This window comes from Chrysemys picta, chromosome 2 (genome assembly GCF_011386835.1).
Source record: "Chrysemys picta bellii isolate R12L10 chromosome 2, ASM1138683v2, whole genome shotgun sequence".
Taxonomy (NCBI): domain Eukaryota; kingdom Metazoa; phylum Chordata; order Testudines; family Emydidae; genus Chrysemys; species Chrysemys picta.
Window position 1 is genome coordinate 147940796 of NC_088792.1, and position 67619 is coordinate 148008414.

At 60.9% G+C, this 67619-nt stretch overlaps 3 protein-coding genes across 9 annotated transcripts; all 3 read left to right on the forward strand.

Moving 5' to 3' along the window:
- The first annotated feature begins 4022 nt into the window (after positions 1–4022).
- On the forward strand, positions 4023–8189 carry LOC101943315 (interleukin-36 receptor antagonist protein). Of its 3 annotated transcripts, none has more exons than XM_024110471.3 (5): positions 4023–4110; positions 4859–4919; positions 5867–5955; positions 6835–6959; positions 7202–8189. In XM_024110471.3, the coding sequence occupies exons 1-5, from the start codon at positions 4080–4082 to the stop codon at positions 7409–7411; spliced, it is 516 nt and encodes a 171-aa protein (XP_023966239.1). In that variant the 5' UTR covers positions 4023–4079; the 3' UTR covers positions 7412–8189. The 3 variants fall into 3 exon arrangements, with proteins under 3 accessions (XP_023966239.1, XP_008172156.1, XP_042715282.1); XM_008173934.4 differs by having other exon boundaries at positions 4060–4416; XM_042859348.2 differs by lacking the exon at positions 4023–4110 and having other exon boundaries at positions 4671–4919.
- Positions 8190–10465: 2276 nt separating this feature from the next.
- On the forward strand, positions 10466–17065 carry LOC101949079 (interleukin-1 receptor antagonist protein-like). Its single transcript, XM_042859277.2, has 6 exons — positions 10466–10767; positions 13118–13161; positions 13671–13807; positions 14883–15077; positions 15915–16039; positions 16496–17065. Exons 1-6 carry the CDS (start codon positions 10603–10605, stop codon positions 16703–16705), a joined length of 876 nt encoding a protein of 291 aa, XP_042715211.1. The 5' UTR covers positions 10466–10602; the 3' UTR covers positions 16706–17065.
- A 9845-nt stretch (positions 17066–26910) lies between these two features.
- LOC101943034 (PH and SEC7 domain-containing protein 1) lies at positions 26911–58312 on the forward strand. 5 transcript variants are annotated; one of them, XM_005279258.4, is made up of 16 exons: positions 26912–27501; positions 40544–41700; positions 47213–47291; positions 47711–48161; positions 49406–49585; positions 50003–50083; positions 50578–50690; positions 51402–51460; positions 53177–53266; positions 54041–54084; positions 54680–54846; positions 55168–55238; positions 55613–55758; positions 56246–56390; positions 56892–57035; positions 57608–58312. In XM_005279258.4, exons 2-16 carry the CDS (start codon positions 40702–40704, stop codon positions 57857–57859), a joined length of 3021 nt encoding a protein of 1006 aa, XP_005279315.3. In that variant the 5' UTR covers positions 26912–27501; positions 40544–40701; the 3' UTR covers positions 57860–58312. The 5 variants fall into 5 exon arrangements, with proteins under 5 accessions (XP_065440363.1, XP_005279315.3, XP_065440362.1 ...); XM_065584290.1 differs by having other exon boundaries at positions 26912–27163; XM_042859347.2 differs by lacking the exon at positions 26912–27501 and adding an exon at positions 33069–33325.
- The last annotated feature ends 9307 nt before the right edge of the window (positions 58313–67619 follow it).

The window sequence follows — 67619 nt, forward strand, 5'->3', positions numbered from 1 at the left end:
CCACTAGCTGAAGCGACTGTTCCTTTTGCTTCTCTCTGAGGGGCTCTGAGCTTCCTTGCGGGCAGCTGTTAATTTGGAGTTCCAGTTCCTCAGGATGCGGCAGGATGAAGACGCCTTCCCTAGCTTTCCAGGACTTCAGCAAATGTATGTGCTAAAGTTGTTGTTTCTTTTTTCCCCTGGTGGTCTGATTAAATAGTTCCTGGTTCCTACCTTCTTCACTACCTCAGAAGGACCTTGCCACTTGGCCATTATCTTTGATTCAGAGCTTGGAAGAAGCAGTAGAACTTGGCTGAAAGGCGCATAGTCATTCCTCAGCTTCTTTGAGGTTTTCTCTAGTGTAGGCCCCATCGCCTCCCGTCTCTCGCGTGACTTTGAGTCGGATTGTACAAGGTTTTCAGCTCTTGGAGCCTGGCTTTCCCATGTCTCCCACACCAGGTCTGGTATGTCACTCATATGGCAGTGAAAACCTTGTGGAAGCTTGCAGTGCTTCCCTAAGGGTGAAGAGTAGGGCCAGGGTTAGTTGGTCCCAGTGTCAAGGGTCATGGGTGATTAATTTCTTGAGCATTCTCTTTGCTGTCTGATTAAATCTTTTCACTAGGCCATCCATCTGTAGGTGGTAATGGATGTGCGTAATGCTTTTCGATAGGCCACAGACCTCCCTCATCAGCCAGGGCGTGAAACTTGTCTCTTTGGGGATCCCATGTGAAGGTCTTTAGCAGCTCGTCAGCAATGGTCTTTGTTGTACTTAAAGTACTGCACAGGATCTTTTCAGGGGGAATAAGGCAAAGTGCCACATTTATCGGTAATACATGTATCAACCAACACTGTATCATATGCATATGATATATGTATTACACTCACGCACTTACACACACACACACAAGCACACTCCGTATTGTTGTTGTTACCAATTAGTTGCTCTCCTTAACAGCACTGGCCAGGTGAGTTAGATGGGGGAGGGGTGGAGCCAGGCTTCTGCCGACCCGGATCGATGCTCCCATGTTGACAAGACGAGACCCAGAGTCCTCTGCAAGACACCTCACATTTATAGCAGCTTCCCTTTCATGCAAATCTGTACCAGATTCAAAATCTGTGTCTGTGTCCATTGGTCCTTTGTGCTGCTTTCTTCTGGGTGTTGTCCCAATGCTGCAAAGAGGGTGTTTCCAAAAGAAGGTGCTCGCTTCTAACCCACAAGACCCTCAATATGTCTGCTCTTCTTTAGTGAGCCCACTTGACAAGTTTTATTGTTTTGGGGTCTGGCTTCTATCCCCTCTCCAACTGTTGAAGCTGTCTGGAGGTGCTCGCCTTCCATGCCTTGCTCATTCACACCTCGTTCATTCAACAGGGCGATTGATTAAAAGAGGGGGGAGATCTTATTCTACTCCTAGCAAAAAGACTTTTTTTTAACATTATACCAAGGCTCAATACAAAGTTTTCTATATAAGGATCTGATACAAAGTTGTATGAAAATAGAGGCATAATACAAAGTCATATGAAAGTTATGTGAAGATGTTTAATGCAGAGATTTTTCTACATTTTGGCTTTGGCGGACTGGGCTGGTATGGACTCCAGGTATCGGGTGGTATAGTCCACAATAACAAGTATAGGCTGGTGTCTGGGAGTTCTCTTCTGTAGGGGGGGCTATAAGATCAATGCAAAGGGGATGTCCACCAAGGGGAGGGGTACTCAGAGAGCCTGTGGGACCCTTTTAGGGGCTACTGGTTGGTATGTTTGGTATGATGCACAGAAATTCTCAGCTACTTTAAGGACGCTGGCCAAAAGTATCCGGCCAGGATCCTCGACTGTGTCGTATCCTTCCCAAGGTGTCCTGCACATGTGCTGCGTGTAGGAGCTTGCGACAATACTCCCAGGGCACTAGTAATTGTGTCCGTATCTCCTGCATCTGCTTGTCCTGGTCTGTGCAATACAAGTCCGTCGTAAGGGCAAAATGAGGGGACTGCCGTGCCCTCTGGGGTGCCCCCTCCTCGTCATCTGTCACTGCTCCTTCTTTGAAGGCCCGGCTCAAAGTCATGTCCTTTCTTTGCTCCAGGCATAAATCCAAGAGACCTGTTAGACTCTCCAGGTCTAGTCTGGGTCCATGGAAGGCCCTTCCCCGATGTCTTCGGCCTTGTCCACATTGACTAGAGTCAGTGTTCTCCATGACGCCTACGGAGCAGGCGGCCTCTCTCCGCTCTTTCCTTCTAGGCCAGGAGGTGAGTAGGTTGGAAGAAATGTTAGGGGCCCTGTTCCTGTCCGAGGAGTCTTCCTTGGGCTCCTGCCCTACAGGAAGTTTCTGTAAGAGTTTGTCCAGTCTCGGCCTGTCTCACTGGAGGGAGATCTGGAGACGCACGTGATTTCATCCGGTCTTGGTTCCCGTCAACAGTCACCGTTACTGTCGTTCTGGGATACTGTAGAATATCGCCATGGGTGCATTTAATGAGGATTCCCCCCTCGCTTCCCTGCTCTTCCCAGTATCTGCTCCCGGACAAAATGTCTGGTCACGCCTCGAGTCTACAAGAGCCAGCGTCCCCGTTGTCAGCGAGAGTGACAGACTATCGAGTCTGCAGCCTTGTCATCCTCTTTCCAAGCTCTGCTGGGCCCTTCTTCCTGTGCAGGCATGGGGCAGGGGGCTGGCACGGGCCGTGTGAAGTTGGGAGTCTTAGCCATGGACCCTGAGAGGGGCAGCTGTCACCTACCCTGCCCAACAACTAGTCAGGTGTCTGGGGTTTCTTGGGGTTTGCCCAAGATGGGCCACTCAGTCTCTTTCCTCCTCTAGTGTGTAGAGAGTGAACACTTCGGTAGCACAGGGCCCCCAGACAGCTTGAGCGGCCACGTAGCCCTCCGTGAGATGGGCGGCCTTCGCGCAGATCTGCAAACCCAGCTTCGGCCCGCTGGTAGGAGAATCCAGACAGACTGCTCCGTAGCTGGGAGTCCTGCTCTCCTGGATCCCATCTGAGAGGCTGGCTATAACCACCACCAGCGGACGTCCTTTAGCCTTTGGGCAATCGCCCACGCCGACGGTAGGTTTCTTCATGTAGACCTAACCGGCCCTTCACCTCATCATGTCCCCGGCATGCTGCCTGGGCTTCCCCAGCGAGGAGTGGGGCCAGCCGGACTGCCCATGGGGCCGGGGCCATTGAGAGGCTGTGGCCTCCCTTTCAGGGGTTACCAGGAATGACTCTGTTGTCTGTCATCAGAGTCGGAGTGGTGCCCGGATATGCCGGGGACATGCTCTGCATGGCGGTGGGTCCCCAAAGAGCAGCGGGAGGTTCCAGGCCCGCCAACCATTGGGACGACTGTTGCTGGTGCGATGCCATCTGCGCAAGCGATTGTTGCTGCGCCTGTTGTTGTGCTGGCGAATCAGCCAGCTGGTGCAGGAGCCAGTTCACCCATCGCTCTTTGCACTGCAGCGACGGTTACATCCACCCCACTTCTGGGACTGTCTCGCCAGATGCTCTTGGGGCCGTCTCCTAACTATCTCCCTCTAGCCACCTCCAACTGGCCCAGCCCTAAAATGGGTCAATCAGCCCTTAAACTCCAGGGCATCTGTTGTGTCCCCATCAGTTCCTTAGAGGCAGCCTGGCCCGGTTGTTGCCCTCCACTATCCCAGGCCTTCCTGCCTCCCCATCTCGCGCAGTCCTCCCTCCTTTATAGCTGTGGCTGCCTGCAGGCCTCTGTGACTGTCAGCCTGGTGCCTCTCTCCCTGGGCTCCACCTGGGCTTTGTGAACCCCATTATGGGCGATCAGAGCCATGCTGGGTGGGGGGCCATGCCGGAGTGCTGTGTGTATTGCCTTCCGGCCCCAGTGCCCTGACAGCCGGCCCCAGTTTGCCAGCCTGGGAGATTCTGGCAATGACTTTTCCCCAAGTTGGCAGCTCTAGCTTCCCGCCCAGCACGGTTTGCATGTAGAGCTGAGTGTGCTCGAATACCAGCCAGTCCCTCCCGCCTGGCGCAGCATTGTGCAACAACAGCTCCCTGCCAAGCCAGCCCTCCCAGGTGTGACCACACCTCCCCTCGCTCCAAGCAGCATAAATAGCCGAGCGAAGCTTGGCAAGAAATCAGACTGGAGGCAGGCGCAGAATGGGCGATCCGGAGCCGCAGGCAGGCCTGGGTACTGCATTGCCATCAGCAAGCTACAGCTGCGAAGGGTTCTCTCTTCTGCCACTTCTCTGCTGGGTCTTGCGGCTCTATGGGGCTTTTTTCCTTCCTCTTTTGCCGAGAGTGCATTTGATCTCCTTGTAGCTGGATCCGGGAGGCAGCCACCCCGCCGGGATAGGCTGAGACGCAGCTCTGAGACAGGACAGAAGTTTGCAGCACAACGACCGTATTCTAAAGCCAGAAAATGGGCTGATGTATGGAGATCTCGGTAGTGGGCAAGCAAGCGGCACGCCACAGAGCCAGCCCACGGCCGATCAGGGTCATTTTGATTTTCTTTGAATAAGTGAGAGTTTAGTTGTAACAAGGTGAAACCCCAGCTCATTTCTAAACAAATTCCCCTCCGGCTCTAATTTTAGCTGCATTTCTCTGACTGTAGTTTTCATTCCCTCCGAGGTGACACACAGGAAGCAAAAGGTCACCGCAGTGTGGAAGTTGCAGCGCAGCTGGTTACGACACAGGCTGCAAGGCGCATGCAGGTTGAAAATTACGCTAGTGGAAATTTTGATGCCACAGAATGAGTTACGCTATAGAGCAATGATGTACATTACGGGCATGCAAGAGCATGTGACAGCCTCTATAAAGAGACCCATCCTGGCCCAATGGCAGAGTAGATCCACAGAGCAGGGTCAGCCGGTGCAGGATGGGTTGTCCGGTGTGTTGGCTCAGTTACCTGATAGTACTTTTTCTCTTTTACTGTTCAGAGGCCAGTCCGTCCAATATTCATGAAAAACCAGCCACCCAGATGAAAGTCCCCAAGTACCGGTAAGTGATTTCTGTGTCCTGGCAGCGCAGGGCTGCAGAGTTCAGATCCATGGCCGATTTCACAAGGCGGGACTGGCTCCCTGTGGTATTTGTTGTTCTCTGTATTGTGGTAGGGCCTCGGAGCCCCAGTCATGGAGCAGGGCCGCATTGTGCGAGGCGCTGACAGCAGCGACAGGGCGACTGCGAGAGCAGATGCCAGCCCAAGGCGGGGTGGGGTGGGCGTGGCAAAGGGGATGTTCGGTGGGACCAGGCACCCAGCACCCATCAGCTCCTCTGCAATCCGGAAACAGGATCCCTGAGCTCACTGCCAGCGGAGCGGGGCCTGCGGGAGGCACATGGCTGGGGCTGGGGCTGGCGGGTCCGTGGTGTCTTGTGGCACTGCTGGGTCTAGGGGCACTGAGGGTTGTGTGGAGAGAAGCTGGCATGGCCCTGCATGGATGCTTCCATTTGAGCTTGGAGCAGGTTATGTCTGTTTAGTTTAGATCAGTTGGGAATCGGCGCTGGGGGGGTTGGAGGAGTGGTGGGGGTTTGGAGGGGCAGGGCAGGGTGCTGGGCGTCAGAGGTGAGGGGCGGGGTGTTGGGGGGGTTGGAGAGGTGGTGGGGGTTTGGAGGGGCAGGGCAGGGTGCTGGGCGTCAGAGGTGAGGGGCGGGGTATTGGGGGGGTTGGAGGGGCGGGGCGGTGGGGGTTTGGAGGGGCAGGGTGCTGGGCATTGGAGGGGAGGGGCAGGATGCTGGGGGGTTCAGTGCTAGGGGAGGGGCACTGGGGGGGTTGGAGGGGCGCTGGGGGTTCGGAGGGGCAGGGCAGGGTGCTGGGCATCGGAGGGGAGGGGCTGGGTGTTGAGGGGCTTAGTGCTGGGGGTGGGGCGCTGGAGGGGTGGGGGACTGGGGTTCAGTGCTGGGGCTAGATCTAGTTTGCGGCTCATTGGCTCACACTCGCTACCTTTCAGCCTTTGGGACGTGGCCCAGAAGTCTCTCTACCTGCGGAACAATCAGCTGGTCGCCGGCTATTTGCAAGGCTCCAACTCTGCGCTGGAAGGTGAGTCCCATCTCCTAGAACTGGAAGGGACCTTGAAAGATCATAGAGTCCAGCCCCCTGCCTTCACTAGCAGGACCAAGTACTGATTTTTGCCCCAGATCCCTAAGTGGCCCCCTCAAAGATTGAACTCACAACCCCAGGTTTAGCAGGCCAATGCTCAAATCACTGAGCTATCCCTCCCCCCAGGGGGACAGCGGGAGTCACGTCCGCTGCCCCCCTGCTGCCCCTGCCCTGGGCGGGCCAGGGCCTGGGAGCCTCCCGGGCAGATCCTGTGCTGGGCACTGTGCCACCACCCTCGCCTGGCAGCCAGAACCTCCGGCTGTGCCCGCCCTGCCCTGAGTGCCTCAGCACAGCTCCATCTCCCCGGCACTTTCGCTCGGCTCCCCTGAGCTCCACACAGTTTGCAGCCATTGAGCAGCAATGCTAGAGCTGGGCCGCACCCCCTGCTGGAACGCCAGCCCCCCATGGCTCCAGGGCTGGCAGCATGGACCCCCCGTGACCCCAGGGCCGGCAGCGCGGACCTTCCAGGGACCCCAGGGCCACAGCGCGGACCCCCCCGTGGCCCCAGGGACGGCAGTGCAGACCCCCGTGACCCCAGGGCCGGCAGCGCAGACCCCCCCCCTCCCGCTTGCTCTGCTAAGCGCTAATCAGGCCAGTCTGGTTTTATTCCCAATCCGGCCCCTTTGGCATGCCGGGGGCTCTGGCCGCTAGGTCACGTGGGTGGTCTGAGAGCCAGCCCGGCTCTCCCACCCTGGGACTCGCCGGGGACTCTGCCAGGGTGGTATTTTCAGCCAATGGGCGAGGGGGTGGCTCGGCCCCAGCCCTGCTCTGGGGGCGGGTGGATCTGTCCTAGGGCTCATCTCCCCTTTCTCCCCACAGAGAAGATTTACTGTGTCACCAACCGCCTCTTAAATCCGGAGAAGTTCCCCATTATCCTGAGCATCCAGGAGGGGCGCCGCAGCCTGGCGTGTGGGACGGGCACCCCGCCTGTGCTGCAGCTGGAGGTGAGTGGGGACCCCCCTCAGATCTCCGTGTCCTACGCCCCCTTCTCCCCTCCCTGGGGCTCCATTCCCCCGGCCCAGGCCTAGCTGCAGCGCAGGCTGGTTGTGGGTGCTCCCAGACCCCCCTGCTCCACTGGAGTCCAGATCTCTGCCCGTCACCAGTCCGAGCGTACAGACCAGCCCCAGGCCCTGGCTGGCCCCCGCGGGAGAGTCCGTCCCTCACCAGCCTCTCCCCACCTGTGCAGGACGTGAACATCACGAAGCTACCCCGGGGCAGCAATGAAACCACCCGCTTCACCTTCTACCGCTCCTACAAGGACGGCATGTGGCGCTTCGAGTCGGCCGCCAACCCGGGCTGGCTGCTCTGCACCTCGGCCCAGTCCAACGAGCCCCTGGGCCTCACCTTACACCAGGATGCAGCCCACATCGTCGACTTCTACTTCCAGCTGTTCTGAGCCCAGCCGCCCGGGAGATGTGCCCTGGCCCCTGGCTGCTGCCAGCCCAGCTCGCCCCTGGCTGCGTAGGAGACCAGCTGGGTCGGGAAGGGCTGCACGACCTCTCCCCTGATCCAGCCGCAATCAGCCAGGGTTGTGTTCCTAGGATTCCTGGGTCCCAGCAGGAGGGCCCCGGGGCCTGATCCTGCCGGGGAACTGAGTGCCCGCCCGGTGGGAGTGTTTCAGGGCACCCAGCCCCTTGTAGAGCCAGGCTGTGCACTTCAGCCAACGTGCCCCAAAGGGGGCCCCGATCCTGGGGGCCCGTCTCCAGTGCCGTGGGGCCTGGCATGGCTATCCAGGACGCCCAGCCTTTTCCAAAGGGGCCTGTGGGCGTCCAGCAGCAGGATGGCCCAACAGTTAGAGCACTAGCCGGGGACTTGGGAAACCCGGCTCTGCCAGACTCCCTTGGGCAAGTCCCGGAGCTGCTCCATGCCTCAGTTTTCCCCTCTGTTCAATGGGGCCACCAGCCCAGCCCTGTCTCCCGGGGCACGTGATGGTAAATCCACTGCCGATGGACGAATCCCAGAGTATGTGGGAGTCTGCCCCCGTGGCACGTCAGCACTGTTCTGGCTCGGCTCGGTGTCTCCTGGCGGTTCTGATCTGCATGGCTACGGAAGGGCCGAGTGCCCCGGGAGGGGATCTGGGTGCACCCCCTCGCTGTGTGAATAGCTTGTCCCACCAGAGAGCTCTGGACCCCCTCATCCCCAGTCTGGCTTTGAATAAACATGGAAAGTAGCTACCCATGCCTGAGCGACACTGTTGAGTTGAGATGCACCCGCCCCCCTCTGGGCCCAATTCCCATCAAACGCCCCGGCTGGGCCCTGCTGGAGCCGTAACGCCAGGCTCCCCGTTCCCCAGAGACCGGGGCTGCCACCCCCTCCCCCAGCCTGCTCCCCACAGCTTCCAGGCTGGATAAACATGGGGCTGGTTCCCCACAGGGCTTAGCTGGAGTAAGGAATGAAAGAGCCAACGGCGAGCTGGACTCCTGGGTTCCATTCCCTGCTCAGCCACCCACTCGCTTCCCCACTCCGTGCCTCAGTTTCCCCAGCAGTCACATGAGACTAGTGCTCCAGGTCTAGGGTCACCAGACAGCAAATGTGAAAAATCGGGACAAGGGGTGGGGGGCAATAGGAGCCTATATAAGAAAAAGACCCCAAAATCGGGACTGTCCCTATAAAATTGGAACATCTGGTCACCCTATCCAGGTCTATGGCCAGGCCCCCAGCTGGTGTCAATGGGTGCTGCTCCATCGGAGTCAAGGGGGCTGCGCCAGTCACAACTCACACGCATACAGTGCTCACTCCGTGTTACCGCCCTCCCGGGGGATCGCACCTGCAGAGGAGAGCTGGCATGTTCCAGCCCTCCTCGCTCCCTGGGCCCATGCGGAAGATGTTCCCCTGCAGGGAAAGTGCCCCGTGCACTCTACCATCCCAGCTTTACGGGCAGGCATGGGAGCAATATGGAATAAGCCTGTTGAACATGGGGGCTATTGTGTGTAGGGGGGGGGAGGGGCAGAGGAGCTGCCCCAGGGAATGGGACTGGCCAGGTACCAAAACCAGGGGAAGGGATTTTATACAATGTACCTCCAGCCTGCGGAACTCACTGCCGTATGGTGTCATGGAGGCCAAGAGCTTAGTGAGGTTCCACCAAGGACCTGTTTCTCCTGAGTGAGACTGTCCAGAACTACAGGAGAGGGGCTAACGCAGCAGCTGGGATCTGAGCCCCTTGCCCCTGGGTCTGACGGGGTCAGGGAGAAACAGCTCCCGCGGCGGGTGGTTCTGGAATGGCCCCTCGCAGGGGCTCTCTGGAGCAGCTGGGAGTGGCCCCATGGCAGACAGGCCATGGGTTGGGCTGGGCATGGGTGCGACGTCCGTGCCCATTGGGGATGGAGTCTGGGAAGGCGCATGGCACAGACGCCACTGCCGATAAACCAGTCAGGTCAGTTTGCAGGCAAGGGACTGGGGTAAGAGAGGGGAGCGCATGTGCTGCACCCAGCCCCAGGCAGCCCCACGGCGTCAGTGGGAGCGCTGGGCACGTGAGGAACATGGGGGGTAGCACCCCCAGTGAACTGTGGGGACTGCCTGGGGAGCTGGGCACCCGAGGTTGCAGACGGACCCTGATGCTGGGCTGGGGCTTCCCAGGCCTCCCCAGGACACACAAGTCCTTCCTTGTGGGTTTATTCCTCTCGTGGGCTGCTCCTCCAGCCCCCATCAGTGGGGAACCAGTGAGCCTGCCCCAGCGTTTGGCACGAAAGGCCAATGGCTCAGGGAAAACCAGGAGCCTTTCCCAGCCAGCTCTGCCCACAGCTCGGGTGCCCATCCTGGGAACCAGGGTGCGGCTGAAATCCAGAGGGGGCTGGGGACACTCGATGCACCCAGATGGGGGTGGGAGAACCAGTTCATTTGAGGAGGGGCCTCTGCTCGCGCTGTGCGTGGAGGGCCAGCCCCACGGCGGCTGGGGCATTTCACCCATCATTGCGCCCTGATCCCCCTGAGGCAATGCCGCCCACGGCTCTGGCATCACACCGGGACCAAGCTGCACCCACAGCCTGCTTGGCAGGTTCCCTTAATTCCACCCACTGATGTGGCAGCAGCAAGATTTCAACATCCCCCAGCTTCCGTGGCTGCCTCCTCCTGGCCTGAGGTGGGGACCGGCCCAGCATGAGCCAGCTGCACATGCAGGGTCCCTCGCCATGCCTGGGGCTCAGCACTGGACTCCCCAGCTCTGCATGCTCCTGACACCCCAAGTATCCCTCCCCACGGATCTGCGATAGCACCAGCCGCAACGGGGGGCAGTTGGCTGGGGACAGCTGGGTTCATGACGCAGACGCTGGGCTGCAGCTGAGCTGAGCTGGGTTCTGTGTCAATCTGTCTGGGCCTCAGTTTCCCCATCTCTGTTGGGATCTGCACAGCCCCCAGCATAACAGGGCCCTGATCTCAGGGGGGGTCTGGGCAGCACCCGGCACAATGGGGCCCTGATCTCGGGCGGGGTTTGGGCAGCATGCGGCATGACGGGGTCTCAGGTCTCTATCTGAGGATTCCTGCATTGGGGTTTCCAGACTGACCCAATTCCTGCCCATACATCACTCAGTTCATGAGCTCTCCCCAGCCCTCTCGTCCGGGACTGGGTGTTGCCCCTTCCTGGAAGCCGCCATGTGTCAGCCGAATTTGCATGTTACATCAGCGCTGTCCTCTACCAGGCCCATTGTTCCAGGTGTAACCGTCACTCCCTGTGCGGCAGGGCCCATAAGTAGCTGTGGAGCTGCTAGGCTGGTGCGACGGCACTTTCCAGAGCTCACAGGAACTTGTGGACTGCAGGTACTGCTCTCCCCCGGGTGCTCAGTGCCACGGGCCTCCTCTGCCAGCTCGCTGCCCTGGCGCCTGGTGTGTCCTCTGCTTTTTCTTCTGGCTGGGATGGGGGATGGGTATACAGGGAGGGGCAGGAATCCAGTGCCCCACCGGGTGGGCACTGGGGCTGGGTTCAGCTAGGATTACCAGCTGCTGGCTGAACAGAGAGCCCTTTGCAGCCTTCATGGCTGGGAGTTACCTGGGCACAGGTGCCTGCCAGGGCTGGCCCGGGCCCGAGCCCAAAGCCTTTGGCATCATTGGCAGGTCTCCCCTTGGGTTGGCACCTCAGCTGCTGTAAAGCAGCAAAGCTCCACCAATTCCCCTGGGCTCCGGCCCCCATGGTCAGAAAGAATGCCTAGGAGGCCTATGAGCTGCCACCATCTCGCACAGCCAGGTGTTCACTCTGGAACCTAGTGATGGCCTCAGACATGTTGCCATTGCGGACTAATGTCTCTGCTGTTGCACATGCGGCCGTCCTGGGACTGTGGGCAGCTCCTGGCACTACAGGCTGTGTTGGAGAAGGATGCCCCAACCTGAATTCCGGCTCCCTGGTTAAAGACACACTGATGCGGCCCGTCTCAAAGTCCCACTGTTGGGGCTCGGTCCCAGCCGCAGGCAGGGTCAGACCTTCATGATAGCCAGGAATCCTGCTCATTCCTGACTGAGGCCAGGTGCCGGCCTCTCTCTCCCCCAGGCCCAGCCATGTCCAGCACCCCGGAGTCACACGTGAGTTGGGGGATACCCCACAGGTGAGTCCCAGCCTCTAGGCTGTACCATGGAGGCTGGCCACCTGTGGGTCCCTGCCTTGCCAGGCTCCCTGGGGCCTGGGCGGGTGGCTGTGAGCACAGCTCATGAGCCGTGTCTACACCCTCCACCCACGCACCCCAGGAGAGCCGCTCTGGCTGGAGCTGTAAGCTGGGCCTACCCACACCTGGGGTTGGAACAGCCTTTGAAGTCCTCTGACGCGGGCTAACGCCGCAGGATGGCACCGACAGGCCCTACTTCTGTGCCCAGCTCACACTGCTGGCGCTCAGCAGTGGCTCCATGGGTAGGGTTACCATATTTCAATTTTAAAAAAAGGAGGACACTCCACGGGGCCCCGGCCCTGCCCCAACTCCGCCCCTTCCCCAAAGTCCCCGCCCCAACGCTCCGCCCCCTGCTCCCCTGACGCTCCGCCCCCTGCTCCTCCCCCTCCCCTGCTTCCCGCGAATCAAATCAAATGTTCGCGGGAAGCCTGAAACAGGGAGGCAGCAGGTAAGCTGGGGCTGGGGCTGAGGCGGGGCGCAGCGCGGCCCAGTCCGGCCCCCCCGGCCGAGCGGCTTCCTCCGGCGGCCAGCCGGCCCAGGCCAAGAGGCTCTGGCCCCGGCGTCTCCCGCCCGACTCGGCTCGGGCCCTGGGGCGCCGACCCTGGTTCCGGCCGAGAGGCTCTGGCCCGCCCTGGCCCAGCGGCTCCGACCCCCGGTCGAGCACCGCCGGCCCCAGCGGCTCCGGCCCCCGGCCGAGCACTGCCAGCCCCAGCAGCTCCGGCCCCCCCGCCGAGCACCGCCGGCCCCAGCAGCTCTGGCCAGGACCCAAGCCCCATGACCCCTCCCTCCCTATTTTCCCAGACATGTCCAGCTTTTGGGGATTTCCTCCCGGACGGGGATTTGAGGCCCAAAAAGCTGGACATGTCCAGGAAAATTCGGACGTATGGTAATCCTATCCATGGGCATCAATGGGCCAGATCCTCTGCTGGTGTCAATTGGTGTCGCTCCACTGCTGCGTGGGGAGCCCAGGGATGGGGTAGCAGGGGTCCACAGGTCGGGAGTGAGGGGCACCGGCAGACCTGGGGGAGAGCAGGCCTGAGTTAGCAGGGGCTGTGGGTCGGGCATGAGGGGCCTCGAGAGAGCTGGGGGTGCAGGGCTGGGCTAGCAGGGGGCTGCGGGTTGGGAGGAAAGGGCGCAGGCAGAACTGGGGGGAGCCCAGGGCTCATCTAGCAGGGGGCTGCGGTTCGGGAGTGAGGGGCACTGGCAGAGCTGAGGGGAGACAAGGGCTGGGGTAACAGGGGTCTGCGGGTCGGGAGTGAGAGGCACCAGCAGAGCTGGGGGAGCCCATGACTGGGCTAGCAGGGGCTGTGGGTTGGCAGTGAGGGGCACCGGCAGAGCTGAGGGGGGACAAGGGCTGGGCTAGCAGGGGGCTGTGGGTCGGGAGAGAGGGGCACCACCAGGGCTGGTGCAGGGAGCCCAGGGCATCCCAGGGCTTCCTGAGAGGTCAGCAGCCGGGGGCAAAGGTCTGGCCGTGGGTGCTGCCGTCTCTGGTCACCGTCTCCCTTTGTTGACAGCAAAGCCACAGGAGGAGGAGAGCCAGCTGGAGACAGTGTGTGGGGTAAGAGCTGGGGCTGGGCCGTGGTCTCCCTTCGGTGGATCCAACGTGCCTGGGGTGGGAGGGGTGAGGAACTCAGCGCTTTCTGCCCTGTCCCAGCTGCCATCTCCCCCCAAGAAGCTCTGCCTCCCACTCAGCTGAGGCTGAGAATGCAATGGTGCCGACAGCCACTATGCAGCCTTCCAGATGGCTTGTGGAACTCCCTGCTACTGGATGCCAGCTAAGACCTTCCTCCCCCCCCAAATCAGCCAGGTGCCCCCCGTGTGCTACGGCCCGTATCTGCCCCCATGGACAGCCCTTCCAGGGGCACATTGGGGTTGATGTTTTTCCCAGGAGGCTGTGATTGGGGGAGGGGGTGCAGAGAAGGGGGTGGGAATGCCTCCCTGCCAGGTCTGTGAGTCAAATGTGGGGAAGTGAGTCCGTGGGGCAGGGTCCCCCATAGCTCTGAGACCCCTGCTCTGTGCACGGGGACGACGACACTGAGATCACTGACCCCAGTCTCCCCTCTCCAGCTGGAGAGCGCTGCCGGAACACCGTTGTAGGCTGGGCTCAGGGGACGGGCTGAGGATGGAGCCGGATTCGCATTCGGTCGTAGACCCCAACATGGAGGAGCTGTTCAGCCTTTTCTTGGATGAAGATAGTGACCCAGGTAGGGTTACCATCTGTCCGGGTCTCCCCGGACATGTCCGGCTTTTTTAGCTTTAAATGGCCCTCCGGGGGGGATTTCTAATACAGTAGAAATGTCCGGGATTTCCCCTTCCCCTCATGCAGAGTGCGGTGCGGCTGATTGGACGGCTGGGCCTGATTGAAAGCCCCTCGCAGCCACTGGAGCCTCTAGCAGCCAGAGTCCCTCCCCCTCCCCTGCTCCCTCCTCCCCCACAGCAGCGCCACAGTGTTTGGCTGCACGTGGAGCTCGCAGCTCTCCCTCGGCCTGTGGGGGGTGGGGGGGCAGGCAAGGGACAGGGAACGGGGGGGTTAGATTGGTCGGGGGTTCTGGGGGGGCTGTCGGGAGAAGGGGGTGTAGAGAGCGGTTGGGGCAGTCAGGGGACAGGGAACAGGGAGACTTAGATAGGGGGTGGGGTCCTGGGGGCAGTTAGGGTGGGGGGGGGTCTCAGGAGAGGGCAGTCAGGGGCCAGGTAGGGGGATTCTGAGGGGGGCAGGAAGTGGGAGGGGACGGGGCTGGGGTGGGACTAGGGCGGCACCCCGTGTCCTCTTTTTTGATTGTTGAAATATGGTAACCCTAGACCCAGGGGTTCGGGGTGGCTGCGCCAGAGGAGGAGACGTGGACGCTGCTTAGTAACTTGTCTGCAGTGCCCTGTGCCCCCCATGCCCTCAGCGCCCATCGCAGCCCAGAGCCCATCTGGGGAGGCAGAGGCTGAGGTCCCTACAGGCCCCTGGTTGTCAAATGACCCAGGAGACCAGCAGCTGGGGGCCCCATAGGGGAGTCTGGTCTTAGCAACTGTGTAGCCACAGCTAGAGAAGCTGGCTGTGATCAGGGCCCCGTCGTGCCGGGCGCTGCCCAGACCGTGACCGAGATCAGGGCCCTGTCGTGCTGGGGACCCTGGTGTCAGGGGGATGGGGACCCCAACCATGGGAGTGCGGGGGCAGGGAGGGGGACCCCAGTGATGAAGGTGCAAGGCAGGTAGGGGGATCCGAGTGGCGGATTTAGGGAGGGGGGTCACACAGCAGCACCTGGGTAATGGGCTTGTTGGTTTGTTTCCCAGATGTCGGGGGCGGGAATATGAGCGTGACGCTCCATGAAGACAACCTGGAGATTCTGACGTTACCCACCCCTGGCTTGCGGCCGACCAAACAGCCATTCCATTACCAGATCCGCGACACCAGCCACAAGGCCTTCTACCTGCGGGACAACAGCCTGGTGGCCGCGAACCTGCAGGGCGAAAACGCCAGCCAGGAAGGTTGGTTGCCCCCAGGATCCCTGCTGGGGTTTCACGGCTGGTGACCTCACGCCACCCCCTTCCCAGAGCCCCCTGCGCAGTGGCTCCAGCTTCCTTAGCCCATTTGGCTCCCGGGCGCTGGGAGACGCCAGGCGGGGCTCTGTCCCCACACAACGCTCCTGGGAGTTTGCAGCCAGCGATGCCCACCCCAAGGGGCTGAGATGCCAGCAGAACCAGGCGCCCCATGCCCCACTCGCTCTGCTGGTCTTCTGGTCTTGTTCCAGCGGCCGGCACATTGCACACTAACAGAACGGCTGCTCAGGGGAACCCTTTGCAACAAGCAGGAAGGGCGGAGCATGGTCCTGAGCCCCACCCAGCCCCTCCACTGTTCCTAGGGCCGGTGAAAAATCAGGTCCCAACCTGGGGAAATTCCCACCTTTCGAATTTAGTTTCCACCCCGAGTTGGGGTGAACAGTACAAATCTCGCCCACCAGGGAGGGGCGGGTTGGGAATGGGGGGAGGTTCCATGTCACTTTGCTGGGAGGGAGTGAATTGCGGTCGTCCCAGCCGCTGCAGGGCCTCGTGGGGGCTATAGTTCACTAGCCTTCTTCTCCTCACTGGGCCAGGTGCCCCAGCTGGACTACAGTTCCCAGGATGCACTGCCATGCAAGACACATGATTCTATTACAATGCATCCTGGGAGATGTAGTCCAGCCAGGGATCCTGGCCCATGGAGAACAGTGGGGCCATGAGGCAGTGAGGGGGGACCAGAAGCAGCCAATGCTGGGAGGTCAGTGACCTTGGGGAGGCCCTGACCGTGCTTTGATCACATTTTCCCCTCTCGATCTCCCTCCACAGAAAAGGTCAGCGTGGTCCCCAACAGAAGGCTGGAGCGCAAGAGGTGTCCCCTGATCCTGGGCATCAAAGGCGGAAGCCAGGGCCTGTCTTGTGGAACAGCCGAGCAGCCCCGGCTGCAGCTGGAGGTGAGTGCGATGCCAGGGACCCCCTGCCGGCCCCTCCCTGAGTCTCCGCTGCGGGGTTCTCAAAACCCTGCTCAGAGCCAGGGCTGGACCAGGGCGTAGGCCCTACCAGCCAGCTCCCGGAGCCCCCCTCCTGGGATCATGGGAGTGTCCCACCCTCTCAGGATTCATCACAGAAAAGGTTCATCTCCAGCTGTCCTGGTTGTGCAGAATGGAACTGGAGCAGAGCCAATGTCTGAGTTTGCAGACAGCCTGAGCCCACAGGTCAGAGAGGAGGGACCGGCCCTGGCCTCTCAATGGGCCTGGCTGGGTTTTGGCCAGCAGGCCCCAATCCCTCTCCCTAGTCAATACAAACAGTTGCCCCTGGGGCCCAGATCAGCCTCCCAGCCCCATACTCCATTGTGTCTGGCTGTCCCGAGGCGTCACTGGTTCTAACCTACCCTCCTCCCCCGCCCGCAGGACATGCACCTCATCGAGCTCTTCTACAAGGATGAGGAGGCCAAGCGCTTCACCTTCTTCAAGACCTACAACGGCAGCACGCATCGCTTCGAGGCTGCTGCCTACCCGGGCTGGTTCCTCTGCACCTCAGCCCAGGACAACGAGCCCATCAGCTTCACCTCCCACCCAGGGGAAGCTGCCATCACCGACTTCTACTTCCAGCCCAAATAGCCACAGGGCGGGAGCCAGATGCTGCTTCAGCCCTGCCCTCCCGGTGGCTAGCCATGGTGGAGGGCTTAGAGCTACCCACTGTGACGGGTTGGATCACAGAAACCCCCTTGGGAACTGCCAACTGATGTGCCGAGACCACTCCTGCCCTTGCTTTCCTGCCCTGGCAGCCTAGGACTCCAGCACCTTGTCTTGCTGAGCCAGACACACCCGTCTGCTCCAACACAGACCCAGGGTCTGAATTACTTGCCCCAAAGCTGCAGACTTGACTGAAAACAGCTTACAGAAGTGTTCCTGTCTTTTACAGTCAGATGCCCAACTCCCAACGGGGTCTAAAGCCAAATAAATCCGTTTTATCCTGTGTCACGGACTCACAGATCGTGCCCACTTTTGGCCCCGTGTGGTCCGTGGGGGGTGCCCCTGTTAGCGAGACAGCCCTTCGCGGGGCTCCACTCTCTCTCGGGGTCAGGCCCCTCCACCTCCTGGAGCCGCACCTCTCGGAGCCTTAGCACACCTGTTTCTTGCCGTGGGCCCCCTCAGGGAGTCCACTCACTCTGGACCCCCTGGGCCTTCACCCCCGAAGGGGTTGATGCCACCCTGTTCTCTAGACCGGAGCGACTCTCAGCCAGTATAACACAGGAGGGTTTATTGAAGGTTGAACACAGCACAGGAAATTCTCAGGGCCTCAGGCCTGGCCTCCCTCAGACCAGCACATCCCAGTCTCTCTGCCTCCAGGTAGGCTCTGCCTGCTCCCCCTCTCCAGCCCCGAGCCCCCCTGCTCCCAGCTGGGCATCTGAAATCATCGGCCTCAGGCTCTGCCTCTGTCCATTGTCTTCTCTCCAGGTAAACAGGGTCGTAAACCGGGGCCTTCTCTCCTGCTTCTGTTCTCTGGCTGGAACCAGCTGGTTAGGTCACTGGGTCCTCACTCTGCAGCCCATTGTCCGCCCACTGGCCAGAACCGGCTGCGTCTCCTCAGCTGGGCCTCCGGGTCGCCAGGTCACCGGTTGCTGGGGTATCCATCCTCCAGGCCATCGGCTGGGTCCCCAAGTTCTCTCTCCGGTCCTCTGCAAAACAAACTCCTTCTCCCCTCACCTCATTAACCAGTAACACCCAGGGAAACTGAGTCCCACTCCCTCCACATGCAAACCATTGAAAACTCCACATAAAACAAAAAAAAACCCACTTCGTCACACCCTGTATAAAGCTTATACAGGGTAAACTCATAAATCCCGTTAGAGGGGCTGATGGAGGCACCGCTCCACACTGCTGATGGGAAGAGATCTTGGATTTTAGCCTGAGCCCTGTGTAACTGGCCTGGCCAGCGTGGGATCTATGCACCCAGCAAGCAGAGAACCAGGGTCATGCCATAGGGCCGCAGAGCTGGAGGGACCCTTGGGGGTCGTCTGCTCCAGCCACTTTCCTGAGGCAGGATCGAGTATGACGGGTTTCTCCAGCCTGTTCTTAACCCTCTGGTGCCGGGGGTCCCACAGCCTGTAACCATCGGGGACTGGTCCGGCACCGGACCAGCCACGGTGCTAGGAAGTGTCACTCTTGTGTGGCTGATTTTGGATGCAGCTGCCCCCCAGGATTATCCTTGTTGACTTCCCCCTCCCCCCCAAAAAATGGTAGGGCCAGAAGGGGCTGGCGTGTGGGTCCAGCCTGGCCTCAGGGGCCGTATTCGAGGCACAAGGGACTGGGTGGCAGGGCCTGGAGGAGTTGGAGCGTTTGGGGTTCATTTTGGTATCTGGCTTCGTACTGGCCCCCGGCCACGGATCTGGCTTTTCCCTCTCTTTGTACAGGCTGTTTTGAGAAATAAAACGACTCGAAATGCCCAGGGAATCACTGCCAAACATGTGAGCGCTGTGCGGGGGCATTCGACTGAATGTTTGATCGACGTTTGAAAATGGTGGAGGGGAACCGACAGGCAGTGGTTCTGGAGGAGGGGAATCCAGGGACGGTGGCTGGTCAGACAGGGGACAGATGGGAGGTAACTGGGTGGGGGGACCCCAGGAAACGAAGGGGACCGGGGATGCAGGAGGTACCGGTGTGCGGCAGTGTAAGGGGGAGTGGGGCGGAGGGCCAGATCCCCCAGTTCCATAGTCACAGCTGTATGAGCCAGGCTGCCTGGCTGTCTCTGGGCCTCTCTCCAGGTTGCTGGGCAGAGAGAAGGGCCGGAGGGTGCTCCTGACGGGAAGGCAGATGTCCCGGACTCCCAGGCCCTTTGCTCTCTCAGCTCCATATGGCCCCGTCAGTCTGACAGCCCTCCCCAGGCTCCACAGCTTCCTGGGTCCGCACCTCTCTGAGCCATCAGCACACCTGGCTCTGCCGTGGGCCCCTCAGGGAATCCACAAATACAACAAGGAGTCCGGTGGCACCTTAAAGACTAACAGATTTATTTGGGCATCAGTTTTCCTGTGTAAAAAAAACTTCACTTCTTCAGATACTTCTTCAGGGAATCCACTTGCTCGGGGCCACTACACCCAGGGGAGCAATGCCTGCCCCCTGATCTCTAGCCTGCCATGACTCTCCACCAGCGTAACACAGGTGGGTTCATTGTACATCTAGACACAGCACGGGCAGTTCTCAGGGGCCTCGGGCCTGGCCAGTCTCAGCCTCGTCCAGCTGGGTCTGTCCCTGATTCTGACTGCTCTTTGTCCCCAGTCCAGCAGCCCCCACCTCCCCGCCGACCACCCTATATCCCTTCCGCCCTTTGTCTTCGTTCCTGGGCAAAGAAATCACCTGGGCCCTCTCTCTTCTCTCCTTTGTTCCCCCCTGGCTGGAACCAGCCGGTCGGGTCACCAGGGTCCTCTCTCCTCAGCCCCTTGTCCTCCCACTGGCCAGAACCGGAGGCCACTGGGCTGGGCCTCCCGGTCACCAGGTCACCCGTCGCCGGGTCTGCCATCACCAGGCTGCTGTCTGGTGACCAGGGGTCCCGGCTGCTAGGCGAGGTCACACCTGGTCCTTTGCAACAACAAACCCTCTCCCACCCCCTCATTACACAGGCAGCACCCAGGGAAACTGAGACCCACACCGTGTTCATGCAAAACACTAAGGAAATGCCCTGTTTCATCACACTGGTCCTCCCCAAAGGAGCCACTCGGCTGCTGCCCTGCTAGATGCCCCTCATGCCCCTGGCCTGGGGTGCCCTGTGCCCAGACACCCCTCCTGTAGCTGTCCCTGGCTGGGCAGACAGCAGTGCTGGGTCACCAGGAGGCACTAGGGCTCTAGCTGGTGTGGCATTGGCAGGCCACGGGGATGGAGTCAGGAGCCTGTCTGGGAGCGGGGCCCGTGGGGGCCAGTTTCTGTCTCAGCTGGATGTTTTCCCATATCTGCAAACTCAACTGACTCTGGGGCTGGATCAATGGGCCGGATTGTGGCTCTGGCTGGAGGCATCGCCTGTGTCCTTTCGCTCCAGGCTGTGTCTCCTCCAGCTTTGATTCCTGAGCACCGAGATGTGGGCTTTCCTTGCCCAGGGTCTGGGCCACCAGCTCTTCAGGTCAAGGAGCATCTGCCCCACTCAGCGGTGCTCTCCCAGGCTGCCTGGTAGCCTGAGTTTTCCCTGGGTTCGCTGCCTCTATCCCTGGGAGCGTTCCACCCTCTCCTGCAGCCATCTTCCTCCTCATGCTCTTCCCAGCAAGCTCCTTCCCAGCTCCAGGTGCCCCAGGGTCCTTCCGAACCTCAGCTTGGCCCATTGCTTTGATGGCCTGCTGGGGTCAGCTTGCCTCTTCTTTGGGTCTCCGCATGGCATGGCTAGGAAACCTTCCCCATAGGCCCTGCCTGTGGCTCCGGGCTTGGCGTCCCTGGCACTCTGCAGAGAGCTGGGGGTCTCCAGGCACCCCTGTAATGATGCAGTTCTGGCGGGACCCAACTGAGAGTGCCAATTCAGGACTAATTGCTTAAAACAGGGCAGTTACAGCCCAAGGCTGGGGTTTTTCCACCTCTAAGGCAAACCAAACCAGCCAGACTAAGAGGACTTTGGTCTCACCCCGCTGGCTAACCACAAGTCACACAAGCAATTCCCTTAGACACTCCAGTTTCCCAGTATCACCACCAGTGCTAGTCGTTATGAGGACAAATGGTTATGAAAACCAATACCCCAGTAAAAGAAAAAAGGTTCTCCTGATCCCATAGGACCAAGCCCCAGACCCAGCTCAATATACAAATCAGATCTTATCCACAAATCACGCTGTTGCCAATCCTTTAGAATCTAAAATCTAAAGGTTTATTCATAAAAGGAAAAAGATAGAGATGAGAGTTAGAACTGGTTAAATGGAATCAATTACATACAGTAATGGCAAAGTCTTGGTTCAGGCTTCCAGCAGCGATAAAATAAACTGCAGGTTTAAATCAAGTCTCTGGAATACATCCCCAGCTGGGATGGGTCATCAGTCCTTTGTGTAGAGCTTCCATTTGTAGCAAAGTCCCTCCAGAGGTAAGAAGCAGGATTGAAGACAAGATGGAGACGAGGCATCAGCCTTATATAGTCTTTTCCAGGTGTAAGAACATCTCTTTTGTTCTTACTGTGGAAAATTACAGCAAAATGGAGTCTGGAGTCACATGGGCAAGTTCCTGCATACTTTGCTGAGTTACAAGGCATATTTGCCTTCTCTCAATGGGTCCATTGTATAGCTGATGGTCCTTAATGGGCCATCAAGCAGGCTAGGCAGAGCTAACACCAACTTGTCTGGGATGTCTCCCAGAAACATAGCATAAGTTTGAAAAACAGACAGTATAGAGCCAATATTCATAACTTCAACTACAAAATTGATACATGCATATAGACAGCATAATCATAACCAGCAAACCCTAACCTTGTATTAGACACCTCATTTGACCCCCTTTATACAAGATTTGGTGCCACTACAGGACCTTGTTCGCAACCATGTTCTATATGGTCCCAGATTATATCAATAACGTCACAACCCCTCGCACTGATCTGTAGGGAGGGGATCCCTCAAGGGCAGAAAGCTCCTTCCCTACCCCAGGCAGGGCTGCCGAGAGCGGGTTCGGGCCCCAGTGAAAAAAATTTTTCGGGCCCCCCAGCAAGGGCGGACCAGCTAAACAGGGCCGACGAGAGGTGGGGGAAGCCGGGGAAGCCAGGCCCCGGTAAGGTGATGGGGGCGGGGGAGAGGAAGCTGGGGAAACTGGGCCCCAGGCGCCCTTCCGGACCACCGGGCCGGTAATTTGTACCGGCTTCCCCCCCCCCCCCCCCTTCGTTGGCCCTGACCCCAGGTGCACAAGCCTGTGATGGCTGGGGGATGCTCTGTTTCTGTGACCTTAGCAGCTCTGTGGGGCAGGACCAGCGCTCTGTTCTGAGTTTGGACCGCGCCTGGCCCAGCGGTGTCCTGGGCCATGGCTCGGGCTCTCATGTGTCGCGGTGACACTGCTAATATATCACAGCTGTCGGGCAGGCTCCTTGCCATCCTGCAAAGGGCCCACTGGCCGCAGCCTGAGGTGGAGCTGCACACGGCAGGCATGTGCCCGAGGCTGGAGATGCCCAGCCGGGAGGCCCCTGGAGCTGATGCTGTGGCATTTGCTCTGGTGCTCCGCGTGCGGCTTTGCTTTCCAAAGCCTGGGACTCAGCTCTCCCTTGTGCCACTGCTACGCTGGGTGATCCGTCTAGGCTGGATATTAGGAAACACTATTTCACTAGGAGGGTGGTGAAGCACTGGAATGGGTTACCTAGGGAGGTGGTGGAATCTCCTTCCTTAGAAGGTTTTAAGGCCCCAGCTTGACAAAACCCTGGCTGGGATGATTTAGTTGGAGTTGTGACATTACACTCCATATTCTTTATGACAATATGCTTGTGAGATGGAACTGACAGAACTGAGATGTGCTTTATGCAAGACGGCACCTGTGAGGTATCATTGGAAAGGTTCTGATTTACTGAATGCGATTATCCAATGTGTGTGCCGGTATCATTTCTGTATCTGACCATGTCTCCGTATTTCAAATGTGCTACGCTGGATGAGGCCAAACAATGTTAATGGCTTACTGAGGAAATGCACAAGCACCAGGATTACCCCAGGATTACCCCAGGAACTGCGTGCAACAGAAACCCCTCAGAGATAGCACTGCACAATGGGAACGGTCTGACCCAGGTCACAGCAAAAGAGCTTTCCAGCAAGTGTGTGTGGGGGGGAGATATAAAAGAGGGGCAATGACAACGTGAGGGGGCCTCACTCTCCTGACAACACCACACCGGAAAATATCTGAGGAACAAAGACTGAACTGGGAGAAGTGATGGTCCTAGGCTAAGATCTTTAGTCTGTGTATGAAAACCTGGGAAAGCCAAGGCAGCTTGTGCCTTAAGAATCTGCCAGCCTGTTTATCACTCAGGGTGAGAATTTGCTAATTTGTATCCTACCTATCTAGTGGGTCAAGCTTAGTTTGCATGTTTTGTTTCATTTGCTTAGTAATCTCCTTCCTTCTGTTTGCTATTCCGTTAACCACTTAAAATCTACCTTTTGTAGTTTATAAATGTATTTTGTTTATTATTAAACCCAGATTATGTAATTTCTAACTTGGGGCGCAAGAAGTCGTGCACATCTCTCTTCACATTGAGGAAGAGGGTGGATTTTTATGAGCTTGCGCTGTGCAGATTTTTCTATACAGTACAAGACAGTATTATTTTGGATTTATCTCCCCAAAGGGGTGTGAGTCCTCTCCCATGGAGCTGACTTCAGCGGGGTCTGTGTCTGCAGCGGGGTGTGGCCCTACCTGTGCGTGTGCTGCAAGAGGCCGGAGAGCCTCATTCAGCAAAACGGGGAGAGGGAACCCAGGCTGGTGGAGCAGGAGAGGCTCAGTGAAATCCCAGTACATCAGGTGACATCCCGGACAGGGGCTCCAACCAATCACAGGGGTTGGTCCTGCTTTGAGCAGGAGGTTGAACCAGAGCCGGCTCCAGAGTTTTTGCCGCCCCAAGTGGCAGGAAAATAAATAAATAAATAAAAAGCTGTGATCGGCGGCACTTTGGTGGCAGGTCCTTCCCTCCGAGAGGGACTGAGGGACTGAGGGACCCACCGCTGAATTGCCGCCGAAGAGCTGGACATGCCACCCCAAGCACCTGCTTGCTGCGCTGGTGCCTGGAGCCGGCCCTAGGTTGGACTAGATGACCTCCTGAGGTCTCTTCCAACCCTAATCTTCTATGAGTCAATGATTCTATGATCCAGAGCACCTCCAACACACAGCTGCCTGGACCCCCACTCCCTATTTCACCCCCAGCTCACCACCCCCTTGCTGTGCCATCCCCTGGGTCGCATGCCCCTGAATACCATCCTACTACCACCCCCCCAGCATCCTCCAACACCGCTTGCCCTGCCCACGCTCTCCACCCTAAACAAGAGTCCTGGGGCGCCCAGGCATTAGGCAGGCTCTCGGGGGTGAATTTCACCCAGTAGCGTTGAGGGGTGAGGTGCCTGGTCTCTCAGGGGTCCGGCTGGCTGGGGTGCCCAGCAGTGGGCATGGCACCAGCCTGGAGGGGCTCTGGGGTTCGCCCCCAGAGTGTTGGAATCTGGGCGCTGGATGATAGGGTGACAGACAGCAAATGTGAAAAATCGGGACGGGGGTGGGGGGTAATAGGAGCCTATATAAGAAAAAGACCCAAAAATCGGGACTGTCCCTATAAAATCAGGACATCTGGTCACCCTACTGGATGAAAATGAATCCACTAAGCAAATTACAACGTGAGGCTCATGTGGGACCTAACTGTGAGCTTGCGATTGACGGGCTGGGGGCAGGGCTGGCTATTTAAACCCAGACCATAAGTGGAGCCTAATTAGGCTCCCAGGTCAAGTCAGCTTCCCTTATTATTGGCATCTCTTCTGTGGTGACTGATTCTGGGTCATCTCCAGCTCATCAGCTGGGGTAGCTGGGCCCAGAGCCGCAGGATGCCCCCCAGCTGGAGGCCCACCAAGGCGGGGTCTCTGTTCCCACCGCCAGGTGTACAGGGAACGGAGCACCACATCCGAGAGGTGTTTAGGGGCCTAACTCCCTTGGGGAGGATGCAGAGGGGTGACTGGGCCAAATCAGTGTGATGGTGCAACCCCGTGCACTAGGTCTGTTTCCATCTGCAGAGGGTGAACAGGGCAAACCTGGGGGTGCTGAGACCCGCTTCAGGCACTTCAAAGCCTGGGAGGTATTCGCCTGACACCTCTGAGCTCCCCTGCCCATTCAGCTGCCCCTGCGCCCCCCCCTCCAGCTGCTCCCCGGCTGCTCCGGCTGCCCCCCCACACCTCCTCTGCCGGTCCAGCTGCCCCCCGTACCCATATGGCCAGACCAGCTGCCCCCTCACCCCCTGTCATCCATCTGCCTCCCCCCGCTCCATGGCCCGTCCGGCTGACATCCCTCTGTTCCCCTGCTCCCATGCCCCTGCCAGCATGCCATGTGCTTGCTTATGCTGCCATCTACAGGCCAGTGCCCAGCACTGCACCCTGCCACCCAGACCCCAGGGCTGCGGCTGTCCTGCCCCAGCGCTGGGGGCAGAGCCTGGAGGGTTGCTCTTTGCTGGCCTGGGCACTGCAGCTCCTGGGGCTCAGTCCCGCCCAGGAAATGGGGCCCCACAGCCACAGGAGGGACGCAGACCTAGAGACCCCAGGTCACTGCAGGCAGCAGGAGCCAGAACCAGGGGCCAGGCTGATGTAGCTGCTGTCTGCACTGGGGGCAGGACCAGTGGAGCGCGGGGCCCGTCCCTGGCTGTGAATGAGGAGCACAGGGCTATGCACACACTAGCCGTGAGGCCATGGCCTTGCCGGGGGGCATGCGATCCTGGGGCTGAGCCGGGGACAGCAAAGGGGACAGAGTCGGGGGGGGGCAGGGGCCCCTGTAGGGAGCCGCAGCTAGGAGAGAGGCTGAATGTGTGGGGCAGTGCAGGAGAATAGCCCAGCCTCCCTGGCAGGACCATAGCTTCATTGACCAGAGAGGCAACAAGGGGATTGGCTAGAGCCAATCAGGGATGGGGTGAGGCAGCGGGGATCGCGCGGAGCCCGTCAGGGATGGGGCAGGGTTGTGGGGGTCACGTAGAGGCCGTCGGGGAAGGGGCAGGGCAGCGGGGGGTCACGCGGAGCCCATCAGGGATGGGGCAGGGCGGCGGGGATCACACGGAGGCTGTCAGGGATGGGGCAGGCGGAGGCCATTGGGGAAGGGGCGGGGCAGCGGGGGATGGGGCAGGGCGGCGGGGATCACGCGGAGCCCATCGGGGAAGGGGCGGGGCAGCGGGCAGAGGCATCCTAGAAGCCCACCAGGCTGTGTGGGGTCCTGGCCCCATCCCAGGGGTCGTGGGGTTTGGATATGTCATTGCTGCTCCCTGGCCATGGAGCCCCTGGAGCAGCCCACCCACCCCGAGCCCTGGCCAGGGTCCCCGGCAGGACGGCACTGCCAGGCGCAGAGATGGGGCCGGCCCAGCTGCCTTGACCAGCCCAGTGAACGACTGGCTGCTGTGGGCCCCATGGGTGCCGGGAACGTGTAGTGGCCAGCCAGGCTGAGCTATGCCAGCCCAGGTTGTGAAAGGTATTTGGGCACATGGAGGTTGAGGGGAGTTAGGCACCCAACTAGTTTTAAGGCTCTGGACCCAAGGGTCTCCTACGCATGTGCTGGCTCTGACCTGTCTGAGCAAAGGGGAAGGCAGCACCAGCCGGGGAGTCACCCATGTGCAGCCTGGCCCCGTATGCTCTCCTGGGTCAGGCCTGGAGCCCAGCCCTCCACCTGTCCCAACTGGTGTAAACAAGGCACAGGCCCTGCTGAGCCATGAGAGGGCGATGGCCTCACTCCTGATTTACACCAGTGTCATTGGCTGCAGGGTGGGGCGGGCCACCTGCCCCTCACCCTGCACCTCACTGCTGGTGCCTGCACCCAGGGCAAAGTGGGTGCAGGGCGCTGCCCCTTCTAGGCTGGTGGCATGTAACCCTGGCAGGGCAGCGGTGTCAGCGACAACACCAGGCGCTGGGACCTGGGAGAATAGGGTCTTCAGTGGCGTGGCAGGGGAGGATCGGGCCCACAGTGCAGGTGCAGGGGAGGATCGGGCCCACAGAACCAGGGCAGGGGAGGATTTGGCCTGTGGTGCTGGTGCAGGGAAGGATCATGCCCACAGAGCCCGGACAGGAGAGGATCGGGCCCATAGTGCTAGGACAAGGAAGGATCGGGCCCACTGAGCCGGCGCAGAGGTGGATCGGGCCCACCAAGCCGGCACAGAGGAGGATCGGTCCCAGCGCGTTCCCAGGCCCAGACACGCCCATCCCCAGCCAGGCTCAGCTCCTGGCAGCCGCTGGCTGAGCTGGGCCGCCAGCCCCATTCAGGGAGGTCAGGGAGAGCCGAGTTGTGGGCCCACCCCAGCAGCTCGTTCCCCGGTGGTGCGGGGAGGGGCAGGGGCCGGGGCTGGGACGCGAATCTCCCAGTTTCTAGCGCCCCTCCTGCCCCCGCTCCTCCCCAGGCTGGAGTGCAGCTCGCAGGCCCCAGGGGCCAAAGGTCAGTGACTCTGCACACAGTCAGGACTCCCTGGCCGGGGCTCCGGAGTGGGCACTGTGCCGGCAGTGGCCGTCTGGGCTTGCTGCTGTCAAACCTGTCTGGCAGCCCCGCGCCGGCTCCTCCTCGCCCCAGTGCCGGGCTCGGGCTCTTCCGCTCCGCCGAGCCACGTTTCCAGAGTCCCGTCGTGCCCCCCACATCCCTACGTCCCTGGGCCTGGGGGAGAGCAGCCCCGAGGCCCCCTGCCCTTGGAGACGGAGCCATGAGCCTGCTGGGCCAGGGAAGGCAGAACCGAGTGGCCCTGGGCCTCTGCACCTGCACCGAGCCCCGCCACGAAATGGGTAAGGAGAGAGCTGCCTTGCCTGCGGCACGGAGGGGACGGGGCTGGTTGGCAGGGGTGAAAGGGATTGTGGGAAAACCTCCCAGCATGCACTGTGGTCCCTGACTCCAGCCTAGGCCCCACCTCCCCCCGTCCCCACCTAGGTCCTTGGAGGGAGGGTTTAGGGGGCTTTCCACAGCACCAGGCCCTGCTGGCACTCATGCCCTGGCATGGGGGTGGGGGAATGCAGCCGGGCCCCCTGTGCACTGGGAGGAGCCGTCCTGGAGGTGGTGGGAGGGATTGGGGGGATGGAGAGGGAGGTCCTGGTTGGCCCCCCACTCTGCAGACCTAGGGGACCCCGGGGCTCAGAGCTGGGAAAGACCCGCTCGGCACATCCTCCCTCTCGAGCCCAGATGGCACATGAGGCCCCCAGCTGGTGTCCTGGCCAGGCTAGAGGGCATGAGGGGCTCGCCCAGCGCCCATCACCGGGGTATCTGGCAACTGCTGAGAATTTAAATCTAGAAATAGGGCGAAATCCCTGCCCTCTCTCCGCCTGCAGGGTGCTGCGTGGTGGGTGGGTGCAGGACGTGTCTGGGTGTGTGTGTGTGTGTCATGCCCACACGGATCAGTGTGACGGGGTCCCTAGATGAGCGTGGTTGGGGCTGCCCTGGCTCTGTCATGCCCACTCCAGCCCTGTGCCCATGGGGCAAGGCTGGCCCAGGCCTGTTCCGACTGCAGCCAGTGCCACTGGCATCCATGGGGCAAGAGTGTTAATAGCACATTAGGTTTGTGATCAGAACAACAGGGCAACACCTCTGCCCACTGGCCCCGGGGCTAAGATGCGCCGCCCATACCTGGAGGGGAGTGTCCTGCAGGAAGCCGTGAGGAGCTGGCAGGGCCAGGAATCACTTCCTCTTGTATTTGGCCGTGCACGGACCACAGGGGACCGGATGCTCACAGGCACCAGAGGGAAACTGCTCTTGGTGGAAGGCTTGGGGAAGCCCTGACCAGGGCCGGCTCTAGGATTTTTGCCGCCCAAAGCAAAAACAGTTTTGGCCGCCCCCCCACTTATTTAATTACCCCACCCCCGGCCCCACCTCAACTCCGCCCCTTCCCCAAATCCCCAGCCCTGCCTCCTCCCCCCAGGCTCTCAAGCCTAGGAGGGAGGGAGGGAGGGAGGGGGAGAAGCGGCGCCACGGCCACTCGGAGTCTCCCCCCCTCCCAGGTTTGAGAGCCTGGGAGGGAGGGCGAGTAGCGGCGCACAAATCAGCTGTTTCGCGCGCCGTGGCAGCAGCAGCGGAGGTGAGCTAGGGCGGCCGGGGCACATTTTTAGGGGCAGCATTCTGGCGCTGGCCATGCCGCCCCTAAAAATGTGCCGCCCCAAGCACCAGCTTGTTTTGCTGGTGCCTAGAGCCGGCCCTGGCTCTGACCAAGATCAAGCTTCGTCGTGCCAGGCACTGCCCAGACCCCAACCGAGATCAGGGCCCCGTCATGCCGGGCACTGCCCAGATCCCACCTGAGATCAGGGCCATGTTGTGCCGGGCGCTGCCCAGACCCCAACCAAGATCAGGGCCCCGTCATGCCGGGCGCTGCCCAGATCCCGCCTGAGATCAGGGCCATGTTGTGCCGGGCGCTGCTCAAACCCCGCCTGAGATCAGGGCCCCGTCGCGCTAGGTGCTGCCCAGACATACTCTGTGACAGCCCCTGCCCAAGGATCTCCCAGTCTGTACAGATGAAGGATTGTTACAGACAGGCACAGAGGGGGGATGGGACCAGCCTGTGCTCACACAGGGTCTGTAGCGGAGCCAGGAACCCTGATGTTCCAAGCACTAAGCTGGGCCCAGTTATTAGGCCGGGCTCTTCCTGTCGCAGCCTGGGGCCCTGTTGGCCTGGGGCTGCAGGATCCAGCCCACCTAGGGTGACCAGATGTCCCTATTTTATAGGGACAGTCCCGATATTTGGGACTTTTTCTTATATAGGTGCCTATTACCCCCCACCCCTTGTCCTGATTTTTTACACTTGCTGTCTGGTCACCCTAAGCCCGCCTCAGAGCAGGGAGTGAAAGCCTGGTCTGGAGACACACGGAGCCTGTCTCAGGAGGGGCTGGAGTGAGCTAGGGACAAGTGCCTGTGTTGAGCGCTGGCATCGTGCCTGGCACTAGACTGGCCCAGGCAGCCCCAGCCCCAGCTGGGGCATTCCTCATCCATGGGCCGGAGCCTGGACCAATGCAAAACTCCCACGGATGCCAGTTGGGGTCACAGTGGAGTGAGGGGCTGGGGGACCTGGCCTGGAGCCCTGGTCCCTGCCCACAGTGCTGGCACAGCAGGCAGGGCAGGCGGCTGGCTTGTGGCACAGAGGGCTGGGCGAGGGTGGTTCTGTGGGTCTCTTTATTTGTGCTTGGACTTGATAATGACTGCGGCCGCCCAGCCTGGCCACACGGCGTCCCTGGGTGTTAGTGTTGGCACGGATCCTCGCAGCCACCCACACCAGCCCAGCAGCTGGCTGGGGAGGCAAAGGCCAGCTGGCTGCAGCCAGCCAGGTGCCCCCTGGCCCTGCTCACAGTCAGGATCTAGGCATGTTTGTGTGTGCGTGTGTGTGTGTGTGGGGGGGGGGGGGCAGCACAGGGCCAGAGCAGCCGGCAGGGTTGCTCTCCAGAAGTCGGTGATGCGGCATGTGGGGTTTCCTCCATGGCAGCAGCGTGGCGGGCGGGCGGTCCCCAGACCTCTCCCTGCACGCAGCCTCGGCATGGCTGGGGGGCCATAGCTCCCTGGTGGCATTTGCAGGGGGCCTCAGCCAAAGACACCGAGGAACCAGGCATGCTGGGCGGGGAGAGGTTAATAACCCAGGTGGGCGGGGGCAAACCAGTGCAGAGGGAGGGCGTTAGCAGGGCCAGTAGCCCTTGGGCACAGGCCCACTTTGTGAGCCAGGCTGTGTGGCCCAGTGGTTAGCGCTCGCGCTGGATGGCTGGTGGGGTGGGTGCTTGCCCTACCTGGAATGGGCAGGCAGGATTGGCTTGGTTCTGCTGTAGCTTCAGCTGGCAGGACCTAGGGGGCAGGGTGGGGCTGGAGAGAAAATTGGGGTGGCTGTGACCAGGGGGCACCTGGGGGAGAGTGTTGCTGTGAGCTTCCTCTTCCTTTTCAGGATCACTCGTTCTCACGCCCCCCCCCCTCCCCCCGTGAAGAACAGCTCTCCCCTCATCCCCCACCCCATGGAGTAGCAACCAAGGGAGTTGCCCAAGGTCACACAGAAGCTCAGTGGCAGAGCCAGGGGCTGAACCCCTAGTCCAGGAACAGCTGTCCGGCTCTCGTAGGGTGGGGCAGGGTGGCGAGGTGGGTGCGTGGCTGGAGGGGACCCAGGAGAACTGCTCTGGGGCCGGGGAAGAGCAGTCAGGGCAGTTCCTGTCTGTGTCGGGACGACGGCACGGATGTGTCGGAGCAGGGCAATAGCGCAGGTGGGTGCGATACAGGCACGGCTTGGCGTGTGCGCGTCCATTTCTCTGTGTGTGTGTCCGTGTGTGCCCGGCTCAGCGTGTGCACATCCGTGTCTGTGTGTGTGTGTCCATGTGTGCCCGGCTCAGCATGTGTGCGTCCATGTCTGTGCGTGTGTGTCTGTGTGTGCCCGGTCCAGCGTTTGTGTATCCACGTCTGTGCATGTGTGTCCGTGTATGCCCGGCTCAGCGTGTGCGTATCCATGTCTGTGCGTGTGTGTCCGTGTATGCCCAGGCAGGGCAGGCGGCTGGCTTGCGGCACAGAGGGCTGGGCGAGGGTGGTTCTGTGGGTCTCTTTATTTGTGCTTGGACTTGCTAATGACTGCGGCCGCCCAGCCTGGCCACATGGCGTCCCTGGGTGTTAGTGTTGGCACGGATCCTCGCTGCCACCCACACCAGCCCAGCAGCTGGCTGGGGAGGCAAAGGCCAGCTGGCTGCAGCCAGCCAGGTGCCCCCTGGCCCTGCTCACAGTCAGGATCTAGGCATGTTTGTGTGCGTGTGTGTGTGTGGGGGGGAGGCAGCAGTAGCCTCGTGCCAGCACAGGGCCAGAGCAGCCGGCAGGGTTGCTCTCCAGAAGTCGGTGATGCGGCATGTGGGGTTTCCTCCATGGCAGCAGCGTGGCGAGCGGGCGGTCCCCAGACCTCTCCCTGCACGCAGCCTCGGCATGGCTGGGGGGCCATAGCTCCCTGGTGGCATTTGCAGGGGGCCTCAGCCAAAGACACCGAGGAACCAGGCATGCTGGGCGGGGAGAGGTTAATAACCCAGGTGGGCGGGGGCAAACCAGTGCAGAGGGAGGGCGTTAGCAGGGCCAGTAGCCCTTGGGCACAGGCCCACTTTGTGAGCCAGGCTGTGTGGCCCAGTGGTTAGCGCTCGCGCTGGATGGTTGGTGGGGTGGGTGCTTGCCCTACCTGGAATGGGCAGGCAGGATTGGCTTGGTTCTGCTGTAGCTTCAGCTGGCAGGACCTAGGGGGCAGGGTGGGGCTGGAGAGAAAATTGGGGTGGCTGTGACCAGGGGGCACCTGGGGGAGAGTGTTGCTGTGAGCTTCCTCTTCCTTTTCAGGATCACTCGTTCTCACGCCCCCCCCCCTCCCCCCGTGAAGAACAGCTCTCCCCTCATCCCCCACCCCATGGAGTAGCAACCAAGGGAGTTGCCCAAGGTCACACAGAAGCTCAGTGGCAGAGCCAGGGGCTGAACCCCTAGTCCAGGAACAGCTGTCCGGCTCTCGTAGGGTGGGGCAGGGTGGCGAGGTGGGTGCGTGGCTGGAGGGGACCCAGGAGAACTGCTCTGGGGCCAGGGAAGAGCAGTCAGGGCAGTTCCTGTCTGTGTCGGGACGACGGCACGGATGTGTCGGAGCAGGGCAATAGCGCAGGTGGGTGCGATACAGGCACGGCTTGGCGTGTGCGCGTCCATTTCTCTGTGTGTGTGTCCGTGTGTGCCCGGCTCAGCGTGTGCACATCCGTGTCTGTGCGTGTGTGTCTGTGTGTGCCCGGTCCAGCGTTTCTGTATCCACGTCTGTGCATGTGTGTCCGTGTATGCCCGGCTCAGCGTGTGCGTATCCATGTCTGTGCGTGTGTGTCCGTGTATGCCCGGCTCAGCGTGTGTGTATCCATGTCTGTGCGTGTGTGTCCGTGTGTGCCCGGCCCAGCGTGTGTGTATCCACGTCAGTGCATGTGTGTCCGTGTATGCCCGGCTCAGCGTGTGCGTATCCATGTCTGTGCGTGTGTGTCCGTGTGTGCCCGGCCCAGCGTGTGTGTATCCACGTCAGTGCATGTGTGTACGTGTATGCCCAGCCCAGCGTGTGCTTATCCACATCTGTCCATGTCTGTCCATATGTGCCTGGCTCAGCGTGTGTGTATCCACATCTGTGCGTGTGTGTCTGTGTGTGCCCGGCCCAGTGTGTGCGTGTCCATGTCTGTGCGTATGTGTCACTGTGTGCCCGACCCAGCGTGTGCATGTCCACATCTGTGCGTGTGTGTCCGTGTGTGCCCGGCCCAGCGTGTGTGCGTCCATGTCTGTGCGTGTGCAGGGGGCAGCAAGCCAGAGACCTGCCCCTGTAGGCAATTCCCCCTTTTCTCCGCCCTGCGGCTGCACTCCCAGCAGCTCAGCCGGATTCCTGTCCCACTGGCGCATGGCGGTAGCTGTGGCAGCGCAGCAGCGTTGGGAGCAGTCAGGGCCATTTCCTGGGGCCTTGCTGTGTGCCCCGAGATTGCAGCCCCCGGGGGAACCGCTGCACCTGCCTGAGCGTTTCCTGCCACCGCAGGAGGAGCCGGCTAATGCTGTGCAGCAAACAGGAAGCCACTGGCTGGCCCCATGGCACCGGAAGCAGGTGAAGGCCGGGCGGCTGCAGGGCTGCACTGGGTGAGTTGTTGAGACACTTCCCAAGCTGTTCTCTCGGGGGCACGGGTGGGATTCCACCAGCACGTTCGCTTCCTCTCCCCCGTGCCCGCCACTGGCAGTGGGCTGGGGCTGGACGGGACCCGTGGCTGAGCTCTGGTGCAGAGGCCTTCCAGGGGGTAGGCCGCGTCTGCACGCCCTTAGCACTGCCAGCTAGGGAGGGCTGGTGCGAGCGGCCCAGCCGCTGCGGGGATCTCTCCACCCCCAGCCACGGGGCTGCGGGCCAGGGGCTGGCTCAGCAGGTGTGAGCCAAGGAGGGTGGTGCCTGCTCATGACCCGGCCTGCTGCTAGCCGCAGGCAGGGGAGCCCCTCTCTGTAGCACTCCCAGGCTGGGGTTCTAGTCCCTTGACCCCCAAGGCGTGTGCATTGTTCTGTGTCTGCTCCCCGGGCAGCTCTTCATACCACCCCCATGCCGCAGGGGCTCTTTGTCTCCCTCTAGTGGCTGGCATAAGGATAAGGGTCTACTATAAGCACTAGCTAATGGAGCCAGTCCTTTGGCTCCAGTGGGAGAAGCTCAGGCTTTTGGTTCAGGTGGTCCCAGGTTCTTCCCCCCGCTTTTGGCCCAGGTGAGGTTGGTCACGCAGCCTCAAGGGCCCAACGCCATGTGCTGCCAACGGGCTGGTGGCCCAGGCTGGCTGGCCGTGGAAAGGCAAGTGGGCTGGCCTGGCCCGCTTCGTGGCAGGGAGAGGCGGTGACCGCCTGGTACCGATGGAGGGAAGCGAGCCGGTGGGAGGGGGGGCTGAAAATGGTGCTCGCTCTGTAAAGCAGCCCAGGCGGGCTATGGCCTAGAACCTGGCCTCTCGGCCTCAGGCTGGTGACCCCAAGCAGGGTCCTGGCCACAGGCCAGGAGATCACAGCCACCCTGCTCCCTCCACATCACTGAACAGTGTCAGGGATGGGAGTGGATGCCCTGGGCAGGGCAATCTGTCTGTTATTAGCACCAAGCTGTGGACACACAACTGAGCAGCTGGTCCTGGAGGGAAAATGTTGAGGGCAAGTGTGGCCCAGGCTGCCCTGAGGCTGGTCCTGAGGCTGCCTCTGGCTTCCCTCTGAGTTTCTCTCAGGGGCCCCAGCGGCGTCTCCATCGTCATCCCTGGGGAGGTTTGGGAGTGGGAGCAGTTTGAGCGCTGCTTGTGACTGTGTCGGGCAGGGCAGTGCCTGGGAACCCCAATGGATGCAGGCCCGAACCCCAGCAAGAGTGTGAGGCAGGCGTCACAGCATGTGGAGGGGGGCAAAGGAGCCAAGCAGGAGGGAGGGGGGCAAAGCACGAGTGCTTGTGTGGTGAGACCTGGCTGCATCCCCAGGGCACGGAACGGCAGCAGGGAACTGTCATCAGTCCCTCCGCCGGCAGAGACCCCATACCCTCATCCTTCCCGTGAGGGGCCTCTGCCTGTGGGAGCTGTCAGCTCTGCCAGGGATCAGCCCCTCAGCAGATTTCAGCCTAGAAATTGGCATATCCACAATGGAGACCCCACCCCCACACTCATTCCTCTGAAGCACAAGAGCTGGAGGTGCTCCTGGGTGCCCAGCAGCACCCTCTCCTGCCGCTGTTCCTCTCCTGCCTAGGGGGGCAGGCGGTGGCTGCTCATGCTGCCCCCCTCCCCTCCATGGGAGGTTTTTCCCTTTAACTATAGCTGGGGGGGATCTGGGGGAAGAAAGGCTTGAGCCTGAGTGGCGGGTGGCTGGCCAGCGCCCTTGTGGATGGGCACCGACAGACCCCCGGGTTGGCATCAGTCACAAATGTATCACGGGATCCCAGTGCGATGCTGTGGCCAAAGGGCTAATGGGGGGGAAGGGAAAGGGGTGTCTCGAGTAGGAGCAGAGAGGTGATTTCAGCACGGCTGCAGTCCTGCGTCCTGGTCTGGTGCCCGGGAGGGGTCAGAGAAGAGCCATGAGAAGGATTAAAAGGCTGGAAAACCTGCCTTGTGGTGCTAGGCTCTGAGGGTGTCTGCACAGCAAAGGGAAACCAGCCCCATAGCCCGAGTCAACTGGCACAGGCCAGCCATGGGTGTCTAGGTGCTGTGTAGACAGCCCCAAAGAGCTCAATCTCTTTAGCTTAGCACAGAGACGGTGACGCGGTGTCTACGTGTGGGGAACAGAAAGTTGGCTGTTCAGTCTAGCAGGCAAAGGTCTCACACAATCCAATGGCTGGAAGTCAAAGCTAGACAAATTCCGACTGGGAATAAGGCGTAAATGTTTAACAGGGAGGGGAATTAACCATGGGAGCACTTTCTCAAGGATCAGAGTAGAGTCTCCATCACTGACCATTTCAAACCAGGCTGGGATGTTTTCCTAGCAGATCTGCTCGAGTTCAAACAGAGAGTAAGTCCGGGCCCTTGGAGGGTCTCGGTAAAAATAGCGCCATCGCAAGGCTGATTTTATGCTGCACGGCACCAGCTTGAGGGGAATTCGGCTCCCGGCTCAGTGTTTGCTTGCCTGCTGCAGTTTGGCTGTTGCTATTTGATTGCCAGGAGTTGTCCCTCTCAGAGCCGGGTGGGGCGCGGCATTGCAGGGCGTGCTGGAGCCAGAGCTGGGGGCAGACCCTGCCTGGGGGCGCACCCAGGTGGAATTTAACCAGCCTCGCCTCAGTGAGCAGCCGTGGTGCATTGGCGGTTCTGGGGGCTGGAGCTGTTCACCCACAGGTCACTGGCTGAATGCAGCCAGGCTTAGCAGGGGTTAATGATTCCCCTCCCCATGGCCCCTAGATGAGCTGCCCAGGTGCCAAACTCACCCCCTGGCATGGCGCTCAGCTGGGCGCTCTCTGGGCAGGGACTGCACTCACTGGGTGTTTGTACAGCGCCTGGCCACAACGGGTCCCCCAGCTCCGCCCCAGTCTGCCCCAAATCCTCTCGCCCACTGGGTCCTTGTGAGAAGTGACGCCAGGGCGCGCGCGGGGGGGGGGAGGGGATTTAGCCCAGCCGCAAACCATGGCTTGATTTTTTTTTAATGTTGCAATTTTTTGGAGGGGGGGGGTGGGAATCTTCTGATCGCTGGGGGTGGGGGGGGGGTCTGAGCCATGAGGCTGGAACTTCCAGTGCTGGCCAAACAGCAGGCCGCACTCCCACCTTGGGACGCCCCCCTGGGGAGGTGGGGGCCAGTGCTGGGAGAGGGACACCCCCCCACACACCTGCATCTGCACCTCTCAGCGCCCCGCTGCTCCAGGGCTGCAACCAACGTGCCGGAAGCTGCCGAGAAGAGTGTGTCAGCAGCGTGGGGGAGGTAACGCAGAACTCCCCCCCAACCAGCCCCATGGCCTGCCCCAGGGCTGCGGGCTTGGCTGTGCGAGGTGGGGCAGGGACGGGGTCATGCCCCCCCATCTGTGCAGCTGTTTGCATGCCCTTAGCTTAGTCAGCAGTGGAAGGCCAGGAGGGCCTGGGCCTGGCTGAGGGGGAGGGGGGAGCGCTCTCCTCCCCCCCCACCCCCCGTTTCTAAACCCTGTGGGCAGGAAGTGTGCAGGCAAGTGACAGCAGCAGAGCGAATGCGGGGGGGGAGGAGGGGGGGCGGGGAGGAGAGAGCCGGCACTTCCCCCAGCTGCCCGGAGCCAGCAAGGATGGGCAGGACTCCCCAGGCTCCCCCCGCCCCAGGGGCTGGCCCGCTCCCCAGCGCAGAGAGAAGCCCCTGGTAGGTTGGTAGGTGCCTCTGGCGGGAGCTGCTGGGCCGGGAGCCAGTGGGAGTTGGCTGGGGAAGGCGCCAGAGCCGCTTGGCTTGGAGGGGAAAGTCCTGGCAGGAGCATGGGGGGAACTTGGAGCGAGTTGTGGGGACCTCAGCAGGGAGTGTGTGGGGGGGAAGGGGATCCAGGGGGCTTCCGCCCCCCCAGCACTGCTTGCCCCCCCTCCCCGGCGCTTATGGCTGTGACACGACTCAGGAAGGATGGGAGGAGGCTGGTGGAGCCGTGTCCCTGCCTATGAATGGGGCATCTGTTCCTCCGCTGGTCCTGCCCTGGTGGGTGTGGGGCAGGACAAGACTCACACAGGGGCAGAGAGAGGGACAGACAGACGCACACACAGACAGACACCCCCCCACCAGACATACCCAGACCCACAGCTGGCTGGGGCTGTCACAGTCCAGCTGGCAGTGAGCTGCCCAGCCTGGGGAACCAGCCACACTCTAGCCCAGCTAACAATAGCAAGGGGCAGCTCGGGTTAGCCACTCAAGGTCCAGGCCACCTGCCCCGGGTCTGGGCTCGGGTGGCTAGCCCCTGCTGTTGCCCCTGCCGCCATGGCCATGCTGCCTGGGCTAGCTGCTCCCAGCACCTGTGCAGACACACAGACACAGCCATGCAAACAGAGACACAGACACTTACACACACACACACCCCTCCGCAGACAGACACACAGACAGACATGGACGCACAAGCAAGGCTGGGCACTCATGACTCCCATGGACGTTAGCAGGAGTCAGCACCTTGGAAATTGGGCTCGAGGGCACCTGGACAGACAGCCCCCAGAAGCAGACAGACAGACACAGAGAAGGGAAGCCAGACACATTTTTGGTCTGGCTGCTCGGGGGGGTTGGTTCGCTCCCTCCAGTGACCGTGAACTCTGGCTTTCCACCCAGCCTCACACCCCTTCATACTCAGTGCCCTCATTGTGCTGATGGGGAAACTGAGGCAAAGAGAGGGGCAAGGAATGCACCGAAGTGACAAAGGGAGTCAGTGACAGAGCCAGGAAAGGATCCCAGGAGTCCTGACTCCCCAATCAGTGCTCTAGTTATTGGACCATACTGCCTCTTATCTAACCATCCAGCCCCCCCAGCCCATACTTACCATTTCTGGGAGATTGATCATCTATCTATCCCCATCCACTCTATCTATCTATCTATCTATCTATCTATCCACTCTCAGCCTTGCTGAATCCATGGTATCGTTCCTCTTCCAGACCCGGGGTGGGGGGCAGCGACCCCAAGTGAAGTGCTGGCATCCAGAGGCAACTCTCTCCCTGTGCTGAGCTGTCTCATTGGCTGCACAGCTAGGCCTGCCCAACCCGTGTTAGTTTCACAAATGCTGCAATTCTGATGTGCTCCCATGACTCCAGGAGCTGGAGCTTTACGGAGCAGCGAGCCTGTGGGAGAACGGGTTCTTTGCCAGCACCCAGCCTTTTCGTAGGAACATAACTGTTTTGATTAAACTTTGGCCATGCAGCTTCTCAGACCCAGGATGGAATTTCTGGTCAGGTCACAGCAATGAGCGAGACCCCAGAAGAGCCAGTAGCCCAGTGCTCGTGGCACTCACCAAGCAGGTTAGAGACACTCTGAAAATCACAAGCCTGGCTTAAGCATTGGCAGTGCTGCAATCTTGGCTGGGGGCTCCAAGCGATCTGTGTTTGTACAGCACCCAGTACACCGGGACCATGTTCCACGAGGGGGCTCCGGACGCTGCCCTAATACAGATGACCAGGACACAAGTGCTAATAACAGAATTCCTCTGGGGTAGTGGTTTTTAATGCTATAGATTAGCAAGCTGGAGCATTCAGTTATGGGGATCTTTTCTACGTGACTGTGTCAGTCCCATATGTCTCTGCTTAGCTGGGACTTCACATGCATCAAGCAGGCACCGGAAATGCTGTGGCTGAGTGTAACACTCTTCCGGCTTGGGCTCTGCAATTGTGGTCGCTCTCCCAGCATCTGAGTGTGTGCGTGCGGGCCCGCGTGTGCGGCCCTGCAGCTCGGGCCCCTCTGTGGGCTGCTCTCTAGCTAGCTCTTAGTGATACGGGGCGAGCAGAAATGGAGCCCACGGACGCTAGGTCAGAGGTATCTGTGTGTCTGCGGGCTGGCGCATAGGGCCAGCTTCAGGGATGGGAGAATTCTGCGGACCTCAGGGACTCAGGCCTGCAGGTGCGACGCAGGGGCCAAAAGGGCAAATGTGATCCCAGGTGCGTACAGGAATCTCGGGTAGGAGCAGAGCGCTTATTTTCCCTCTGTATTTGGCCCTGGTGCGACCGACCGTTGCTGGGATCATGGGTCCAGTTCTGGTGTCCCCAATTCAGGAAGGATGTTGATAAATTGGTGAGGGGTCAGAGAAGAGCCACAAGAATGATTAAAGGATTAGAAAACATGCCTGAGCGTGAGAGACTCAAGGAGCTCCATCTATTTAGCTTAACAAAGAGAAAGTTAAGGGGACTTGAGCACTGTCTATCAGGGAACAATATTTAATACTGGGCTCTTCAGTCTAGCAGAGGAAGGTCTCACATCATGCAAGGGTTGGAAGTTGAAGCTAGACAAATACAGACTGGAAATAAGGTGTAAATTTTTAATGGTGAGAGTAATTAACCATGGGAACGATTTACCCAGGGTCTCGGTGGATTCTCCATCACGGACAATTTTTAAACCAAGACTGGCAGGACTGAAGTCCTGCAAAGTAGCATCTAGGCTTTGTGCAGTCCTGCACCAGGGTGATCTCCATCCTTAGCCCAGACGCCAGGCATTCCCCCTCCAAGTGTACTGCACATTTCTTTGTAGCGTCTACGCTCTGGGGGGCTGTCCTTTCTCCCTGTGTGGTACAATGTTGAGCACACTATGGGGGCCGGAAGCATGACAGATAACACTCCTCGTCTGAGCACTATTATCCCCATTTTACAGATGGGGAAACTGAGGCATGGAGCAGGGCCATAGTCACTCAGAGAGTTAGTTGCAGAACTGGGATTAGAACACAAGTCTCCCAAGCGCGTACCCTAGTCACTAGCCTACACTCTGAGTGCCGCCAATTCCTAGCTCTTTTCCTCTTTTCCAAAGGAACTCAGTATCAATGTCCAGATGGGGAAACTGAGGTGTGAGGTGGGGCCGTGACCTATCCAAGGTCACCCAGGCCAGTGGCACAGCTAGGAATTGAACCACTTCCTTTAAAAATGAATTTCTCATGGAGCCCTTGACGTCGGCAGACACTGCTGACCAAACAGAAAAAACCCCTGCTCTGTTCTGCTCATGTTTGTTTGCTGCGTCCCCCATGTGTCTGGGCGCCTGGTGTGATAAATAAATTGTCACCACCATGTACCGTACAAACCCTGTGACCTACAGGTGGATTTCCCTGCTTTCAGTATCGCTCGTAATTCCTGGGCCGGGTTGCAGCGTCTCTCGCCCCCAGCGGCTTGCATTGTCCTTTCCTGGGGTTGTCTAACATGCCCATTTCCAGCCCATTTCGTTGAACGTTAACTTGTGGTTTTGTTTGCTTGCCCTCCTTTGCTCCAGGGTAGACCCGAGTGCCATGGGGAGCCTCTCTAGAGAGCCGGCTGCTCACTGCTTAGCAAACAAGATGGGAGAAGAGCCCACCTTGGCTTAACTGGACCTTTCAAAGCAAAGTCAGGTGCGTTGGCAACCCCGGTGCGTGGTTCCTGGTGGACGGTGACATGGATCCAGACGGCCCTTCCAGCCACACGGAGCCCATGGACCTCCTGGCTCCTTATGCCGCAGAAGTTCCAGGATGTAGGCCTGGAGAAAGCCTCTTTAGGATTCAAGATGCGATTGTGTTCTCCGATAATTACACAGACCCGGGCAGTGCCTTGTATGCCCAGTCCCCCTCGGGCCCAGAGGGCCACGGTGTTGGCAGCTGCTCCTTGGAAGTCGCTGCTGGGGACTGCGAGACGTCTCCGGAAGAATTTGCTGGCCTGGGGGGTGGAGAGATGCTGTGCGCCGTGGGGAACGCACTTGGTTCAGAGATCCCTGCAGTGGAATCTCCACCCCCTCCAGCGGAGAACCCGAATGCTCAGGACGAGGGGAAGAATGACGCTGCCCAAGCACTGTTCTGGTCCGGGATCCTCCAAGCTCAGCTGTGCGTGCTGGACCTGCAAGGGGAGCTGGAGAAGCAAGAAGAGCCTGTCGCTGAGCTAAGCAGCTGGTCCCGGGGCCCTGAAGACGCACTGAGCCGCGCCCCGGCTGCACAGGGCTTGCCCATCTCCTGGGAGCCGCTGGACGAAAGAGCCACCGCGGCCAGCGACAGCGATGACGGGCAAGAGGCCGGCCCAGGGAGGCAGGAGGAGGAGAACTGGTCGTCCGAGGGGGAGGAGGAGGAAGAGCAGTGCCTCTTCTACAACAACCCGCTCTTCCAGGAGAGCCCGGGTCCCGCAGGGCCCAGCCCCTCTGACGGCCCTGCCTTTTGGAGCGCCGCCGAGGGGGACCGCGCTGGTTCCAGCGATGAGGCCGATGGGGCTCCCCAGGGCGAGCCGGTGTCAGGTGGCCAGCGGGAGGAAGAGCTCTCGTGCCCCTTCGCTGAGGCGACCGAACCGGGAGCCGAGGATGAGATGCCGTGCGATTTCCCCACCTACACGATGCACTGCAGCACCTGGGCCCCCTTGGTGATCACGGAAAGGGACATCGACAGGGCCTGTTCAATGGCTGAGGACCCGGAGGTAAGAAGCAAGCAGCCCATTCGCCCTTTGTCAACCTCCTCTGGTGGCCAGGCTGGAGGGAGGGGCTTAGTGGAGGGACGGCCCATGTCTCCCCCCTCACCCCACCCTCTCAGGCCAACCTGAGTGATCTCCGTTTAGAGAAAGCCCCCCTCAGCCTGCCCAGCATGTGCTGTGGATCCACTCCCGGCACTATGGAGCTGTGAGATGGGGGGGCATGAAGGGGCTGTGCCCACCTGGGTCCGTACTGATCTGCAGTATTGACCCCCCTCAGCCCATCCAATCCGACCTGCTGCATAACCCTGGCCGGGGAACGGCACCAGAGGGAATTATTTTCTCTGCTCTGCGTAAGCCTAGCAAACCAGGCTGCCAGGGGTCTGGTGGGAGGTGAATTACCTCCAGCAGCGGGAAAAGCCCTCCCCTTGGCGTAGGCAGCGTGCTGCTGTCACGTCTTGGGTGTAGACAGCCTCAGTAATTTGGAGGCGTGGCCCGTAGGAACTACATGTCCCAAGATGCAGTGCTCCAGGGCGCCCTGGACAGGAACCAGCACAATCAAACCACGTTCTGGGACCAGCTGCAGGGCCTGGCCCCTGGGATGAGAGCAGCCACTTTGCACATGGATTCGCTCATGCATCTCCCACGATTGTGTTCCCAGACCAGGCCATGGCATTGCCCTCACACTCGTGCTCACGAGGGGTGTGAACAGCAGCATCCATGCAGACACTGTGGTGCTGCTGCAGGGCGTGGATTCCTCGGAGGCTGCGTCCCCTCTCACTTGCACTGATGTCACTCCCTTGCTTTCTGTGGCGTGACTCCTGATTGACACTGGTGGAAGAGAGAGGACGGGCCCTGTGCTCTGAGGAATGGGAATATAAACTGGGTGTAAAACTATGCCATGGGTCTGAACTCCCTCGGGCGCACACAAGCTCACCAGCCTGCGAGGGAAGCAGGCTGGAGTAACATCCCTACTGAGAAGGTGGAAAGCAGCGTGGCCTAGCAGACAGAGCACCACACTGGGACTTGGGAGCCCCAGCTCTGCTGCTGCATAACTTTGATGGTCCCTTGCTGTGCCTCAGTTTCCCCAATTGTGAAGTGTGGCTGACGCCACTGACCTCCTTGGAGATCAACTGCTGGGAGGTGCTAGATGAGAGCTCAGTTTGAGTAACGTGGAGGGCAGGCCACTTCAGCCCACACCCCCTTACTTCCCCTCCTGTCAGTGGCTTTCTTTGCCACAGTACAGGGGCATTCTGTGGCCGTATACAGGTAAATGGTGAATAGAGAAGGTGCCAGTAGGGGGTGCTCAAGAGCAGGCATCCTCCTCCTGGGTTTTGCAGGACCAATCAAATGGGTTGCTGTGCTGCCGCCATCCAGCTCCTCACCGTGGCCTCGGGCCTGAGCTCTGCAAGGCCACATGCTGGGAGGGCAGCCGTGCCAGGTGCCCATTTTCTGCCCTGCATGGGCCACCCAGAGCCTTCTGATAGGCAGGATGGGGGTGGGGGGTAATACAAACATAGGAGCGAGTGAGGCTAACGCAGTTGCAGGGATCACTCAGCTAGGCCAGTGTCAATCCAGCTTCACTGCCAGAGAGTTGAGCGGAGTGACTCCGGATTATAGGGGTGGCTCTGAGAGCTATTTTTCCTCTCTAGCTCTAATGGGAGTCAATGGGACCGAATTCGCAATTACTCTGTAGAAGGGGGTGGGGAGGTTAAGGGGGTGTTTGGCCCCCTTTGAACTTCATAGAATCACAGAATATCAGGGTTGGAAGGGACCCCAGGAGATCATCTAGTCCAACCCCCTGCTCAAAGCAGGACCAACACCAGCTAAATCATCCCAGCCAGGGCTTTGTCAAGCCGGGCCTTAAAAACCTCTAAGGAAGGAGATTCCATCACCTCCCTAGGTAACCCATTCCAGTGCTTCACCACCCTCCTAGTGAAATAGTGTTTCCTAATATCCAACCTAAACCTCCCCCACTACAACTTGAGACCATTGCTCCTTGTTCTGTCATCTGGTACCACTGAGAACAATCTAGATCCATTCTCTTTGGAAACCCCTTCAGGTAGTTGAAAGTAGCTATCAAATCCCCCCTCACTCTTCTCTTCTGCAGACTAAACAATCCCAGTTCCCTCAGCCTCTCCTCATAAGTCATGTGCCCCAGCCCCCTGATCATTTTCGTTGCCCTCTGCTGGACTCTCTCCAATTTGTCCACATCCTTCTTGTAGTGGGGGGACCAAAACTGGATACAATACTCCAGGTGAGGCCTCACCAGTGTCGAATAGAGGGGAATAATCACTTCCCTCGATCTGCTGGCAATGCCCCTAGTTATACAGCCCAATGTGCCGTTAGCCTTCTTGGCAACAAGGGCATACTGTCTACTCATATCCAGCTTCTTGTCCACTGTAATCCCCAGGTAGGTTCTGGGGCCATGTAGGGACCTGCCCAGCCCCTGGGGTCAGTTAGAGCTACCTCCGGGCTGCTCCAACTCATGATCTGTTTTTCATAGCATCCAATGAGCCCTAGGGGTAAAGAACAGACTCAGTGCAGCACGCCCCAGCCATGCCCGCATTCCCCCCCTCATGGGCTCTAGAGGGCAGAGAACAGACACAGCGCAGGGTGCCCCAGCCCCGCCCCTGATCTGCCCCCTGTGGGCCCTGGGCGGCAGGGAACAACCACAGCGCAGGGCTCCCTGGCCATGCCCCCAACCCCCTCATGACCCTGGAGGGCAGGGAATAGCCACAGCGCAGGGTGCCCTGGCCATGCCCCCGATCTGCCCTCTATGTGCCCTGGGGGGCAGGGAATAGCCACAGCGCAGGGTGCCCCAGCCATGCCCCTGATCTGCCCCCTATGTGCCCTGGGGGGCAGGGAACAACCACAGCGCAGGGCTCCCCGGCCATGCACCCAACCCCCTCATCACCCTGGGGGGCAGGGAATAGCCACAGCGCAGGGTGCCCTGGCCATGCCCCCGATCTGCCCCCTATGTGCCCTGGGGGGCAGGGAATAGCCACAGCGCAGGGTGCCCCAGCCATGCCCCCAATCCACCCCCTATGTGCCCTGGGGGGCAGGGAATAGCCACAGCGCAGGGTGCCCCAGCCATGCCCCCAATCCACCCCCTATGGCCCTGGGGGCAGGGCACCACACCAGCTGGGGAGGCCATTGCAGAGGCAGGAGCCCGAGGGGGCCATTTACACCTACCCTAAGGCCTGTTTAGTGTGTCAAACCAGTGCGAGGGGAAACCGAGCCAAGAAGTGGGGTTTGGGCCAACCCCTCAGCACCAGCACCGTGGGGCAGCCCCTGACACGCTGCTTGCCTGGGCTGAATTCTGACCTCAGCTCCACCGAGGGCCCTGATCGCTAGGCCCGTTGGGCCAGGAGCAGGGCAGGAAATGCTAGGGGCCGGGGAGCCCGGCCCCGCCCCAAGCCCTCGGGCCAGGGCTCTATTTTTAAAACTGGCCTGGCGTGGCTGGAGCCTGGCTCCAACAGGGTACTGCTCAGCATGAGCCTTCCTGTGGATTGTTTGCAGCGGTGGCTTGGCACCTGGCCAGTCTCCAGGGTGGGGTTGGGCTGGGGATGAGGCAGCTGGGCTGGTGCGTCAGGCTTTGACGGGGGGGGGGAGGGTGTCAGCCATCCTGCCTGGGCAGGGGGGAGTCTGTGCGGGGGGTGGGGGAGGGACGCACATTTCTGGAATATTTCCCAGGAGCAGCACCCGGCTTCGGGGGCTGCCGGGGGTGGGAGGAGAAGTTTTGGGGTAGCTCACGTGTTGGCTTTCCTGCTATTGCAGTGACTGGAGGGGTGACGACCAGAGTTGGGGTGCTGAGGCTGGGGCGATGGGGTGGGGCTGGGGACGGAGGGTCCCTCGGGCGAGGGCCAGCACTGCTTTTGGGGTCACTTGGTTCGGGGGCCTGGTTCTCAGCCAAGGGGAGCAGTGGGCACTGAGCACCTCTGGAGGTCAGACCCCAGCATGAGGCTGAGATGACGCTGCCCAGAGTCTGTCAGTCTACAGGATGCTGCTGGGTTAAACCCGCGGATGTCGAAACCAGACACATCCCCCGAGCTGTTACTGACCCCGGATTGCTAGTGGGGGAGGAGTTCCTCAGAGCCGGTTCTCACTACTCCCACCAGGACTGGTCGTGTTTGTGTAACCATAACTCTTCGGGGCCCCACTCACAGACTAACACCCCTCTGTGCTAGGCACTGTACTTGTCTGTTGCTATTAGAGGTATTGAGATAGCACCTAGGCACCCCAACCATGTACCAGGACCCCATTGTGCTAGGCGCTGTACTTTTCTATCGCTATTAGAGGTATTACGGTAGTGCTTAGGTGCCCCAGTCACAGACCAGGCCCTCTGTTGTGCCAGGCACTGTATGTCCCTTTTCTCCCTATGTGCCAGATTCCCTGGATGAACTACATCTCCCATGATGCATCATGGTCTCACCTCTGAACCACATGCTTTAGCATGGGAATCATATGAGTGCAGGTGCATGCTGGGCAATGTAGTCCAGCCAGGGAGCCCCACCCATCCAGCACAATTGAATAAGAGATACCAGAACTATAACTCCCATGAGGCACTGTGGCTCCATAGACAGATGTGGTTGAATGTTGAACCGACCCAAAATGTTTCTGCATTTCTGAATTGACTTTTTTCTGACCTTTTCATTCTGCAAAAAATTGTCAGTATTTTTGCCTTCCGTCCCAATTCAGGAGCAAAACCGATGTTGAAATACCAGGATACCGTGATTTCTGCTCAGCTCCCATCCAGCCCTGTGGGTCAGCTGGGGTCAGGTCAGCCTGTCACCAAAAAGGCCAAAGCAGAAACAGAGATGGGCAAGGGCTGGGCCGTTGGTTTAGAGAGGAGAAAAAGTAGGGAGATGGCAGAGAGCTGTTAAATAGAGTGAGAGAGAGAGATGGGGAGAACAGCAGGACCTGCCCTATTGTGTAATGCCCCTGCCAGGGGACAATCGATGAGTGTTAAAGGCAGCGAATGAAAAGCGCACACAGTGCCTAGTTAACCTGTGGAACTCCCTGCCACAAGAGATCAGAAACAAAAGAGGCTCAGCAGCAAATCAGGCTTGGTTACCTTCAGTCATGTTATAAACCCTCCTGCAAGTGCCAGCCACTCATTAACAGGGCCTGACAGAAACTTCCCTTCTGGGTCGGTGATTTCAGAGTCGGTTATTGTGGAAGTTTTGCTGTTTCTGCAACAGTCGCTGGTGCTGGCCACAGTCGGGGCCAGGAGTGTGGGCCGGAAGGGCCAGTGCATGTTGTTTCCAGGGAGGAGGATTAAGCCGACCAGGGGATGGGGTGGATTTTCCCTCGCTTGGCTTTTTCCAATGGAGATTGGGCATCTCTTTCTACAATCTGGGTGTCCTGGGCTGGATTGTCCACCTGCGTTGAGCAGGAGGCCAGGCTGGATCAGAGCAGCCCCGCCTGGCCTTACCAGCCAACTCCCTGGCCTCCGCTCTGTTCCCGGCAGTTCTTGGGCTCCTGCGGATTTTCTAATGTGTCTTTGCTTTTTCTCCAGGCCCTGGGCTGCCCCCCCGACCAGCTGGCGGATGGAGCCGTCTGCCACGCCCCGGTTGTCCTGTGCAGCGCGGAGTCGGGTGAGTCCTGGGACCATTCGGGGACGAACCGGCTGTTCTGCGATCGCTCCTCCCTGGCCTATAGGGGGTGGGGGGCTGGTTGTGAGACCAAATGTGGGGGGCAGACCGTACCCCACCTGCTGCTGCTGGTTCCTGTGCCTCTCTGCAGCAGGTGGTGTTGCAGCTGTCCCAGACGACACTGCACTGGGTGAACCCTGGGTCTGAGCCAGTTGGGCCAGGCCTGTGTGCCATGCTTAAAGTGGGGCGTCTGTCATATTCTATGGACAAGAAAGGGACATCACATCTGCCTGCCCCCTACTCCCACTCTGTCCTGCCCCCACCCCATCTGTCCTGCCACGCCAGCAGGAGGCTGGCTGGGGCCACAGCAGTGGGGGAGGGGGGCTGTGCTGGGGCCATTGGTAACTGGACTGTCCCCACAGGTCTCAGTGGTGCTCTGGACCAGGGGGAGGGCTTGCTGTTTTCGGCTTCCAGCACCTCCATGGTATCGACCCTGCTGCACACCGAAGACTGGGACCACCCCAGCCCCTGCGAGCTCTGGCCTCCGAGTCCCTCTCCGGGCGGAGACAGCTGGAGCCCCCAGGCCTCCCCGCAGCACACCGCGGAACCAGCTCAGCACGAGGAGGCGGATTTGGAGCTGCCAGCTCCTGACCATGACAGCCTGGCGCCCCCCTGCCTGGTGGCAAAGGCGTCCCGGAGCACTTCCTGCCCGCGAGGGGAAGTCACTGTGGCCGAGTCCCCGGCTGAGTCGCTCGACACAGCGGAGGGGAAGCCGGGCAGCGCGGTGCAGGGGCAGGAGATGGAGGAACTACCCCCCACGCCTGGAGATGAGCCTGTGCTGGGGGAGGAAGGCAGGCTGGAGCCCACCCCGGGGTAAGCCAGCTCGCGAGTAGGACCAAGGGGAACCAGGCGGGAGGTCACGGGACTCAGGCAGCCACGACATCCTCCAGCTGTGGTTAGGTGCCGGGGCTGAGCTGAGCTTTGCACTGTGAGGGCACCTGAGATGAGAGCTGGCAGCCATTTGGTGAGCACTCCGAGAGGGTAGAGATAGCTGACAGCTAATGGAACCTGCTATCCATCCGTCCGTCCATCTGTCTATCCATCCCTCCCCCCTCAATCCATCCCTCCCCAAACCTCCCCGATCCGTCCCTCCCCAGACCCCCCTCGATTCATCCCTCACCCAACCCCCCCTTGATCTGTCCCTCCTCAGACCTCCCTCAATCCATCCCTCCCCAGACCCCCCTCGATCCATCCCTCACCCAACCCCCCTCGATCCATCTCTCACCCAACCCCCCCTTGATCTGTCCCTCCTCAGACCTCCCTCAATCCATCCCTCCCCAAGCCCCCCCTTGATCCATCCCTCCCCAGACCTCCCTCAATCCATCCTGCCCCAAACCTCCCCGATCTGTCCCTCCCCAGACCCCCCCTCGATCCATCCCTCACCCAACCCCCCCGACCTCCCCTTGATCCATCCCTCCCCAGACCCCCCTCAATCCATCCCCCCCAAATTCCCCCTCGATCCGTCCCTCCCCAGACCCCCCCGCTCGATCCGTCCCTCACCAGACCCTGGCTGGGATGATTTAGTTGGGGTTGGTCCTGCTTTGAGCAGGGGGTTGGACTAGATACCTCCTGAGGTCCCTTCCAACCCTGATATTCTATGATTCTATGACTGCAGGCATGGGCTCCTCCCCAGCCTTACCCCCCTTTCTGACGCACACATGAGTTGATATAGGATTTGCTCACTCCTAATGGGGAAGCAGAATGAGAACCCAGCTTCGTTCGCTCTCCGAACTGCAGCCTTTGCCCCGTGAGCTAACGAAGAGCACTCAGAGGCAGCAGCAGCAGTAGTAGGACTCTTATCCTTACTTATCCACAGACTCGTGTCTGAGCGCTGCGCACAGAGGGGCAGATCACAAGGCCCCATGCGTCACTTACACTGCCTGAGCTAGACCCCTGAGGCTCAGTGGGTGGGGGCTGGGCCTTGCAGCCTGGCACATGGAGCCAGTGCCCCCCTCCCAGCGGCAGGCTGCTGCAGGAGAGGGCTGGACTCAGCCATGGCGAAGGGAGTGATGGGAGGGGGCCCCCCCTGCTTCTGACACCTCCATCTGCCCCCTCAGGTGTCCCAGGCAGGAGGACGCAGGGGAGAAGCCAGGAGATCTGGAAGTGCCGCAGCCCGACGGGGCCCTGCTTGCCAACGGGGCCTCCGGGGACCAGGGGGCTGCTCAGCGGCTGGCAGCGCGGCTCTACCACCTGGACGGCTTCAAGAGGTCGCAGGTGGCCTCCTACCTCAGGAAGAAGTAGGATTTAAGTGATGTTTCGGGCAAGATGGACGGTGTTCTGGAGTGCCCCCGCTGGGAGGGCTAGAGTAGCCAGGAGCTCCCCCCACAGCCAGCGCCCAGCCCCACTCCCCACAGTGGCCCCCACTGGGAGGGCTGGAGTCACCGGAAGCTCCCCCCACAGCCAGCGCCCTGCCCCACTCCCCACAGTGCCCCCCACTGGGAGGGCTGGAGTAGTCAAGAGCTCCCCCCACAGCAAGCGCCCTGCCCCACTCCTCACAGTGCCCCCCGCTGGGAGGGCTGGAGTCACCGGGAGCTCCCCCCACAGCCAGCACTCCTGCCCCGCTCCCCACAGCGCCCCCTGCTGGGAGAGGCCAGGGCTGGAGTAGCCAGGAGCTCAGCTCTGCGCTGCTCTGATCTGCATGTGTTGGTTCCCAGCAACGAGTTCAGCCGGCAGGTGGCGGAGGAGTACCTCACCTTCTTCCAGTTCAGCGGGCAGACTCTGGACCGTGCGCTTAGGTAAGGGCACCACAGATCCGTCCAGAGCGTTTCCCAGGGGAGCAGCGCAGGACGAAAGCTTGTGGGGAGGGGGGCAGAGGGAGGGAGCGCTCGGAGCAGCGCTATTAATTCCTCATCTCTTGCGCTGGACCTAAGGCCAGCCAGAGAGGGACGCAAGGTGCCAGGCGCTGGACACACAGCATACTGGACAGTCTGCACCCCGAAGAAATGACAAGCTAAATAGGGCAGACGTGGGGAGGGAGACGGGGATTGGAGCAAACGGCTGATCAGCCCCAGGCAGAGAAAGCCCCCAGGCCACACAGTTCTGGGTCCGAGAAGGTAGAGTCCCTGTTGCACGGGCCTGGAGCTGCAAGGTGCCAAGGGTTGTACAAAGACACCTGGGGCTGCAGCTGCAGCAGACAAGCGGCCTGTGCAGGGTGGGGAGGGGAGAGGATCCAGCTAGTCCAGGTGCAGCTGCAAGTCTCCCCGTGCGGTGTCTCCTCTGCTCCGGGCAGGTTCTTCCTCAAGGCCTTCGTGCTGACTGGAGAGACGCAGGAGCGGGAGCGGATCCTCGGACACTTCTCTAAGCGCTACCATCTCAGCAACCCTGACGCCTTCCCCTCGGCAGGTGAGCTCTCCAGGGCCCCCACCTCCCCGCCCCGGCTTACAGACACCCTAGGGTCTGACGCACCCTGGGCCTGATGCTGCCACTCACTCCCCACCGGACTGGTGCTGCTCTGTGCCTCAGTTTCCCTACCCACACTAGCAAAGGCAGGACCATCACGCTTCTAAAGAGTGGCGATGCACCCCTCCCAGCCCTCGGGCCATTCAGAGTGCTCATGGCACCTGCCACCGAAAGGTAGCCACCTCTGGGCTGGAACCAGGCAGCTGTTTAATGGCACCACAAGGCTGCGGGCCAGTTTAAGACAGGAAGTGAAGAGTGCCGTGCCACAGGAAACTGCGAGGGTGGGGTGAAGGTTAGGGGCAGAGGCGATGAATGAAGCTGGAGTTTGGCTGGGATGCCCAGGTTTTACTTCGGAGCCCCGGGATGGAGGCGTTTCGGGATCCCCACTGCCCCCATGCGAATGCCCACAATTGCCCCTGCCCCCACCCCAGCACTCAGTAGATGCCGGGGGAGGAGCCGTGCCACGGAGATCTGGGATCATTTGCCAGGAGGCTGCCACGGTGCCTGCATGGGAGAGGTGCCAGGCAGGGCGATCTGTGCCCTGGAGGGCCGTGGGCCCCCCGCTGTCCACACGCAGAGGGCTCTGCAGATCTCTCCTGCCACGGACCCCAGGCCGGCTCTGTGCCGAACACACGCTCCCTCTCTGCCCCCCAGATGCTGTGCACACCCTGACCTGCGCCCTCATGCTGCTCAACACGGACCTGCACGGGCAGGTGAGCCCACGGGCATGGCGGGGGGGTGGGCTCCAGGGGGCAGCATCTGGCCTGTGGCGATCTGGGAGTCCCTCCCAGCAGGGAGGGCGGGTTCAATGGGGATCTCACCAACCAAGCCCAGAGTGTGGTCCGACTGCCCATGCCAGGGCGGTGCCCAGAGCTGGGTGTTTCGTGGCACAGAGGGGAAACGGGGTTGGTACTGGGATGTGGTTCCCATCGGATGGTGCTTTGGTGCCAGTGTGCAATGAGTTAGGGGGGCTAAGCCCATCTCCAGCAGGGAGGGCTCACGAGGGGCAGGGTGAGGACTGGGGGCAGGTGGCTGTGCATGTTCTGGGTTGCAGCAGGGGGGAGGGATGGTCCGTCCGTCTGGCCCTTTTCGCCAGCGCCACAGTCACTAAGGGAACCGATCGCACGAAAAAGCAAGGCTAAAAAGCTCGTTAGCAAATCGGCAGGCTCAGTCCAGGAGGGGGGGGGGGGAGGGACAGGCCTCCAGTTAGCGCACACGTGCGTGGACACAGGCTCCGTGATCTCGCACATACTTGTGTGTGCATGGCCATCTGGGTGCTTGCCCAGGCGTGTGCTCATGGGTTTGTGCTAGCGTATGCCCGTGTCAGAGGGGAGGGAGATCCGTGGAGCTGGGGCTGCCCGCTGGTTTTGGCTGGCATTTCGCTTTGCTGGGTGTCTCTCCTTGGCCCTCACCCAGCTGTCCCTGGTCACACACAATTCCAGCACCGCTCAAGGGGCCCATTAGTCTTCGGCTGATCTGGGGAGTTGGGCAGTGCAGCGACTGGCCCTGCAAACTCCCCTTCTCCTGCTGCTCTGGGAGCCACCCCTGGTGCCTGGCGGCACCAAGATGGACCCCTGGCAGCTGTTCTGTGTGGGACCCCAGGCCTCGTACCCGGGAGGAGCTGGGCCCGTGATTCACACCCTGGGTCAGGGGGAAGATCACCCCTGAGAACAGCGCCCCCCGCCCAGATGCGTCATGGCTCCATGCTGCAGCTCCAGGGTGAAATGCTGTGTGAGTGTGGGCACAAGGCCCTGGGTGTGCACGCCACACGGGCTGTTTGCCCAAGAGCAGGCATGTGTGTGAACAGGGGAGTGCCTGTGTGCAGAAACACGGGCGTGGAGGGGTGTGCCCAAACAGGCTCCAGCACAGACCCGGCCCCCGGACTCCTGGGTTTTGCTCCTGCCTGCCACCCCCCTCTCGCTTTGTGCTCTTAGGGGCAAGGAGCGACTCTGCCTGTCACTGGGATAGCCACGTTGTCACGGGCAGGCTAGCGGAGCGAGGGGCGCAGGGCCCACCCCCCAGCTGAGTTGTCAGCCCTCGGGATGGAACCGTGGCCCCTCCTCCGTTAGCCTGTGTCTGTGGTCCTGGCCAGCACTAGAGGGGGCCAGACATGGCACTGCTGCCCTCTGCTGGCTAGATGTAGCATCGTGTAACAGTGTCATAGCCCCGGTGCAGCTCCTCTCCAGGGCTCTGGGAGCAACAGGCCCTGAGTGCTAGAAAGATTATTTGGCTCCATTATCCAGGCTTTGGGAGGTCAGTGCCCCTGGCCCTGGGGCCAGCCCTGGCCTAGGGTGGGGCCATGTGTGGGGCCATGTGCGCTGGGCAGCATTGAGTGCCCCACGGGCACAAACCCAGCCCTGTTCTCACTGTGATCCATGTTTCTCCCACCCTGGTGTGTGTGTGGCACCATCGCCCCCTTGTGGCTGCAGAACATCGGCCGCAGCATGACCTGCCACGAGTTTGTAACCAACCTGGACGGCATGAGAGATGGGCAGAACTTCCCCAAAGATCAGCTCAAGGTACTGAGCCCCTCGGCCGGGCGAGCTGACGCCACTGGCGTCGAGAGCTTCCGGCCTGCATGCCAGCTGAGGGCCTGGCACATCCCGATACCTACCCAGCTGTGTGTCCAGCCATTGCACCGTCCATCCAGTCACCTGTCTATCTGTCCATCCTGTACAGATCTATCCATCCACCCCCGTATCCATCTATCTACCCCCCACAAACACACTCTATCTATCCCCATCCACCCATCTATCTATCTATCTATCTATCTATCTATCTATTCCCATACAACCCCATATCTATCTATCTATCTATCTATCTATCTATCCCCATCCACCCCCTCTAGCTATCTCTACCTATCCCGGCACCCTGCCCCCAGTGTCTCAGTGCTGCATGGGGTGGGGAGGGTAACAGGGCTCCGCGTGACCCTGTGTGTGTGGGAGGAACGTGGCTAATCCCAGAGCCCAGGCCCATTCCTACCGTGCCGTTGGGGAGACAGCCCAGGGAATGGCTGTGGGGTCGCAGTGATTGCAGCGAGGGTGACGCCCCCCCCCCCCCCCCGATGGGGGTACCCAGCCGTCCCAGCTAGGGCTGTCTCTGCAGAGGATGGCATTTGCAGCAGCAGCCAGTCTGGCAGCGGAAGGAACAGCTCTGCCCAGGGTAGTGCCAGGGGGAGGCAGGGACCCCCGGCTCTCTTGCTGCTAGGGGGCAGCGTGGGGCCTGCCCCAGGCAGGGGGCGGGGCTCTCACCGGGGAAGGGGCCCCTTTGACGCCCTGTTACTCTCCTGGCAGGCCCTGTACTACTCCATCCGCAACGAGAAGCTGGAGTGGGCCATGTGAGTACCCGGGGCCACGCCAGCCTCCCACTGCCCCCGCTGCCTGCAATGGTCCCTCCCGGGAGCCACACAGTCTGATCCAACCCCCATTCCACCCCATGGATCAATGGCATGTTCCATTCTGATGGGGGGGGGGAGCCACAACCTGTTCCTTTCTGACCATGGGGGGATGAGTAGGAGCCACGGCCTGTTCCATTCTGACCATGGGGGGAACAAGTAGGAGCGACGGCCTGTTCCATTCCGACCATGAGCAGGGAAGGTTAGTAGTCACGCCATTATGACATGGGATAAGGGGGAGCCATGGTCTGTTTCATTCTGACCATAGGGAGGATGGGCAGGAACTACAGCCTGTTCCATTCTGATGACGGGGAGTAAGGGAGAGCCATGGCTGGTTCCATTACGATGCGGAGTAAGGGAGAGCCACGTCTGTTCCATTCTAACCACACGGGGTTGCAGGAGCCATGGTACATTCCTTTCTGACCATGGGGAGGCGAATGGGAGGGGGGGGGGGAAACCCCGGCCTGTTCCATTCTGACCCGGGGGGGCACCGTGCCAGCCCAGCCTGTGATGCCAGGCTCTGTGGCTCCCCCTGCAGGGACGAGGAGGAGCTGGTCAGCACCCTGACGCCCCGGCCACCCAGCACCCCGTCCAGCCGGAAGAAAAGTAACCCCTTCCTGACGCTGACCCAGGACGCCAAGGCCACCACATACAAGGAGGGGCAGCTCGCCCGCAAGGTGCACGCCGAAGCCGATGGCAAGAAGAGTGAGTGTCGTCGGTCTCCCTGGCAACCAGCATGGGGGACAGTGACATCCGTTGCCTGGCAGTCAGCATGGGGGGAGTGATACTTGGCAACCAATATGGGGGCAGGAGTGACACCGGCAACCAGCGCAGGGTGTGTGATGCCTGTTGCCCCAGCAACCAGCCCGTGCATGTGTGTGTGTGTGTGTGAGAGAGAGAGAGAGAGACATGTGTCACCCCGGGAAACCAGCATTGTGGGGTGACACCCATCACGGGCTGGGGCGGGTGGAGCTCTCACCCTCCTTGGGGCTGGGTTGTCACCCTGTATGACCTTTGCCCTTTCAGCACCCTGGGGGAAGCGAGGCTGGAAAACCTTCTACACAGTGCTCAAGGGGATGGTGCTCTACTTCCTCAAGGTAATGCTGGGGTCCTGCTGTGGAGCTGGGGGTGCAGGGAGGGGTGGGCAGCGCCGTGGGGCTGGGGGCGCGGGGAGGGGTGGGCAGTGCTGTGGCTGGGGGGCACCATATCTAAAGTGGCTTTGGGGGCTGTTTGTGGCTCAGATCCATGTCTCCCTGATGGCCAGCCGGAGCCCCCGGCAGACACCAGCCAGGCCCAGCACCCCTGGCCCAGCCCATGGAGCAGGAGCCGCCCTGGGAGTGGGTCCCTGGCGTGGGGGCACAAGGGGCAGGCAGTGGGAGGCAGACAGGCTGTGCCGGCGGGGGCTAGGGCTCCAGACCGGGCTGCCTGCTCCCGCCTCTTGGCTCATGCTCCATGTGCCCCTCCCCCGCAGGATGAGACCCGGGCGGAGGTGCCAGGCATGGAGGAGCCGATCGGGGTTCACCATGCGCTGGCCGAGAGAGCCTGCAAGTACAACAAGCGCCCGCACGTCTTCCGCCTCCAGACGGCCGACTGGCGTGTCTTCCTCTTCCAGGCGCTGTGAGTGCTCCCCCAGGCATGGTACTGCCCCATCCTGGGCATGATGCCCCATCCCCCCACCCCAGGCACGAAGCCCCCCACCCTGCCCTTCTCCCCTGGCCAGGGCACATTGCCTCTCACCCCATCCTGGATATGCTGCCCCCACCCTGGGCATGCTCCTCCCCTGCCCTGCCTGGGCACTCTGCCCCCGCCCCCACACGCCGAGGCACACTCTCCCTGCTCCTTTACCTCAATCCCCCCTGTCCTGGGGCCTGCTGCCCATCCCACCCCGGAGGCACGGCATGTTACATGGCTCTGCCTTCCTAGCTGGAGCTTTGCCCGTGCCCCTCACTCCCGACCCGCAGCCCCCACTACACCCACCCTGGGAGCTGAACACAGACTGGGACCCAGCCAGGGGCAGCCGGCCAGAGCCTTCACCTGCACAGGCCCCAGGGGCGCTGCCTCCTCCCAGAATCTACCCCCCAGTCTCTCCCTCTCTCCTCCCCAGAAGCGCCGAGGAGATGAGCTCCTGGATCTCCCGCATCAACCTGGTGGCCGCCATGTTCTCGTCCCCACCCTTCCCAGCGGCCGTGGGCTCCCAGCGCAAGTTCATCCGGCCCATCCTGCCCACGGCACAGTGCCGCAGCTCCCTGGTGAGCTCCCCAGCGCTGCCACCCTCGGGCATGGGGCAGGACTGCCCCCAGCGACTGCCAGCCACGGCACCTCTCAGTGATGGCACCCCCAGGGCCCTCAGCGACTCCCAGCGATGGGACCCCCAGGCCCCTCAGTGACTCCCAGCCACAGGACCCCCAGGGTCCCTCAGCGATTCCTCAGCAATGGGACCCCCAGACCCCCTGAGGGTTTTCTCCACAGCCTGAGGAGCTCACTGACAGGGGCATCTTCCTTGGCTCAGTTTTGCCCCCTGGTGCCACGCCTGAGTGCCCCCCCATGGGCTCTGCCCCATCATGGATTTGTGGGCCCGTCAGCACCATAGGTGGTGACTGGATCAGCTTCCCGGCTCAACCTATGGCGGCCCCGTGCCCCATGGATTGGCTACTTGTCGTGGCCATCCCTCCGGCCCCAGTGGCTGTGGTTCCCATGGGGGGCTCCTGGGGATGTGTGGGGACTCCTGAACTGAGCTCATGTCCCGGCAGGAGGAGCAGCACCAGGCCCACGAGGCGTGCATGGACAAGTTCTCGGATGAGCTGGGCGAGCACCAGCGGAACCTGCCAGACAAGCGGGGCCGGGGTCGCGACCTGGAGGAGTATCGGCTCAAGAAGGAGTATCTGCTCTATGAGGTGGGTACTGCCCTGGGGGCGGGCATGGGCTGGGGCGGGCCGGGAGGTCGCTGTGTCCTCAGTAGGGACAGCTCAGAGCCAGGGGGCTCAGCAGGGGGTGCCGTGCTGCCAGGGGCAGGGGCTCAGCAGGGGGCGCCGGGCAGTAGGGGGCAGGGTGGGGGATCAGCAGGAGGTGCCATGCTGCAGGGTGAGGGATGCGGGCTCAGCAGGGGGCCCTGTGCTGTAAGGGGGAGGGGACTCAGCAGGGGGCGCTGTGCTGCCGGGGGAGGGGCGGGAGCTCAGCAGGGGGCGCTGGGCTGTAGGGGGGAGGGGGCTCAGCAGGGGGTGCTGTGCTGCCGGGGGAGGGGGCTCAGCAGGGGGTGCTGTGCTGCCGGGGGAGGGGGTTCAGCAGGGGGTGCCGGGCTGCCAGGGGCAGGGGCTCAGCAGGGGACGCTGGGCTGCAGGGAGAAGGGAGGGGACCTAACACTAAAGGGAAGATCACAGGGCATCCCAGGTGCGGCCGTTCCCCCTCCTGGTGCGTTGACCCCCAGAGCTGGCCGCGGCCGGGGCTCATGCTGCGCTCACCCTTGCAGAAGCGCCGCTACGAGACCTACGTGAAGCTGCTGGAGGCGCGGCTGTGCGGGGGCTCCGAGGCGCTGGAGCAGTGGGAGGCACGGCTCGGGGGCACCGACTCAGCCGATGAGGGGCCCGGCCTCACCAAGTCGCACTCCAGCCCCTCGCTCAACCTGGACCTGCCGCCCGCCGGCGTGAAGGTCAAACGCAACATCTCCGAGCGCAGGACGGTCCGCAAGATCATCCCCAAGCGCAACAAGCAGCTGCTGTGACCCCCCCTCCCCGCGGGGCGCCCAGGGATGCCCCCCGGGCACTCGCCCCAGCACAAGGTACGAGCCATCGCCCAGACTGGAACCTGAGGCTCATGCACGACGGCACCGACAGCACGGAGCCCCCAGGTGGCGCCAGCGTCTCAGCAATGGGGGGGCGATGGAGGCACCAGGAGTGGGTGCCCCCCCCCAGGGGGTCCCAGCCCAGGACTCTGAGCCCTCCCTGCACTTGGAATGGGAGGGGCACCGGGCCCTGCCCATGTGTCCCCCCCAGGAGGCAGCGCTGCCTTGATGGACCTGGGCTGGGCTGGGGGACACCTGACGCAGGACGGTACATCCTGCCGGCTGAGCTGGGCTCTGGGCCCACCCAGGGCGCCGCACCCCCCCACCGGCTCCTGATTCCTGTTCTCAGAGACTGGAAGCCGCCAGAGCAATAAACCAGAGCGAGCCATGGAACCGTGCCCAGGCTGCATGGGGATGGGGCTGTTCCCCGCCTGGGCAGTGTGCCCCACATCATGGGGAGCAGTGGGGCGGAGGAGGAGAGAGGGGACAGCCAAACCCATGGGCCTGCCTTGGCAAAGCCCTGCACTACCCCATCACCCCGAGCCCAATCCTGCAGCTGGGGCTGGTCAGGACGTCGCACTGATGGGTGATGGGCCCTACCACTGCCGCAATGCCCCGGTGATGGGTGCCGGATGGATACAGAATCCCCCTCGCCCGCCTCTGCCCCCACTGGGCCAGAGCCAGGCACTGGGGCCCCTCCCCGGTTGGAGAGCCCTTGAGTGCTCACCAGAGCGTAGCTGAGCCGCGGGGGCAGGGGCAGCATGACGGGGGGGGAGGGCGGAATGAAGAGCACCGCTGGAATTCAGAGGTGCCTGGGCACCTGGGCTGAACCAGCCCCACAGGGAGCCGCCTGGCCCAGCCCAGCTGGAGGCTGCAGCCAGGAGGGGCTGGGAGCCAGGGAGTGAAGGCCCCGGTTACTCCACCATGAGCTGCCCCCCCAGCTCTGCCAGTGCGCCTCATGCCCGACCTGCAGCCCCCTGCTAGCCCAGCCCTGGGCTCCTCCCAGTTCTGCTGGTGCCCCTCACGCCCGACCTGCAGCCCCCTGCTAGCCCAGCCCTGGCCCCCCCATCCTGGGCAGATGGTGCTGGTTTCCTATCCAGCTAGCTGCTCCCCTGGTTCTGTGGCCCCTCCCCCAGCCCTGACTGTCCCCTGGGCTCTGGCAGTGCCTGGCCGGGGGTCTCAGGTTGCTCCATGGGGGCCGGGGCGCATTGCCCATGTCTAGGAACTCCCTCGCCCACAGACAGGCACCAGCTGCCCTGCCCTGAGTGAGGTGCTCTCTGGTTCCCCAGGCATTCAGAGGTGTGGGGCCAGGACTCCTGGGTTCTCTCCCTGGCTCTGACATCCTGCAGCCAATCTGTCCTAGCAGAAGGGTGGGGGCTGCTGGGACACCCGGCCTGTCCCTGGGCACTATGGCCCCATCGCTCCTCCCCTCACACCCGGCCCCATCAAACACTACCCACCTGGCCCCCCGCTGGCTCTGCCCAGGACTAATGGGTCACCCAATGGGAGTCTGCTGTGATGGCGTTCCATTGGCTGGGTGTACTGTCACTCATTCTGCACCTGGCAGTAGGCGGAGTCTCTGCAAGAGGCCAGGGATACACGGTTTGGTGGGGAAGAGCCCTCCCCTGCTAACGAGCCCATGGTGCTGGGGTCCCGGGAGATGGAGCTGCCGGCGTTTAACACGCCTGCTCCTGGCCCAGAGAAGAGGCTGAGGCTGCGGGGCTGGAGAAGACAGGTTTAAAGCCAGCTCAGGTGACAACTCAAGAGCACTGACTGCAGCAGATCCGTGGTTCGGTTCTGACCTGGGACCGTGGAGCGGGCAGTGGCTCCGCGGGCACCATCCTCCTCTTGCTGGGCCAGGGTAGATCAGGACTGGCGGGTGCAAGAGTGACCTAGCCCTGGCGGTCCAGGCAAGTCTGCCCCGGCCACAGCTGCACATGGGTGGAGGGGGAGCAGGCCGGGGGCAGAGTGCAGCGCAGAGCGTGGGGCTGTGAACCCAGGAGGGCCTGGGACAGGATGGCAGGAGTCCATGCAGCCCCCCAGGCTGGTTCTGGTTCTCTCGGGTGTCCCAGGTGAGTTTGGAGCCTGGAACCCAGTGCAGGTCGCTCGGGGGGAGTCAGGCAAATTGGGACGAGCCAGGGGGTGGAATGGGTTGAAATGCTATGGGTCTGGGTGCGAACCTGGGACTCAGGGTCCCGGCCAGGAGAGTTTCTGCTCCTTCAGGGTGAAATGGCCCCGGGAAGCTAAACCCTGAGCGGGATCTCGGCAGGGCAGCGGCTGGTGCGGTGCAGCGAGTGCCCAGCCAGCCGGCGCCCTGTGCAATGGGAACCGTGAGGATCAGCCCATTGGGCAGCGCCAGGGGGTTACGTGGCAGCCTGGTGTGTGATTTTGGGGGATCCCTGGATTCCCCGCCCCGAAAACCCTGTGGGCTCAAACCCACTGCCCGGTCTCCTGCTGAGCAGCACGTGCCCTGGGGGCACAGGCAAGCGGCATGCAGAGGGAGCAGTGACAAAGGCTGGCCAGCAGGGGGCAGTAGTGAGCAGCTCTGGTCTCACAGTCCCTTGGCACTAGCTGCCCCTTGCCTTACGCTCCCTTGGGGCCAGGGCAGTGGCAGATTTCCCGGGCCGTGGCCTGCCTAGCGTGCCCAGTCCCGCCGTGCTGGGGGCTGCACAGGGGCCGGAGTCTTTGCTCCGGCTCCTAGATTTAGGCACCAAAATAGGAACTAGGCTCCACTGCAAACTTGACCCAGGTGTGTCAGGTGGCCCCAGCCCAGAGCACGGCCCATGTGCATGGGGAAGCCGTTGCAGAGGGACCATGGGGTGGGGTGAGACACACCCTGAGTGGGGCGGGAGGGCATTCAGGAAGCGTCATGCTCAGCGCCACTGGCAGAATGACAGAGCCATGCCCCCAGCCGGAGCAAAGCGCCACGGCCGATCCATTCCACGCCTGCCCTGCAGGGAGCCACTGCTGACGGGATTGTTACAAGGAGCAGAGAAATCAGGACTGGGGGGCGGGGGGGCTGGGATTGGGGCTGCGGCACCTCGTCTTGGTGCATAGGGACGGAGCCGAGAATGCCGGGGGCGGGAGGGCTTGGGGGGAAACCAGTGGGTCCCTATTGTGTCACAGTCACACCTGCTTCCACCAACCCCCTACGCCAGGCCCGGCAGAACTGAATAAATCAGAACAGCTCTACGGGCCTGCTCTGGGCCGCACCCCTTGTGCCCAGTGCCCCGTGGGGACAGGCCCCGAGCGTGGGCCCCAGCAGACAGAGCCGCCCAGCCGATATTCATGGGATTTGATCTGTAGCCCCCGACTATGGCAGATCTGAGCTCCCCCCCCCCCCAGCTCTGCCAGTGCCCCTCACTCCTGACCTGCAGCCTCCTGGCTGGGCTGCCTCCCTCCTCCTCCTGGAAGGGGTGAGCTGGGGTAAAACCCTCCTGGTGGCAGGTTCTGCGACCTGCCCAGTCTGCAAACTAGCCCTTGAAGTTTCCAAAAGAGCCATTCATCCCCCCCGCCCCCGTTGGCCCCCTCACTCCCCTCCCCCCCAAACCCTGCAGACCCAGGTTGCCCTGCCCCCCCCCGACCCGCCAGTTGCAGCATCATCCCCCTCCCCAGCCCAGAACCCATGACTCAGACGCCCCCAAATCATGAGATCTTTACAGCTCATTTGTAACGGTAGGTCAGGGGTTGGATTCCCCACCCCATTTCCAGGTGAGACCCAGACTCGGACTGTGGCAGACTCCAGCCACAAACTGACTCGCTGCCCACTGGCCTCAGCAAGGGCCTCTTAGCACAGCCACCCAACCCCCCCAGCCCCGAGAGCTGCAGGGGCAGGCGCCCCCCAGCCCAGCGCAGGCCATGCCCGGGGGGGGGGGGGGCAGTTCCAGCCTCCTGCAGAAGCGGCTCATTCTGCTGCTAGAGTGCAGCAGCACCATGGCTGGCGAGCAGGCGAGGTCAGGATCATTAGTGGTCTGAACCGAGCTCAGGGCCCCGTGTGCTCACACACAAAGTAGTTCCTGCCCCAAAGACTTGACAAGAGCTGGGGGCAAACTGAGGCCGGGGAGGGAAGCGACTGGCCTGTGGTCTCCCAGCAGGTCAGCGGCTGAGCCGGGACTAGAACCAGGGGTCTTGAGGTCCAGCCCTGTGCTCCATCCGCTGGGCTTCCCCACCTCCCAACAAAGCCCCCTTCTGTCTGCGGCTGCTGGCACGGTGCTGGGGGCTGGGCCACGCCCAGGTGGTTAGAAGGAGGAGGCCAGTCCTGCCCTGGTTTTAAAGCAGCAGGACCCATGATTGCCCTGTTGAGCAGGGCTCCACCCCCACACAGGGCATTACTCATCCAATATCACGCGGCACCGGGCCGTACACAGCTATAAATGTCCCAGACACCAGAGAGCTCTGTGCCTCAATACCTGGACATGCCATTCCCAAATATGGGTGGAGTGGGGGCTTCGAGTGAGCTCCAAAGAGCAGCCCCCTCACCCTCCGGGTCCTCCAGGCCTTGGGGAGATGGAGCCCATCTATGCAGAGCTCTTCATGCGTGGGCAGGGGGCTGCATTCCCAGTGCGGGAGGCCGCAGGTTCCAGCCCCATCTTCCCAGCCTGGCGGCCAGCCTGTTCCGAGAGAGTCCTGCCTGGCCCAGCCATGCCACACCCACCCCGCTTTGGCTGGCGGGCGCCTCCTACTCCTCTAGCACCACCGTTGTCTGTCCGCCATCGCCATGGCACCTCAGGGCACATGGGCACCCGGCCCCCCCCAGCTGAGCTGAAATGGGGGGGCGTGATGTGCAGGGGCTGCAATGCTCCATGCGGCTGAGGCTGGGCTGGCACTGTCTAAAGGGTGGTCTCTAGCGCGGCTGCTGGACTCCCGCAGACCCTGGGGCCCCTTGTCCCCGGTGTCATCACAGGGGGTCCCTCTATCCTGCCCTGGCTGCACCACAGCCAGGGCCCGGCCCAGCCTGGTAGCACCCGGCTGGTGCCCTGGAGCGGGGCGGGGGTGCAGGCCGTGGAAAAGCCAGATGCAGCAGTTAAAAGGAGGACAGGCGCAATGATCCTGCAAATTGCCACATCTGTATAATCTGCCTTTTATTTTCTGCTTCATGAACTTTTATTTCCTATTATTTATTCACCTCCCCGCCCCCCCCCAACTTCTCGTTAGGATTCACCGCGTTGCGCTCCGCTCCGCAGCCCCCCGCACCTGCAGCCGCCGACGGCTCAGGGCCCCCGTGATAAACAGCCCCCCGCGGGGAGAGGGGAAAACAGAGCGTGAAAACAAACCACACAAGGAGGGAGGCGCTGGGCCAGGGAGGGGGAGTTTGCAGGGATGGAGGGTTTGGGGGAGTTGGGGGAAGGAGGGTTTGGGGGTACAGGTGTTTGCAGGGCTGGGGAGTTGGGGGATGGAGAGTTTGGGGGTACAGGTGTTTGGGGGACTGGAGGGTTTGGGGGAGTTGGGGGCTGGAGGGTTTGGGGGTACAGGTGTTTGCAGGGCTGGAGGGTTTGGGGGAGTTGGGGGCTGGAGGGTTTGGGGGTACAGGTGTTTGGGGGATGGAGGGTTTGGGGGTACAGAGGGCTGGGGGGCAGGAGAGTTGAAGAGGATGCCCCACTCCAGAGGGAAATATATGCAGACAGACCCAATTGTGGAGAGTCTGTGAGGTTCCCCCCACCTCCAGCCCTGGGGACCCCAGAGAGGCAGCTGGCTGGTCCGTTCCCCCCCCACACACACAAAACCCCCCGTTGCATGGAGTGTGAGAGTGATGGGGGGGGGCTGTGTGTGTGTGTGTGTGTGTGTGTCCCTGCCGCTCCCTGCAGGAGGGGATGAGCCCTGGGACTGGGCAGGGGCAGGGGGCTGGACCCATGGTACGGCTGATCTCTCTGCCCTTCCAGGACCCCAAACTCTGGGACCCCAGATAAAATAGGACCAGCTCTTGCCCCAAGGGGCCTGTGCCCCCCCCCCATGTCCCCTATCCTCCCCAGCCCGCCCCCATACCCCCTCCTGCTCTCCAGCCCCTTGTACCCCTCAGCTGCCCTTCTGTTCTCCGTTCTAGCTTCCCCCAACTCTGTCTCCAGCGATTGCTCAAGTGGCGCCACCAGGTGGCAGACACAAGGACAAGGCTCCCCCCACCCCAAGAGCGATGGGAAAGGAGTTGAGGGGGGACCTGATCCCCACCCCCAACCCTCCAGCATGTGGCATCTGGGCTGCAACACTGAGCCCATGAGCCTGAGCACGGGTGGGAGCCATCTGGGAACCTGCCCCTGGGGGGGGGCTAACTGGGGTGGGACAGAGCAAAGGGGTTAAGGCCCTCAGAGCTCACAAGCCCTGCCCGGTTGAGGCCCCCACACTGGCAGAGAACAACACCCCTCTTCGCAGCGTGGACAGCACTAGGACAGGGCTCCCCCACCCCTGCTGTTCTGCCCACGGAGCCCCCTTGGGGGGACACACGAGCTGACCAGCGCTGCCCGCCCCTAGCACAGGAACTCCGGCCTGGGCCAGCTGCGAGCGGGCAGTGATGCCTAGAGGCCCCCAGGCAGGGGCTGGTGCCCAGGTTGACTGATGAGGTGACACCAGATGCCACAGACACAATCCCTCTCTTCCCCTGGGCACTGAAGCCTTTCACTTCCACAGCCTGGTTCAAATCCAGTTGCAGGATTGGGGTTGGATTGGTGCAAAGTGTGTTTCTAAACCTCACTCCTGTTGTACGCTGCAGCTGACATGCCAAAGCCGTTCTGCGAGTGTTTCGCCAAAACCCTTAGCCGCCCACTAAGTGGGCTAGTTCTGGGCTGGAATTTTGGTTTTAATTCAGTAAATACATTTTGAATCAAGTTATTTTCCTTAGGACTTGGAATTTGCCAAAAGTTTTTCAAGCATTTTATCGCTAGTGCAGCACAGCAAAGTCATTGCTGACTTAGCCATATTTCTCATGGTGGTTATGGGACGGGGGAAAAGAGCGCGGATTCACAGGGGGCGGAGGGGTATTTAGAATGAGTAAAAACAAAAGCTCTTTCAAGGCTGCAAAGGAAGTGACCATGCAGCTGCCTCTGGGGTGAGGCACAGGGATCCCTCTCCTGGTGCTGAGATGCAGCTGCCTCTGGGGAGGAGTGTGGCAGCTGTTTATGTTTCTTGTGGTTAAGGCCGCTGAAGATCTGGGTTTAATTCCTAGCTCTACCACTGACTCCCTGTATGAGTGCTTTAACTCAAGGAAGGCCCAGGTCTGGGTTAAACAGGTCAGACTAGATGATCACAGTGGGCCCCCTCTAACCTTAGAATCTATGACTCTTTGACTCTGGGCCAGTCACTGACCCGTCCCGGGCCTCAGTTTACCAAGATGTAAAATGGGGCTAATAACCTTTCCTTTCTTCTCCTGTCTGGTTAGCCTGTGCTCCCAACACATGCTCAGTTGGGGCCTGTAGGTCCTACCATAAATACAAGTGACAATAACTTTCCTTCTTGCACACACATCGCGCCCTTTCCATCCATTGCTCTCAAAGCTCTTCACCAGGGAGGGCAGTGTCATGAGGCCCATTTGACTGATGGGGAAACCGAGGCACAGGAAGGGGATGTGACTTGCCCAAGGTCACCCAACAGGCCAACGGGACTAGAACCCAGGTCTCCTGAGGCCCGGCTTAGCCTTTTCCCATTCTCTGGAAAAGCCTATTTTACCAATGGGTCATTCTCCTCACTCACTACAACACCCCGCCCCCCCCCCCCCCAAACTTTTCCATCACTCTCAGCAGCAGGATAAATCTCTCTCCTTCCCTGCTGGTGGGGCGCCGTCAGTTTTCACAGCGCGACGGCTAAATCTGCGCTGAAGGTAACGGGCTAGGAGAGAGAACTGTAATAGTTTATAGCTGATGAGCATAAACCAATAACAGCCAGGAGGCATTCACCCTGCCCAGCTGTTCGGTGGCTTCGCTCCCATCCAGGGCGCGTTCCAAGGAAAGGCACCTGGACGTGCTCCAAACCCAGAGAGAGTCACAGCAAACTGCTTCCTTGGGCTGCAGCTGATAATGGGCCTTCTGCAGAGGAAGGACGGGCTCATGGTTAGCGATTCCAGGCCAGACGGGCCCATTGTGATCATCTGCATAGCACAGGCCAGAGACCTGCCCCACAATCATTCCTTGGCACAGAACAGCCCTACTTGATGGAGATGCCACCATGGCCCTGGGTAAGTTGCCCCCATGGTTAATTCCCCTCCCTGGTAAACATTTACATCTTAGTTCCCGTCTGACTTTGTCTCATTTCAACTCCCAGCCGTTGGCTTGTGGGACATGACTGAAGGGCCCCTTATGAAATCCCTGTGTAGGCGACAGTCTGATCAAGTTCCCCCTTAACCGTCTCTTTGTTCGGTTCCCGGCTCTGCCATTGACACCCCGTGTGATCCTGGCCCAGCCAAACTTTCACTGAGTTCACTGGCTGGTGGCTAAATTTCTGGGAGGCTCTGGACCTTGGTCTGTCTAGGCCTCAGTTTCCCATCTGTACAATGGGGATAGTATTCTTGCCTTTGCCTTGCCTATTTCAGTCGTTTGCACTTAGGGGAAGGGACTGTCTCTTGCCCCGTGGAGTTTCCTCAATTCTGGCAATTTTATCTCCCGTCTCACGCCACTTGGGGTTTGCCTCACATGTGATTTCAAATCACGGCGGTATGTAAGTTTCTCGCCCTGGTGGTCACCCCAAAAAAGCTTGAAAATGTGACATACACACACACCCCAGGCTCCAGCCCCACATTTATTATTGTTTTTAAATCCTGTAATTTTTAAGCCAATCTCCTGATTTTTTTTTTTTTTTTGATTTTTTTTTGAGCGCCTGACATGATTTTTGAACGCTGGTGTATGTTTGTACAGCACCTGACACCCCAGCACCCTGATCTCAACCAGGGCGCGCCCAGGGCAGCTGTAGCAATACATGGGCTTTTAAAGGGACAGTGTCAACAACAAAAAATCACTCTCCTGGTGGCATATTTTTGGCCTCTTCTTGTTAATATGAACATCTACATCAGACAGCCTTGAAATTCTCAGTCCAGACTGAGGGCAGAGCCAGTGCGCTGTGTGCCATCCCTGGGCGCATTGCCAGCATCAGCAGGGCCTGGCGCCTGCGCTGCCCGGATGGGTTCCCCGCTGCTCAGACCAGGCGGCTGCTCCTCGCCTTCCATTGTTGCATAAATCTGGAGCTGGCCGAAAGTGCAGCATTGTTTGATCCCTGGACACCGAAGCCTCTCTCCACAGAATAGGTGTGGGGTGAGTCCCCCGCACTGCCCCCAACCGTCACTCCCTGTGCCCCAGCCGTGCACTCTTGGGATTCCCCCCTAACTGGGGAGCTGCATCCATCGAGAGGGCTCCACCTGGGCCCATGGCTTTGCCTTGTGGCCACAGGCTGTGACCTGTGGGCAGGACCAGCATCTGCTCGGTGCTGCCCTGGGCTGGACCGAACCCGGCGGACTGGAGCCCAGCAGCTGGGCAAGCCTGCGGGCTGGAGTCTGCGGGGGAGGGGTCCATTAAACCCTGGGTTTGGACGAAGGCCAGAATCAAACCACTAACAAAATGTTAAATTGGAGTCGAGCGCTTGGGAAAAAGCTGCCCTGGCGTCTCCGCAGACTGGAGCCCGGAATCCCTGCCCTACCTCTGCACAATGGGGCTGCCTCGCCCGCTGCTGGAGCTGCTGACCATGGCCACCACGTGTCTCTCGCTGCCTGCGTGGGGTCAGGGGCTGG

Excerpts from the sequence above, each read along its gene's own strand:
- LOC101943034 (XM_005279258.4), top strand. The coding sequence starts at position 40,702 with ATGGATCCAGACGGCCCTTCCAGCCACACGGAGCCCATGGACCTCCTG. Across the intron at positions 49,586-50,002 it reads GCCTCCTACCTCAGGAAGAA|CAACGAGTTCAGCCGGCAGG; the intron begins GTAGGATTTAAG and ends GTTGGTTCCCAG. Across the intron at positions 51,461-53,176 it reads ACACGGACCTGCACGGGCAG|AACATCGGCCGCAGCATGAC; the intron begins GTGAGCCCACGG and ends TTGTGGCTGCAG.
- LOC101943315 (XM_008173934.4), top strand. The coding sequence starts at position 4,350 with ATGTATGGAGATCTCGGTAGTGGGCAAGCAAGCGGCACGCCACAGAGC. Across the intron at positions 4,920-5,866 it reads ATGAAAGTCCCCAAGTACCG|CCTTTGGGACGTGGCCCAGA; the intron begins GTAAGTGATTTC and ends GCTACCTTTCAG. Across the intron at positions 5,956-6,834 it reads CTCCAACTCTGCGCTGGAAG|AGAAGATTTACTGTGTCACC; the intron begins GTGAGTCCCATC and ends TTCTCCCCACAG.
- LOC101949079 (XM_042859277.2), top strand. The coding sequence starts at position 10,603 with ATGTGTCAGCCGAATTTGCATGTTACATCAGCGCTGTCCTCTACCAGG. Across the intron at positions 13,808-14,882 it reads GGATGAAGATAGTGACCCAG|ATGTCGGGGGCGGGAATATG; the intron begins GTAGGGTTACCA and ends TTTGTTTCCCAG. Across the intron at positions 15,078-15,914 it reads CGAAAACGCCAGCCAGGAAG|AAAAGGTCAGCGTGGTCCCC; the intron begins GTTGGTTGCCCC and ends CTCCCTCCACAG.